General features: G+C 38.1%; 3 protein-coding genes and 1 pseudogene across 4 annotated transcripts; all 4 read right to left on the bottom strand.

Moving 5' to 3' along the window:
• Positions 1-35,906: 35,906 nt before the first annotated feature.
• Positions 35,907-37,189, bottom strand: LOC114277271 (NDR1/HIN1-like protein 3). The gene has a single exon (XM_028219155.2). It carries the CDS (start codon positions 36,998-37,000, stop codon positions 36,314-36,316), a length of 687 nt encoding a protein of 228 aa, XP_028074956.2. The 5' UTR covers positions 37,001-37,189; the 3' UTR covers positions 35,907-36,313.
• Positions 37,190-39,147: 1,958 nt separating this feature from the next.
• On the bottom strand, positions 39,148-43,989 carry LOC114277239 (monocopper oxidase-like protein SKU5; annotated as a pseudogene). Its single transcript, XR_014346714.1, has 7 exons — positions 43,853-43,989; positions 43,557-43,747; positions 43,168-43,278; positions 42,799-43,069; positions 42,563-42,701; positions 41,370-41,736; positions 39,148-39,432 (listed from the first exon to the last, which is right to left on the bottom strand). The product of XR_014346714.1 is annotated as a monocopper oxidase-like protein SKU5 (transcript).
• A 15,545-nt stretch (positions 43,990-59,534) lies between these two features.
• Positions 59,535-61,474, bottom strand: LOC145803703 (uncharacterized). Its single transcript, XM_082897020.1, has 2 exons — positions 61,307-61,474; positions 59,535-60,368 (listed from the first exon to the last, which is right to left on the bottom strand). The coding sequence occupies exons 1-2, from the start codon at positions 61,472-61,474 to the stop codon at positions 59,535-59,537; spliced, it is 1,002 nt and encodes a 333-aa protein (XP_082753146.1).
• Positions 61,475-64,525: 3,051 nt separating this feature from the next.
• Positions 64,526-65,798, bottom strand: LOC114277270 (NDR1/HIN1-like protein 3). Its single transcript, XM_028219154.2, has one exon. The coding sequence runs from the start codon at positions 65,613-65,615 to the stop codon at positions 64,929-64,931; it is 687 nt and encodes a 228-aa protein (XP_028074955.2). The 5' UTR covers positions 65,616-65,798; the 3' UTR covers positions 64,526-64,928.
• Between the last annotated feature and the right edge of the window lie 6,291 nt (positions 65,799-72,089).

The raw sequence follows: 72,089 nt of genomic DNA, 5'->3' as shown, positions 1-72,089 counted from the left end.
TTGATAAAAGTTCAAAAGTTCACAATATATATATATATATATATATAATGTATTGTCTTTGTCCTGTGGTAGAGAGTGTAGTGGCTGCCGATTAATTCTTTTCGGTGAGAGTGCTTAGTGTATAACTCAATTTGGTGGGTCTCAATTGGTGTTGATTGTTGTTGTGTATTTGACTTGGTCAAATTCAAGAATCTGTGCCTTGGTTGCTACTCTGTTTGGAAGCGTCTGGTTCAGTGTTCAGTGTTGATTTGGGTATATTATTTTGGGTCTTCTATAACTCTGTTTCGAAAATAATTTTTTCGGCTATTTGGTGAGGTCTTTCTTCTTGTTTATTTTTTATTATTTGGAATTCATTTAAGGGTAGTTTTGTGAAACCATGCGTGTTTCGTTTGTAATTGTTTAGAAACTCTTTGGTTGATAGTGGAATTGGATTTCAATCCTGTGGACGTACCTCACATTGAGGGAACCACATAAAATTCTTGTGTCGTTATTGATTTAATTTTTCCGTATTAGTTTTTATTTCCATTGCTTGATTTACTTGTGGGGAATCATATATTTTCCCTAACAGCAGTTTCCTTTCAACCTATAGTCTAGATTGAAAGGTGTTTGAATTTATGTTAATGAAATAATTTTTAATTATTTTACATTGTTAGTATCAATCTCATCCAATCGATTTTATTTATATTAGCATATCACCCGTACTATGCATGAAAATAATATATTATTTAATAAAAATATTCTAATTATATTTAATTTTTTATATTATGTAAAATAAAAATTAAATGGAAGCTAACCAATTGAGATTTTCTTAATTGTTTAAAATTAAGAAAATAAAAAAAAATTAGTATGAGATATTGATCGTCAGGCTTCTCACTAAAAATCTCATTTTACTTATATAAATGGGAGTATAAGATTTACTTTATGTAAGTAAAACAATTCACTTTTTCCTTCTTTTCTCGATGTGGAATTATAAAATAAAAGTTAAATGAAAGCTAACCAATGTGGATTTTCTTAATTGTTTAAAAGTTAACAATTGTTTGTGTGGAAAGTTTATTTCGAACAAAGCAATCTTAGCCGTTTATTCTTTAATTAGGTCAATCTTTAATTTATTTCGAATCAAACAAATTTAACCTATATATTTTGATAAAACCGTTAAAATCGCAATTAAACCTACAAAACAGTCAAACTAAAAAAGGTTCACCCTATTGGCTAGAGTAAAGGACCAACCAACTTATACAAAAATTAATTAATTAAAACTTTTAAATTTTATTTTAATTTTAAATTTAAACTGTCTTGAACTAAAACACATACAACACTACAATATTAAATGGGAGCATAAAGTTTATATAGTGAAACAACTCATTTTTTCCTTCTTTCCTGATGTGAGATTGTAAAATAAAAGTTAACAGTTGTTTGGACAGGAAATTCATTTCTAATCAAGCAATCTTAGTCGTTCAATTTTTAATAAAGGTCAATATGAGTTTATTTCAAATCAAACAAATCTAAGCAATATATTTTCATAAAACAGTTAAAATTGTGGTTAAACCAGTGATCAGTTATACTGAAAACGATTCAGCCTAATCAGCCAAGTCAAAAGACCAACCAATTTACAACAAAATTAATTAATTAAAATCTTTAAATTTTATTTTAAAATTTAAATCATCTTGAACTAAAACATGCACAATACTATAATATTAAATGAGAGTATAAGATTCACTTTATATAAGTGAAATAACTCACTTTTTATTTCTTTTCTCGATATGAGATTGTAATTGTTTTAAAGTTACATATTATGAGAGTTTCAAAATATCATACAAAATTATTTTTAAAATCAAAACTTCATTGTAGGATTGTACAATAAAATTTAAATGAACGCTAATCAATAGAGATTTTCCTAATTGTTTAAAATTAAGAAAATAAAAAAAAATGGGTATTGATTATAGGGCTTCTCACTAAAAATTTTCTTTTGCTTATATAAATTGGAGCATAAGATTCATCTTATATAAGTGAAACAATTTACTTTTTTCTTTTTTTCCCAATGTGGGATTATAAAATAAAAGTTAAATGGATATGCAAATTGAAACTATGTTTACAAAAGCACCTTCATAATGCATCTTCACATAGCACGAGTGATATGCTAGAAGTATTGTACATGTATTCTTAAACAAAACCAACAAAAAAATTGGTATTAATTATAGGGCTTTTCACTAAAAATTTTCTTTTACTTATATAAATGGGAGCATAATATTCACTTTCTATAAGTGAAACAATTCACTTTTTTTTCTTCTTTTCCCGATGTGGGATTGTAAAATAAAAGTTAATTGGAAGCTAACCAATAGGGATTTTCTTAATTGTTTAAAATTAAGAAATTTCAATAATTTATATAAATTGGAGCATAAGATTCACTTTATGTAAATGAAACAATTCACTTTTTTCTTTTTTTCTCCTGATTTGGGATTGTAAAATAAAATGTAAATGGAAACTAACTAATGAGAATTTTCTTAATTGTTTAAAATTAAAAAAAAATTCAATAATTTTAGAATGAGGGTTTGGACCTTTTAGAAGGTTTCTCCCTTAAAACTCTATTTATAAAATTCATTTTATATAAGTAAAATAACTTACTTTTCTTTTCTTTCTTTTTTTTCTCCCAATGTGGGATTGTAACACTTTATATAAGTGTAACACTTTATATGAGTGAAACAACTCACTTTTTCTTTTTTTTCTCGATGTAGAATTGTAATTATTTTAAATTTAAATATTATGAGAGTTTCAAAATCTTATACAAAACTATTTTTAAAACCAAAACTATGTGGGATTGTAAAATAAAAGTTAAATGGAAGCTAGCCAATGGAGATTTTCTTAATTGTTTAAAATTAAGAAAATTTAAAAAAAAATGAGTATGAGTGCAACAACCCCGAACTGTGATTAGCTACTAATCCACGATTAAGAATGCCTAATATGGAATTAAGAGAAAATTCTGAGTTAATTGCATATGAATTTTGTTATTTGTGTTTGTATCTGCCTGTGTTTCTGCTCTATTTTGCGAATTGAAGGCCTTATCGGCCGCAGAATGTGAAATTGACCGAGAATGCATGCCAATTAGCATTTTTCAAATTTTATGGTAGGTTGAATTGAAATTTGATTCGGAACCCAATAATTAGAATAAAATAATCATTTTGATTAGCCTAAGCTATAATTAATTAAACTCCACTAATGAGCCTATATAAGGCCAATATCACTCTAGAACTCCACCTTACATACACTACATCTTCAATATTGAGGCTAAAAACATGGAAAGAGGGAGAGAATAAGAGAACTTGAGTTTAACATTGTGAAAGAAGGAGATTGAGGAGAATTGGCTTGGAACCTAGCTAAAGACTTGAGTTTTGGGAAGAGCAACTTAAAATCATTAATAATTCAAGATCTTAGGTGATTATTTGACTCCTAATCTTTGTGTTTAAGTTCTTGAGAAGGAGAATTCAAGAGATTTAAGTGTTAAATATGAGAATTGAGCTAAAGAATGGAATTGAAAATCAATCCATGCATGCATGTGCATTTCATAGCGTTTTGAAGTTGTTTTCAAAGATTTCTCTCATGCATATGGTAATTCTAGCATGGTTTTAAAGATTCATAACATTTCTCACTATTGGACATCATTTGATCATGTTTTGAAAACTTTGAAGCCATGACAATATATGCATGTTATACGTACATACAATTCAAGTTTATTTTTGAATAATTCACTTGCTTTTGGGCCTTAATTTTGTGTAATGATCTTTAATTTATTATGTTTTGTAAGTTTATAAGTGTTTTCGCAAGTTTTGGGCCCAAAAAGGATGGGTTTTGTTGGTTTGAATTTGGGTTTTGAAGCTTGAACATCAATTTGGAAATTTCAAAATTCTGCATTATCGCTTGAGCGACAGAAGCTGTGCTCAAGCGACCACTTTTTGTTTTGCACTTTCGCTCAAGCGACTAAAAGTTGGCTCGAGCGTAAAATTCATACACCCAGAAGTTTTATAAAATTTTGCAGATCGCTCGAGCGACCAAGTTGCGCTCGAGCAAGGACCTTGTTTACTCAGTCTTGCAAGTGACCATCAAGTGGAAAAATCATGCAACCAGTACTTTCGCAGAGTTTTGCAAACCGCTCGAGCGACCAAAGTTGCGCTCGAACGACCACCTTTATTTTTGAACCTTAGCTCGAGTGAAGGAACTTGCACTTGAGCAAAGACCCTGTTTTCAAAATTTTGACTAAGTGTTGTAGCACATATTTTGGCATCCTTATTGCATCTTAGGCATTCCTAAGCCTTAATTAAGACATAATAATGAGGATAAGAGTTAGAAACACACTAAGATAGAAAAGAAACAAGTTAAGTGTTTTCAGATTGTGTGTTTCAATGTGTATCTGCTATGTGTTTGTGTAGGTCACGCGCCTTAGCCATTTGGTTTGTTTGATTCATCTGATCTGCTATTGGAGCCACTTATGACTAATGACTATGTAAAGTTATGTTTGACTTTAATTATTTTTGATGATATGAAATGATCAGTTTTCTGAAATGCTATGTTTTATATGAATGAATGATTGTCCAAGTTTATGAAATGTATTCGTGGCATTTTTAGCATCATATGATATGCGTCTCTTTATGGGTCATTAGAATGCCTTTATGGTTGTCCCTTTATGGGTCATCGGAAATGTCTCTATGCACATGGGTTATTAGAATGCCTTTATGGTTGTCCCTTTATGGGTCATCAGAATGCTTTTATGGTCGTCCATTTATGGGTCATCAAATTTGTTAACGCTAATAAATGTAGCACGTATGATCATGTGAAATGTATGAACTTTGAACGTGAATACGAATATGTATTCGTTTTTTAATATGAATCTGAATTTTGAATCTGTTATAAACATCATTCATTAAAACCTTTACTCTGTTATTATTCCCTGAGCTCCAGCTCACCGTATTATTTATGTATGTAGGTGATCAAGCGCGTGACCAGGCCTAAGCTGTTTGTTGGAGGTTAGTTTTGTCCAACCAACCATAGTGCCTCCCGCAGAGGTTCCGAAACCTACTTATGGTCAATGTTTTGTGATCCAGAATCCTGTTTAAGTTTTCTTTTGTTTTATTGCTATATTGGGCTAAGTCTTATTTTGGTTATCTGCAAGTGAAGTGGCATAAGACTGTTGCTTATATCATGTCACGTTTATGTATATGAAGTTTAAAATTGTTGTCCCATGTATGTCTGCACAGCTCTATGAACCATGTATGTTTTATATATTTGCTTCTGCAGCCTTTTATTATGTGATGATCTGTTTAAAGTCCTTTGGTAATCCCAAGATTATTGATCGATTACGACGCTAAACCTATGGGGACGGGTTTAGGTCGTGACAATGAGATATTGATCATAGGGTTTCTTACTAAAATCACATTTTACTTATATAAATGGGAGGATAAGATTCACTTTATATAAGTGAAATAATTCACTTTTTCTTTCTTTTTTCGATGTGGGATTGTAAAATAAAAGGTAAATGCAAGCTACTCAATGGGAATTAGAGAAGCACAGTTTAGGTTGGTGAATTTATCATACTCGATCATTTTGTAAACTCATATGCATATTACAAAAAAAAAAAAAAATCAAATTCATTCTAAAGTCATGTTCATGCGATTTCAATATATTTATCTTTAATAAAAATATTTGATATATATTTATAAAATTATATAAATTATTTATTTTTAAAAATTAAATATAATAAAATTACGTTGTTATAAATGATAGTCTCGCTCAAAATAAATCGAATTTTAATTTGTTTAGAATGTTGCTAATAAAAACTAAAAATAAATCAAAGTCAATCAAGTGACCTCTTCTCCTCTCCGACATGTGCCTTGTTACATTGTCATCTATGTGGTCATAATCGTGAAATTAACTTGTATCATTGCATTTTGAACAAAATATTATTTTAAAAATATAATTAATTGTAGTCATGCAAACAAGATGGACCCAATTAGGGGAGATGGGTGACAGCCTCCAAATTCGAAACCCTTTTATTATAATAATAATAATTATTATTATTATTTAAAAAAACTTTTAAATTATATAAGTTGACCTCCTATTAGAGAGGCATATTTTCACTGTACAGTTTGGTGAATCATATGATAAAATCTTCCAATGTAAACTATTGCAGCATTATTAATTTATTTTTTCTTCTTTTCTCGATGTGAGATTATCAAATAAAAGTTAGCCAATGGAGATTTTTTTAATTGTTTAAAATTAAGAAAATCGAGAAAATTAGTATAAGATATTGAAACTCTTACAAGGCTCCTCACTAAATAGGATGAGAGTATAAGATTCTCTTTATATAAGTAAAACAATTCATTTTTTTCTTTCTTTTCTCTATTTGGATTATCAAATAAAAGTAATTATTTAAAATTAAGAAAATCAAAAAAATTAGAATGAGAATTTAGAGCTCCTAGAAAGTTTCTCACTAAAAATTCTCTTTTCCTTACATAATATATAGATAGATAGTGTACAAGCACGAAATAATCTTATCGTATAATCCTGTTGATCAAGTTTGTACTCCTCCAAAACGTCGTCGCTTTGCCACCTGAAAACACAAACGTGAGCTAACCGGCGGGTGTGTGCCGGAAACCCCTCCGATGCCTAAGTCAGCAATTAGACAATAGACAATAAGCTCTGTGTATTCAAAAGTAAGAATTGGGATACCTGTACATAGATCCTGCTACGAGCTTTTATAGATTCTGCCTGGCACAATCCTAGTAGGATTCCAACTCTCTTTATAAGAGTCCTCCTAGGAATCACACACCCTACTCACTACTAACCAAGTGAGATGGTTTGCACAATCCTAGTAGGACTCTACTCTCCTTAGCAGAGTCCTCCTAGGAGTCTCATCACTACAAGCCAAGTGAGATGGTTGAACCCTTTACCTCGGTTATACATTCCTGACCAAACTACCTTTTCTCGGTCCCCTGCCATTCGGACCGTGTGATCGAAAGCCGATCTATCGATTGCCAGCCTGCCGAGCTATACACAACTCGGCCCTCGCGATTGATGTTGCCTCGGTTTGCAACAAAACTTCCTATAAACAACTAGGTCCAAGCCTCAGTGTCACAGCTGACCAACCTGGCCCAAGACCGAGCTATCAGCCCCTATTCCGGCCTATAGCCTGGCTCTTAGTGCGACCTAATATTCAGAAACAATGCTTCCTAGCTCGACCCAATTTGGCTATACAAATTACTCTCTCAGATAGATAGGTAAAAGGTAATCATTATGAATGAGATACTAAAATTGTATAAACGTTTAATAAATGTGCTACTATGGTTATTAGTTTGGAAAAAGGAGGCAGTTGGTGTTTGGATTTATAAACTTCATCACGAATTTTATTTTAATAATTTAAATTATTTATTTCGTTGAATATTTTTTGTATTTTATTAATACAAAAAAGCAAGTCGATTCAATAATTGTAGTCTATTCAATTTATCACGTTTGTTATCACAAAAAAAAAAGATTTATTTTTAAAAATTAAATTGTCGTTCATGTTTTTGTAAACATGATAAATTGACTATATTACGATTATCAATTTGATCCTTTTTTTTATATTGATGAAATACATAAATTACTTGGCAAAATAAATAGTTCAAATCATCAAAATAAAACTCTTGATAAACCATACTGAGAGGGGGATTTTATGTGCATTAGGGCCGAGCTAGGCCAAGGCGTGGTAGTGGACCGTTAGGTGGGCCGTGGTGAAAAGGCCTTAGCAAGTGGACCTTAGTGTTAGCTCGGTCCAAGAATGATTACAGTCACCACGGTCGGAGTGATGATAATTAGCTCGGTCATGGCAACCGGAGCCGAGGTATTATGGCTTCTTGTGGTGGACCTTGCTCCAGTTAGCGCGGTCAAAGCTTGCTGCAGTTAGCTCGGTCTCAACAGACAAAACCAAGGTACAAGTGAACAAGAACCGAGCTATGAGTTGCAAGTGAAGGCGCTGGATTAAGTGTGACAAAGTGCTAGTGTTAGCTCGGTCATACTATTATCCAAACCGTGATAAAATCATCTCACTTGGTTTAAGTAGTGAGGGGGGTATTGAAGGATAAGCATTATCTTTCAAGAGTGTGATTCCTAGGAAGACTCTACATGGAGGAATAAGAGTCCTACTAGGATTGTGCAAGGCAAAAGTTATAAAAGCTCACAACGGAACCTATGTAAAGGTAACACAACTTTGATTCTAGAATACACAGAGCTTATTGTCTATTGTCTAATTGTTGACTTAGGCATCGGAGGGGTTTCCGGCACACACCCGTCGGTTAGCTCACGTTTGTGTTTTCAGGTGGCGAAGCGACGACGTTTGGAGGAGTGCAAACTTGATCAACAGGATCATACGAGAAGAATTATTTCGTGCTCGTACAATTGGTTGAGAGGGTAATTTGTAAACAAATTGGGCCGAGCTAGGAAAAGTCTTCTTTGGGAGTTGGGCCGCGTAATGGGCCGAGATAAGGGCTAGTGTAGCTCGGTCTTAGGCCAAGAAGACATCTCATATTTTGGGTTTGGGCCGAACTATGGATCGAGGTAATTATTTATGTAGCACGGTCCTTGATCATCTAAACATCGGGTCAGTCAGAGATGGGCTACCAGTGACCTGACCTAGCTATCCTGGACCGAGGTATTAGTAGAGGGAGAACCAAGCTAAAGGATAGCTCTGCAGGGCGTCATCTCAGAGTCAATGGTGCTTAAAATATCACCGAGCTGTGTGAGCACGGTTGACCGCAATGTCAGCCGAGGTAAGGGTTCAGCCATCTCACTTGGCTTGCAGTGATGAAGGTGTTTTAGGGATAATCATTATCCTTGGGCTTGAGACTCCTAGGAAGACTTTGCTAAGGAGAGTAGAGTCCTACTAGGATTATGCAAAACCATCTCACTTGGTTGGTAGTGAGTAGAAGTGTGACTCCTAGGAGGACTCTGCTAAGGAGAGTAAAGTCCTACTAGGATTGTGCAAACCATCTCACTTGGTTGGTAGTGAGTAGGGTGTGTAATTCCTAGAAGGACTCTTATAAGAAGAGTTGGAAGCCTACTAGGATTGTGCCGAGTAAAGTCTATAAAAGCTCATGACCAGACCTATGTATAGGTATCACAATCCCAATTCTTACTCTAGAATACACAGAGCTTATTGTCTATTGTCTAGTTGCTGACTTAGGCATCGGAGGGGTTTCTAGCACAAGCCCGCCGGTTAGCTCATGTTTGTGTTTTTAGGTGGCAAAACAATGTTGTTTGGAGGAGTACAAACTTGATCAACAGGATCATACGAGAAGAATTATTTCATGCTCGTACAATTGGCGCCGTCTGTGGGAATTTCACAAAGAGCAAAACCTCTTTATTAAGTTTTCCTCTCTAGTTGAAAGCAATGGCGCACAATGAAGTCTTGCCGCAATCTGCTATTGATGGGCAAACACCGGAAGGAGGTGGGAGGCGCAAAGGTTTACCTTCTATCCCACCCATGGCAGAATTAGATCCCCAGCGAAGGAATCCGCGGAGAGAAGCGAGAGAAAGACAGGGCTCAAGTGCACACCGCTCTCAAAGCCCTGATAGACAGAGGCGGAAGATGGATCCTCAGGTCCTCGAAGATCGCGTAAGGGAGCAAGACGAAGTAATAAGAAGAATGGCGGCTAACATAGAGTCTATGAAGAGCCAGATAAAAGGCAAATGGGTGGCAACAAAAGAGGGGCGCAAAGGCAACACACACTCTTGCCACTTAGAAGATCGTGACAGACAAGTCACACTATCACAAACTGAAAGTAGAAGCTTCAGGTCGGGCGATACATAATCAAAGACTTCTAGGACACGCTACTCCAGGCTTGAGAGAATAAGGACTGAAAGAGCTCGAAGGAGAGAAGACACTCAGGCTCGCGATACCCGCAGAGTCTTCGCACTACAACGATTGGTTCCTAGAACACATGGGAGTGCCGAGGTAGAAATGCCAAAGTCGCGCCTTGCCTATGAACTAGCAAACAAAATGTTAGCAAGATTGCAGAGCTCGTTGTTCGTTCCAGCAATAGAGAACGCACCACTACCTTCAAGCTTCCACCAGCCCAAATTCATTACTTATAAGGGGAAGATAGACCCCTACATGCACTTAAGCCACTTTCGCCAGGTTATGGCAGTATACCGGCGAAACGAGGCCCTGATGTGTATCTTGTTTCCATCCAGCCATGGTGACCTAGTTCTAACCTAGTTCGAAAGGCTACCAGAAGGCAGCATCGCCTCATTGGCACAATTGGCAGAGGTGTTCGTGATTAGATTCAAAACGAATACTAAGACACCGACGGAGATTGATCAGCTACTCTCTATTGACATGGGCGAAAATGAGACATTAAGGTCTTACAACAGTCGATATTGGGAAACTTTCAACCAGATTGGGGATTGTCCTACAAATTTCATCATCGCACAGTACAAACGGGGTTTACCAGTCGGTAACAAATTGAGGGACTTAATGACAATGAGGCCACCCCTCACGATGGAGGCCCTAATGGAGAGAGTGCACCAACACATCCGGATAGAGGAAGATGGGGTACGCACCAAGGCAGAGTCTAGCATAACAGCGATGTCGGACAAAACACCTTCGGCAAAAGTTAACACGGTTGACAAGTAGGACCGACCGCGCAAAAATCTCTGCCTAACTGGGGGCAAAGTGGGTTGGCAAGATTGACCAACTCTTTCTAACAAGTCTTTGCCCGACTGGGGGGCAATAAAAAAGGTTGGCAGATTTGACCAACACTTTTTTGCACCCTTTAGCCGAGATCAGGATCTAGGCTAAAGGCGGTTGGCAGGTTTGACCAACAAAACTTTTTTGCACCCTTTAGACGAGATCAGGATCTAGGCTAAAGGCGGTTGGAAGGTTTGACCAACAAAACTTTTTTGCACCCTTTAGCCGAGATCAAGATCTAGGCTAAAGGCAGTTGGCAGGTTTGACCAACAAAAACTTTTTTGCACCCTTTAGCCGAGATTAGGATCTAGGCTAAAGGTGGTCGGCAGGTTTGACCAACACATTTTTTCTTCAGTCGAGATAAGGATCTAGGTTCAAGAAGGTTAGCAGGTTTGACCAACCCTTTTCATTCTTCAGCCGAGATAAGGATCACGGCTTGAGATGGTTGACAGGTTTGACCAACAAGATTTTTTGGCACTTTTTGACTGGGATGATAGTTACCTCGGCCAAAATTGGCAAGTTTGACCAACAAATTTTTGAACAATTTGACCGGGATGATAGTTAGCTCGGCCAATGAAGGTTGGCAGGATAAAGTAAAAGCTGGTGAGCCCGGCTAAACATGCAGTTAAAATAAAGCACTATAATGAAGGAAAAACAAGGGACCGAGCTCGTATTTTAGCTCGGTCAGATTGGGCATTTCTTAGCTCAGCTGAGGCCAATGTACGTATCTCGGCCAAGCTAGTGAGTTCGACTGGACATGCAGTCAGAATGATGCAAAACATTGAAAAAGAAGCACAGTAACTGTCATGACCAAAACTCGCCCCTATAGGTTTAGCATCGTAACCGGCCAGTAATCCTGGGATTACCGAAGGCCTCTGAGACAGATTAACATAATATTAGGGGCTAGCGGAAGCAAATAACAATATACAACGTCCATTGAGCTGTGCAGACTTATATAAGACAGAAAAATTTTAAACTTTTTATATACACATATACACATTATCTTTAAGTCATCATATATATATAGATTAGACAAAAGGAGACTTAGCCCTATTTACAAAATACACAAGACTTGTTCAACCAAACACGAAAACAAAACTTAAACTTTAAATCACATAGCGGTAATCACTTGACATATTCGGGACCTCTACGAGAGGCACATAGGTTGGCTGACAAAAACAGAAATGAAGGCTGTCAACTCTGGCCCTGATCACGCGCCGGCTCACCTACATACATAATATAAACTGTGAGCGAAAGCTTAGTGAACAATAACAGAGTAAAGGGGTTTCAATGAATGAGTCTGTACAGATTCAGAAATCATAATTCAGTTTCGTATCAAAATCATAATTTGTCCAGATCATATACAGACAGAAATCATAAGTCATGCGCAAGCATACGTGATACATCCATTAGCATTAACAGAACAGAACAGAACGTATACACGTGAGGTTATGAATAACCAGTTCCATAAAGGAACCTCCGGATCCGGGAACAGAACAGAAGCTGAGCCCCCATGACGGGGCCTCCGGTATGGGTAACAGAGTGCTGACAGATTAAGTTCCATAAAGGAACCTCCGATACCGGGTGACAGCTGACAGATATCACATGATGCTAAAGATGTCACGAATAGATATTAGAAATTGGACAATCATTCATTGTGCAGAACATATCATTTCAGAAAATAGATCTCATTTTATCACACAGTTGAACATAACTTTACAAAGTTATTACTCACAGATAGCCGCAGAAGCAAATCAGACGGACTGAACATATCAGATAAATCAAGCAGACAATGGCGCGTGACCTACACAAGCACATAACATATACACATTGAAATACAATATTACTCCCTTGATCAAACTTGACTTTTTCAGTCTTCTACTACGCTTATTCTTTCTCATTCAAATAAACCGGGTTTTTATTTCACATATTCTTTCATTACTAAGTCCTTCTTTTTCAAATAGATTGATCTTTTGCTTGGCTTCTTAAACAATTACCACTAGATCAATGATTCATGCTTCAACTAACTAATCTATGTTGATTGGTAGCTTATTAATCTTTATTGAGTCATAAATCATGTCTAGAATGCTTTGGGAAGAGATGAGGATAAAAATATGAACTAAATGCAACTTTCCAAAATATGCTGAAAATGGGGTCTTCGCTCGAGCGCCACTTTGGTCGCTCGAGCGGACTGTAAAATTTTGAAAAACTACTGGGAGCTCGATTTTCACGCTCGTGCAAGAATTTCCTTGCTCGAGCAGACAGTGTAAATTATGAAAATTCCAGAATTGCAAATGAAGTTCAAATTTAATATTCAAAACCTCAAAACATGTATTTTTAGTACACAAAATGGAGAACCATTGTATGATTTAGTAAACACTTTCAATTAGAAAACATTCATTCAAAATCATGCTCCCAATTGTCCCAAATTTAGTTTTAATTCATCCTCTCCATATCAAACCCAATTCCAAAATATAAATTAGACTTCCCAACCTCTTGAAATTCCATGATGTAGGTAATTCAAATAGATCTAATTTTATTATTAATAACCAAATCAACTTGACTATGAATTACACAAATCAATTTCTTAGAAATTCAACTTAACTCAATTTTTAACCAAAAACTTAATTTATAACCATGGGTGTTCTAAAATGTATCTAATTGAATAAAACTCTTGAATTACATCACATGCATGGGTTGAATAAAAATCTAATTATAAAACCAAAACTTTAGGATTAATTCCAAATTTTCATAAACTTGATTTTCTTAAAACATTTCCTTTTTCTCTTCAAAATATGAGATTGAATTAACCCAAATCCTTCAAAATCCATGATGTATGTATCATTAGAGTATTAAACTTGTAAAATTTATTCGTGCGTGTAACAAATGGAACTTAATCTCATGCAAGATTACAAAATTAAAGTCAAAATAATTAATTTCTCATTTAATTTCCATAAATTGAACATAACCCCATTTATTCATCATCTTGCTAACTTCATCTATTTATATGAAATTGAACCCAAGTTTAACAAATTTAAGAAATTATAATTCGTACTCTTGGTCCTAACTTGATTTCACATGCAAACCCAAATTTAATCTCAAAAGTCTTTTTACACATGATTTAAATCTAAAACTTGAAATTCTAACATGCATGCAAGGATGAACCTCAAATTCATGGAGAATAATGAAAATCAACTCAAACTAATTAATTTCTAAATTAATTTCCATAATCATGAATCTAATTTAATTTCTTGCTCAGAACCCAATTTCCTACAAACCCATGGAATTGGTTCCATAACTTTCTTAATTTTAGCTTTTAGCTAAATTATCTACAAAGATTAAGACAAATATTTACCTAAAATTGTTGAATTCTTAAGCCTTCTTCCTAATCTTTTTTTTTTTCCTTCACTTCCTCTTGCTTCCTCTCTTTTTCCTTAGTTTTCTTCTCCATTTCCAGCAGGTATAAAAGCTGATGAACTCCCTTATATTTCACTCCCTCTCTCTCATTCTCGGCTCTCTCTCTCCCTCTAGGACTCTCACAGCACATACCCACCAATTGCTAACCCAAACACCTTTTAACTCCTTAGTTATACACACACACATGCACCTCTCTTCTTTGCCATCAACCCAGCACACACACACTTTTTGAATTCCACCTTAAGACTTACATGCACACGCACACACATGATTTCTCTGCACACACACACACAAAATTTCTCTGCACACACACCCACATAATTCTAGTTTGTTTCCATAATTTAATTCATGTCTAGGATTAATTTAATTAAGCATCATTTAATCTTAATAAATTTTGATTAGCATAAAATTAGTTAATTAACTAACCTCACATCTCATATAATTTAAGGATAAAGCTTGAGAGCTTGAAAATTTGCCCTCCCTAATCCCCCTAATGCCCAAAACGACGTCGTTTTGGGCATTAGGTCTTTTTTTCTGCCATTTTCCACCATTTTCGAGCTCAAAACGCAGGTGGAAGAGGGAGAGGGAGAGAGAGAGAGAGGGAGAACGGAGAGGAGAAGAGCGGAGAGGAGAGAGGGAAAGAGAGGGAGAGAAGAGAGAAGAGGGAATGGAGACACACACACACAAATGGCCCCTACATTCTGGCCGAGCATCCGATCGTCGCAGCTCCGCCGATCGTCGCAGCTCCGCCGATTGTCGGTCCGCCGTCTGCCTCCGCCGCCGCCGTCTGCCTCTGCTTCTGCTTTTGCTTCTTCCCTTCTTCCCTTCTTCTTCTTCTTCCCGTCTGCTTCTTCTTTCTGATTGAACCAAAAAAAAATAAAAAATTCAAAAACGCCGAAATGGTGTCGTTTTGGTTTCGGGGGATTAGGGGGGTCTTGGTTTCGAGCTACGTAGCACGGTTGATAATTTAATTAGTCAATTGACTTCCATTAGAGCCTAATTAAATATAATTAAATTTATAAATCTGAATCAGATTATTAATCGAACTCCTAAAAGGTTCTAAATATTAAATTAAACTTATTTTCATTATCAATTTTGATTTCCCACATCATTTAGGCCTTCAATTTTTTATCAGACACCAAATCATTGTCAATAAATTACACAATCGAATCGGACCTCCCATAAATGAATTTAATTCATAATAATCACGATTCTCAATCCTAATAATTTAATTAACCTGGTCAACTCCAGTTAGGATCTAATTAATCGAATCTCAATTTTAATTAATTTAATCAAATATTTAATTAAACTCCCAATTGGGTCCGTAATTAAAATTAAATTGATTCAACTTATCAATTTTACTTCCTTAAGCCATTTGGACCCTTAATTTCTAATTTCCAAAATAAATCTTAAATAAAATCATATACGAGTCAGATCCCACAATTTTCATAAATTCTCAAATCAAATTATAATACTCGGCAATTAAATTTCAAATCCTCGTAGTTAATCAAGTACTAATCATTATACGTGATGGGGTCGTTACAGTAACCGCACCAAGAGATCGAAATTTTTCATTAATTGGAAAGGTGGGACATATAGCCCGGTTATACAGAAAGAATGTCTTCTCGTACGATTGCAACCACGAAGGGTATAAATGTTGAAGGCAAAAAAGTGGGGCCGTTCAAATTTTTGAAGGTGCATGACGGTTGTAACAGGAGAACGTGGATAATAGGGGCAATTCATGTATCCTGGGAATGAGGTCATACCAGATTAGTGAAAGGATATGTTGAGCAATTGACAAGGCTTGTTAGGGCCGAACGAGCTGTGAAACCGATCAACTTTTTTAGCTCGACAGAGTGGGGTGTTCTTAGCTCGGCTGGAGGAAAAATAATCTCAATCATGCTACGCAGATGGAATTAAGGGGCAATTGAGAGGGTAATTTGTAAACAAATTAGGCCGAGCTAGGAAGAGTCTTCTTTGGGAGTTGGGCCGCGTAATGGGCCGAGATAAGGGCTGGTGTAGCTCGGTCTTAGGCCAAGAAGACATCTCATATTTCGGGTTTGGGCCGAACTATGGGCCGAGGTAATTATTTATGTAGCACGGTCCTTGATCATCTAAATATCGGGTCGGTCAGAGATGGGCTACCAATAACCTGACCTAGCTATCCTGGACCGAGGTATTAGTAGAGGGAGAACCGAGCTACAGGATAGCTTTGCAGGGCGTCATCTCAGAGTCAAGACTGACAGTGGTGCTTAAAGTATCACCGAGCTGTGTGAGCACGGTTGACCGCAATGTTAGCCGAGGTAAGGGTTCAGCCATCTCACTTGGCTTGCAGTGATGAGGGTGTTTTAGGGATAATCATTATCCTTGGGCTTGAGACTCCTAGGAAGACTCTGTTAAGGAGAGTAGAGTCCTACTAGGATTATGCAAAACCATCTAACTTGGTTGATAATGAGTAGGATTGTAACTCCTAGAAGAACTCTGCTAAGGAGAGTAAAGTCCTACTAGGATTGTGCAAACCATCTCACTTGGTTGGTAGTGAGTAGAGTGTGTGATTTCTAGAAGGACTCTTATAAGGAGAGTTGGAATCCTACTAGGATTGTGCCGAGTAAAGTCTATAAAAGCTCATGACCAGACCTATGTACAGGTATCACAATCCTAATTCTTACTCTAGAATACACAGAGCTTATTGTCTATTGTATAGTTGCTGACTTAGGCATCGAAGGGGTTTCCGGCACACACCCACCGATTAGCTCATGTTTGTGTTTTCAAGTGGCAAAGCAACGTTGTTTGGAGAAGTACAAACTTGATCAACAGGATCATACGAGAAGAATAATTTCGTGCTCGTACACATACTAACCCAAACACCGCTCTCCAATTCAAGAATTTCTCCCCTTTCCCTTATTTTTTTTGCTTTTGATATGAATTGATTCTTTTTATTAGAGTAAATGGTTATAATAACTTTTTCCTTATTTTTTTTTGCTTTTGATATGAATTGATTCTTTTTGTTACAGTACATGGTTATAATAGAAGATTTTTATCATATCATGATACTACTGAGGGTGGGGTGGAGTGGAAAGGTGTGTTCCTTCCTTACAGGTGAGTAGGGCTTGATTTTTGGGAGACGCAATTGGCGACCAATTTTTTCAGATGGTTGAAAATGACTACGTTGTACTCCACTCGTGACTCTACCTCTTGTGTTGAGAGTTAGTGCATTACTTTCTTGTCCCGATAGTGAATTCTTTTTTTTAGATTGGGTTACATATGACCGATAATAGATTACTCAAAAATCAAAATTTATGAAAGTTACGAACTCTCACGAACCGTCTTTCTTTAGGGTTAAAATATATATATATGTGATATCATATCATGATTATCATTTGGCAAGATTATGGCAATTGGCATTTGTGGACACTTACGCTCCGGGCACGGTTTTGTTGGGTTGGGGGATGCTGCTGTGCTTAAAGCATAGTAGCAACTGCTGCGAGCTAATGCGACACCATTTTGCACTTTTTTTTTCTTCTTTGGTATGTGGTTTGTCTTGTTGTTTTCTCAAAGTCACAAATAGTTTTAATAATGTTCCACAATTTTATCACTGGATGCAATAAAATAAAAATAATTGAATAAATTAAATATAATAAGCACACATTTATGCATTATATTTGTTTGAAAAATATATATATGTTAGATAAATTGCAGTAAATCCCTTTAAATTACATTTACATTTTATTCCCTTAAATTTTAAAACTCAGTAGTTAAATCATAACCCATTTGCATTTTATCCCTTTCAACTTTAAAACTCAATAGTTAATCATTTCAAAGTACTATCTTGTTACAGTTAACTTTTTTTGTTAGGATTCTATTAGGAATTTACACAATTAGATAATGTGTAAAGTACATGACATATATATATATATAAGTAGTATTTTTCTCTTACTTAGGTGACACATTTTAAAAATTTACTTTTTTTCTAAAAAATCTACATCAGCATGCCTTTTTTATTTATATATAAAGTTTTACACAAACTCAATTTTAATTATAATAACCAATTTTATATGGAATCTATTTGAAAAATACTTATTTTTCATATATATAATTATAATTTAATTATTATGGTATTTGAAAAAAATTATCTCAATAGACAAATAAATAAGCCAAAATATACTTAATTATGTGCATCGCACGGATTAAATTAAGTTTTTTTTCTTTATATTTTTTATTTTTTGCCTATCTAATATACTTACTTATTTTTATTTTTTCTTTTTATTTTATTTTTATACTTAATATATATTTTTTATATATAAAAAAAAGTGCCACATAAAATACCTTTATATTTAATTATTTCTAAAATATAATATTTAAATTTTTTTTTACTTAATCTAAATTACCCATAAATAAAATTTAAAATAATTATATGTACTAAAAAAAACTTTATGAATTAATTTTCTTCTACTTTTTTCACTTTTATTCAAGTATTCAATTTTTATATTAAAATTAAATATATTTCTTTTTTTTTTTGGTCTATCTTATTTATATTTTATTATTAATTTATATTGAATATCCTATTTAGCATGAAGTTGTTTATTATGAAAAATTTATATTTAATTTAAAATTTATATACATACATATAATTATATATAAAATGTATAAACAATTTTCAAATACATATTAAAAAAAAATTGATACTCAACATAATTAATCTATCTATTTTTTATTAATCTAACCGTAATATACTTATATTTAATTTTTTAAAATAATTTTTTTTATAACTTCCATTTCTACTATATATATATATATATATATATATTGATTTCCAACTGAATAAAAAACAAATAAATAATTAGAATCACTTTGAATTGTATGTTACTATTTTTCTTCCCAATTTAACTATTATTATTAATGTCAAATTAAGTGTTTATTTTACTATGTTATAATTTAATATCATATAAAATTATTATATATTTATTTTAATTACACTTTTATAACACGATAGGATTAAGATTATTAAATTACACATAAATAAGTTAATAGATCACGTCATTTATATATTATTATTATATTTCATGATTAAAAAAAAATTAAGTGAAACATTATTCAAACTATTTTCCATGGGACCAAAAAAAAAAAAAAAAAACAAAACGGTGCCGTATGAGATATAAACATTATTCAAACTATTTTGTTGTTTTGTTGTTGTTGTTTTTTTTTTTTTTTGGTCTCATGGAAAATAGTTTGAATAATGTTTCACTTAATTTTTTTTTATCATGAAATATAATAATAATAATAATAATAATAATAATAATAATAATATATAAATGACGTGATCTATTAAATTATTTATGTGTAATTTAATAATTTTAATTCTATCGTGTTATAAAAGTGTAATTAAAATAAATATATAATAATTTTATATGATATTAAATTATAAACTAGTAAAATAAACACTTAATTTGGCATTAATAATAATAGTTAAATTGGGAAGAAAAATAGTAACATATAATTCAAAGTGATTCTAATTTTTTTTTTATTTATTCAGTTGCAAATCAAAAAAAGAAAAAAGAAAAAAGTAGGAATGGAAGTTATAAAAAAATTATTTTAAAAAATTAAATATAAGTATGCTACGGTTAGATTAATAAAAAATAGATAGATTAATTATGTTGAGTATTAATTTTTTCTTTAATACGTATTTGAAAATTGTTTATACATTTTATATATAATTATATATATGTATATAAATTTTAAATTAAATATAAAATTTTCATAATAAACAACATCATGTTAAATAGGAAATTAAGTATAAATTAATAATAAAATATAAACAAGATAGACTATATATATATATATATATATATATATATATAATTTTAATATAAAAATTGAATACTTGAATAAAAGTGAAAAAAAGTAGAAGAAAATTAATTCGTAAAGTATTTTTTAGTATATATAATTATTGTAAATTTTATTTATGGGTAATTTAGATTAAGTAAAAAAAAATTAAAATATTCTATTTTAGAAATAATTAAATATAAGGGCATTTTATGTGGCACTTTTATATATATATATATATATATATAAAAGAATAGAAGAGAGACATCAATAAGATAGGCAAAAAATATAAAAATATAAAAACAATTAATTTAATTTGTGCAATGCACATAATTAAGTACATTTTGTCTTATTTATTTGTATATCGAGATAATTTTTTTCAAACATCATAATAATTAAATTATATATATATATATGAAAAATAAGTATTTTTCAAATAGATTCCATAGAAAATTGGTTATTATAATTAAAACTGAGTTTGTGTAGAACTTTATATGTAAATAAAAAAGGCATGCTGATGAAGATTTTTTAGGCAAAAGTAAATTTTTAGAATATGTCACCTAAGCAAGAGAAAAACACTACTTATATATATATATATATATGTGTGTGTGTGTGTGTGTGATGTGTCATACTTTACACATTATCTAATTGTGTAAATTCGTAATAGAATCCCAACAAAAAAGGTTAACTGTAACAAGATAATACTTTGAAATGATTAACTATTGAGTGTTCAGGTTGAAGGGGATAAAATTCAAATGGGTTATAATTTAACTATTGAGTTTTAAAATTTAAGAGAATAAAATGTAAATGTAATTTAAAGGGATTTACTATAATTTATCAAACATATATATATTTTTCAAACGAATATAATGCATAAATGTGCCCTTATTATATTTAGTTTATTCAATTATTTTTATTTTATTGCATCCTGAGAGGGTAATTTTTAGGAAAAATTGGGCCGAGCTGCAAGTTGGGCTTTGAGGCCCACAACGCGAAGGACTAAGTAAGAAGGCCATAAAGGATACTCCGGCCCAGGAGAGCAGTGTTACTCCGGCCCAGGAGAAAGGTAGTTACTCCGGCTGGGAGGACTAAAAGTTACTTCGGCTCAGGAATGTAAAGCTACTCCGGCCCGGGGTGGCTTGTAGTTAAACCGATCTCAGAGATAGTCCGGTTATATGTTATTCCGGTCACATCGGTCGGAATGTTATTACTGGGTAGAGCGGTTCAAACGTACCACGGTTCGTGTATGGGAAAACCAATATATGGTATGGCAAGAAGAACCGAACTACGGTTAGTATGGCCTATTCTACGGTTCGGCATAACCAATGTTATTTCGGTCATGTGGTAGTTCGGCTATGGAGAAAACCATCCCACTTGGTTTAAGCAGTGGGGGAGGGTGTAAAAGGATAAGCATTATCCTTTGGAGTATGAATCCTAGGAGGACTCTGCATGGAGAAATACAAGTCCTACCAGGATTGTGCCACGAGAAACTTATAAAAACCTACAAACATCACCTTGGAGGAGGTAATTGAACACAACCTTTTTGAGAACATAAAACTTTGTCTATTTGTCAAGCTTACTGACTTAGGCATCGGAGAGGTTTCCGGCACACACCCGCCGGCTAGCTCACGTTTGTGTTTTCAGGTGACAAAGCGACGTCGTACGGAGGAGCGTGGACTTGGTCAACAGGATTATACGAGGAGAATTATTTCCTCCCCGTACAATTGGCGCCGTCTGTGGGAAAGAACAGACAAGAACAAAAACCTCTTGACTAAACTTCTCCTTTTCTCATTCAATGGCACACATTGAAGACTTGCCGCAGTCCGCCGTCGACGGACTAACTCCAGAAGGGGGCGCGAGGCGTGAAGGATTACCTGCTGTCCCTCCCATGGCGGACTTGGAGCCCCAGCAATATAATTCCAGGAGGAGTGGCAGGGGAAGGCGGAATGGCAGCCCTCGTCACTCTCAAAGTCCCGACAGACAAAGGAGGAGGATTGATCCTCAAGCCCTGGAAGATCGCGTAAAGGAACAGGATGAACTAATTCGAAGGATGGCGGCGCACATGGAGGCTTTAAAACGCCAGATGAAGACTAAAGATGTGGCGACAGGAGAGGGGCGCAAGCATAAGACGCCCCCTCGCCACTCAGAGAATCGTAGTAGGAATACTACGCCCTCCCAAGGAGAGAGCAGAAGCCTTAGGACAGGCGACACTCACTCCTTGTCTTCAAGAACTCGTCACTCCAGGTCTGAGAGGACGAGAACCGAAAGATCATACACTGAAGGAAGCACGTATTGGCCTTCACATTCACACCAAACCAGATCCAGACAAACAGAGCTGCCCAGGTCATCCGACTTACGAACCGTGCTAGAAGAAAAAGCACGATGCAAGGAGGATGCCAGGGCAAGAGATCCACACCGAGTTTCGGCCTTACAACGGTTGGCTCCTCGGACGCATGGAAGCGTCGAGGTTGGAATGCCAATACCGCGACCGGCCTACGAACCAACGGACAAGGCATTGGCAAGACTACAGACTTCGCCGTTTGTCCCAGCGATCGAAAACGCACCCCTACCATCAGGCTTCCTTCAGCCGAAATTCAATACATATGAAGGGAAGACGGACCCGTATTCACACTTGAGCCACTTTCGCCAAGTCATGGCTGTGTACAGGCGAAACGAGGCCTTAATGTGCATACTCTTCCCATCAAGTCTGGGCGACCTAGGCTTGACTTGGTTTGAAAAACTCCCAGAGGGCAGCATAACCTCCTGGGCCCAATTGGCAGAAGCGTTCGTAACAAGGTTTCGGACAAATACTAAAACACCGGTGGAGATAGACCAGTTACTCTCCATCGACATGGGTGAAAAAGAGACCCTCAGATCTTACAACAGCCGCTACTGGGAGACATTTAACCAGATTGGAGACTGCCCCACCAATCTAGCCATTACGCAATATAAAAGAGGCCTACCAGTAGGGAACCGACTAAGGGATTCAATTACCATGACGCCACCCCTCACCATGGAGGCCCTGATGGAGAGAGTGCATCAGCACATCAGGGTAGAAGAGGATGGCGCCCGTGCAAAGGCAAAATCTAGTGCGTCCGTAGTACTAGAAAAGAAGACCTCAGCAAAGGTCAATACAGTAGATCGGCAGAACAAAAACGGGCGTGGCAAACGAGATAACGGAGAAGACCCGGACAAAAGATGGCTGAGAATCCGCACTGCCATAACAACGGTGTTCAAAAAACCAATATATCGAATTCTGAGCGAAATCAAAGATGAGCCTTTTGTCAAGTGGCCAGCCAAGCTTGGGAAAGCCCAGAAGAATTACGACGACAGATCACGGTGCACCTTCCACAAAGAAAAGGGGCACCGAACTGAGAATTGCACGCCACTAAGACAGCACTTGGAAGAATTGGTGGCAGCAGGCCACTTGGACAAATACATTGAAGGAGGAGCGCAACCGGCCCCCCAAGATGATAATGACCATCCCAACAGAATGCCAATCGATGCACCACCTCAAGGCATTATCAATGTAATTCATGGAGTTTTTGAACCTGAGCGCGTATGCGAGCTCAAAGGTTCAATCAAGAAGGCTGAGCACTTCAGGGAAGTATTAAGTGCCCAACCTACCATCAAGAAGGGGAGGACAGAGGCAACAAACGTCATGTCCTTTTCGGATAAGGACTTGGAACGAATTTACTGCCCCCATAATGATGCTCTGATTGTCACTCTCCGAGTCAAGGATTTTGACGTCAAGCGGATTCTGATTGACCAGGGTAGTTCATGTGAGATCATGTATTACGACACATTCAAGCAACTAAAGCTGCAAGACAAAGACTTGGCACCTGCAGTTTCTCCCCTGATTGGATTCAACTCCATGCCAGAGTGGTCTGTCGGCAAAATAATCCTTCCAGTCAGAGCAGGAAGTGTAACAAAACAAGTGGAGTTCTGGGTATTGAAGGTCCCCTCCACCTACAACATCATCCTGGGCAGAACATGGCTGCATGCCATGCGTTCGGTAGCGTCATCTTACCATCAGGTAATGCGGTTCCCTAATGACGCCGGTATAATTGAAGAAGTCTATGGCGATCAGATCATGTCAAAACAGTGCTTTGCCACAGCGAATGGAAGCCGAGCTGCCAAAGGATACGTTCATTCGGTGGAAGAACCAGAAAGTAATGAACTATTCGCGGACGTCGGCAAAGAGGCTGATCAGAAAGCGGTGGAGGACTTGGTGGAGGTAAAAATAGATGAGAAGAACCCGGATAAGTTCTTCTTGCTTGGCTCATCGTTGTCCAGCACTGAGAGATTAGAGGTCTTGGAATTCTTGACCTCTAATATCGAAGTGTTTGCCTGGACACCTTACGACATGCCAGGCATTGATCCAAACTTCATCAGCCACCAACTCAATGTCCACCCATCCGCCAGACCTGTTATTTAACGCACACGCAGATCGGCGCTTCACCACGCCGAAATAGTGGCAGAAGAGGTAGGCAACCTGCTGGAGGTAGGAGCAATAAGGGAAGTGCACTACCCAAAATGGATCTCCAACACCGTCGTAGTGCCAAAAAAGAATGGTAAATGGCGTGTCTGCGTCGACTACAAAACAGTCAACAAGGCATGCCCCAAAGATAGCTTCCCTCTACCAAGGATAGATCAATTGGTGGACCTAACGGCAGGGCATAACCGACTTAGCTTTTTGGATGCATACAGAGGCTACCACCAGATCGCCATGCATGAACCAGACCAGGAGGTCACATCCTTCACAACACCAAGGGGGTTATATTGCTACAAGGTCATGCCCTTTGGCCTAAAGAACGCTGGGGCGACATTCCAAAGGATGGTCACCAAGATGTTCGAACCATTGTTAGGCAGAACAATGGAGGCTTACATCGACGACATGGTGGTCAAAAGCAAGGATGAGAATGACCATCTTAAAGACCTAGGCGAGATGTTCCAGATCCTGAAGAAACACAAGCTACGCCTCAATGCGTCCAAATGCGCATTCGGAGTTGGATCTGGCAAATTCTTGGGCTTCCTGGTGACCAACCGAGGTATAGAAGTCGACCCCTCTCAGATCAAAGCAATCCAGGAGTTGGAGAGACCAAACTCAGTCAAAGAAGTGCAGCATCTCACTGGTATGGCGGCTGCACTCAACCGGTTCATAAGCAGGTCATCAGACAGACTACGACCATTCTTCCAAGCTTTAAAAGCCAAATTTGAGTGGGATGAAGAATGCGACCGAGCTCTGGAAAGCTTGAAGGAATACATGTCTTCCCCACCACTACTTGTTACTCCAGTACCTGGTGAAGAACTCTTTTTGTACCTGGCAGTCTCTCAACACGCAGTCAGCGCAGTGTTGGTTCGTGCAGAAGGAATACAACACTTGCCCATCTTTTATGTCAGCAAGACATTGTTGGGAGCCGAAACAAGGTACTTGCCCTTGGAGAAACTAGCATTAGCGTTAATGATGGCATCCAGAAAGTTGGCGCATTACTTTCACGCCCACACCATAGTCGTCCTCACAGCCTTTCCATTAAAAGCTCTGTTTGAAAGGGCGAACTTTAGTGGGCGAATTTTGAAGTGGGCGGTCGAGTTGGGACAATTCGACATCAAGTTCCAACCCAAAACCGCAATAAAAGCCCAATCTTTGGCAAACTTCGTCGCAGAGTTTACTCCAGGAAGTCACCATATCTGCCCAGTCGACCAAACTGACACAACCGAACTAGGGACGGAAGTTGACGCCGGAATAGTGCAACCCCTAGTGGAAGGTAGTCAATCAAGCACCAAGGCAGACCATACTAAGGACAGCAAGGAAGAGACAAACAAAGACTCACCAGCAGTTCAAACGGAGGACAAAGGACAGACAGCCAACATGGACCTTGAAGAAAACACCATCCTTGACCCCATGGCATCATCCGATCCTTCCACTTGTTGGAAACTATTCGTTGGAGAGATGTGGAAGCTCTTTGTGGATGGAGCATCCAACCGACATGGTGCAGGGCTTGGCATAGTCCTCATCTCTCCAGACGGCCTGGTTATAGAGCAAGCAATCAACCTTGGCTTCCCAGCATCCAACAATGAAGCAGAGTATGAGGCGCTTCTCGCAGGACTCAAGTCGGCACACTTCATGAAAGCAACCGAACTGATGGTGTACAGTGACTCTCTGCTGGTGGTAAACCAAATCTCTGGCGAATATGAAGCAAAGGACGACAGAATGGCCAAGTACCAAGAGTTAGTCAGAACAGAGATCAAGAAGTTTGATGTGGTAAGGATAGAACAAATTGGCAGGGAGGAAAACAGCCGAGCGGATGAGCTAGCAGGCCTGGCCTCCATGGCAGATACATCAATCCCTCATCCATTACTCATCGACTTCTTACCAAGACCAAGCATAGAAGACCCCGAAGCAGAAGAAGTATGTTGCGCAGAATTAGGCCCTTCTTGGATGGATCCCATCATCCTGTTCCTGAAAGACGGCATCCTACCAGAAGAGAAAAAAGAAGCCAACAAAATAAGGGCAAAATCGCAGCGATTTTGGCTATCTCCATCTTTGGCATTATACAAGAAGTCGTTCTCTGGGCCTTACCTCAAGTGCGTTCATCCCAACAAAGTAGAAGCATTCCTGTTTGAAATACACGAAGGGGTATGTGGAAGTCATCAAGGGGGAAGGTCACTCGCTTACAGGGCTATTTCGCAAGGATATTGGTGGCCATATATGCAAGCAGACTCAGAGAAATATGTGAAAAAGTGTGAAAAATACCAGAAATTCGCACACCAAATACATCAACCAGCAAGAGAACTCCTACCCTTAACTAGCCCATGGCCTTTCGCAATGTGGGGCTTGGACATAGTAGGACCACTTCCAACAGCACCCGGGGGCAGAAAATTCTTTCTCGCAGCAACAGACTACTTCACAAAGTGGGTGGAAGCAGAAGCATTGGCGTCAATCAAAGAAAAAGACGTGAAGAAGTTTGTTTGGCAAAATATTATCACTCGGTTTGGCATACCAAAAGCACTCATCTCAGACAATGGTACTCAGTTCGACGGCAGAATCTTCAGAAGCTTTTGTGAGGAGTACAAGATAGAGTTCTACAATTCCACGCCGGCATATCCTCAAGCGAATGGACAAGCTGAAGCATCAAATAAAGTCGTCTTGGATGGACTAAAGAAAAGGCTAGAGAAAGCAAAAGGCAAGTGGGCGGATGAACTTCCTCACGTCTTATGGGCTTACCGCACCACTCCTCGGCGATCAACTGGAGAAACACCTTTCTCCTTAGCCTATGGAATGGAGGCAGTGATCCCACTAGAAGTTGGCCTCCCCACAATACGAAGCGAAAATTTTGATCCAGACTTAAATGGAGAAGCCATAGCCCTAGAACTCAACCTTGCAGAAGAAAGAAGAGAAAGAGCGTTGGTCCACATCGCCTCATACCAACGAGAGTTAATCAGAAAATACAGCAAAAAGGTGCATCCAAGACAATTCAAGATTGGGGATTGGGTACTATGCAAAGTGATGGGAAACACCCTGATCCCAGGAGACGGCAAGTTAGGCCCAAATTGGGAAGGTCCTTATAAGGTGGTTGGGTTAGCAGGCAAAGGGGCATACCACCTAGAAGACAAGGATGGCAAGGCAATCCCTAGGCCATGGAATACGGCCAATCTCAAGTTATTTTACTTTTAGCTTTTTCTTTTCAAACATATGTAATTCTCTCTTCCTTCAATAAAATGAGAAATTCTTTTTTAGCACAAATTACTCTTTGTAAAAGTTAGCTTTCAAAACTTAAGTATATTGCAAACATTCTATTCTAAGTTAGCTGGAAAAACTAACTTAGAGGTTGGCTGGATTAAACCAACACCCTTCCTAAGCCCAGGATAAGGATCCAGGCTGCAGGACATTTGGTCGGAATAACCAAATACTATAAGTTAGCTGGAAAAACTAACTTCAACGGTTGGCTGGAATAAACCAACACTTTGCACTCCTTAGCCGAAGTAAGTGCATGACTAAGGAGTGGTTGGCTGGAATAAACCAACTCTTGTTACTCTTCAGCCGAAGTAAGGGTATGGCTGAAGAGTGGTTGGCTGGAATAAACCAACACTTTGCACTCCTTAGCCGAAGTAAGTGTATGACTAAGGAGTGGTTGGCTGGAATAAACCAACTCTTGTTACTCTTCAGCCGAAGTAAGGGTATGGCTGAAGAGTGGTTGGCTGGAATAAACCAACTCTTGTTACTCTTCAGCCGAAGTAAGTGTATGGCTGAAGAGTGGTTGGCTGGAATAAACCAACACCCTTCCTAAGCCCAGGATAAGGATCCAGGCTGCAGGACATTTGGTCGGAATAACCAAATACTTTAAGTTAGCTGGAAAAACTAACTTCGATGGTTGGCTGGATTAAACCAACACTTGTTACTCTTCAGCCGAAGTAAGCGTATGGCTGAAGAGTGGTTGGCTGGAATAAACCAACACTTGTTTCTCTTCAGCCGAAGTAAGTGTATGGCTGAAGAGTGGTTGGCTGGAATAAACCAACACTTGTTTCTCTTCAGCCGAAGTAAGTGTATGGCTGAAGAATGGTTGGCTGGAATAAACCAACACTTGTTACTCTTCAGCCGAAGTAAGTGTATGGCTGAAGAGTGGTTGGCTGGAATAAAACCAACACTTGTTACTCTTCAGCCGAAGTAAGTGTATGGCTGAAGAGTGGTTGGCTGGAATAAACCAACACTTGTTTCTCTTCAGCCGAAGTAAGTGTATGGCTGAAGAGTGGTTGGCTGGAATAAACCAACACTTGTTTCTCTTCAGCCGAAGTAAGTGTATGGCTAAAGAGTGGTTGGCTGGAATAAACCAACACTTGTTTCTCTTCAGCCGAAGTAAGTGTATGGCTGAAGAGTGGTTGGCTGAAATGAACCAACACTGTGTACTCCTCAGCCGAAGTAATTATTTCGGCTAAGGAGTGGTTGGCTGGCAAGTATAGTTTAAACCACCTAAAACCGAAACAACAGTTCAAGTAAGTGAAGGCATTACAAAGTACAAGCATACATATCACAACCGGAATAAGAGTTGAAGTAAAATTTTCATTCAAAGAGAAGTCATTACAAGGGGGCTTAGTTCGGTTACAAAGAAAAGAGTACAAAATTAAGAGAAAAGTTCATCTATTTCGGCGTCGAAGGCAGCATCGGCGTCAACCCGAAGACCGGTTTCGGGCGCAACAACATTTTCAGAAGGAAGAATGGGTTCGGCTGGAGCCACGGTTTCACTTGGTTGATCAAGAGTTAGATCTTCCACCATGGGCTCCGACCGAACTACCTGATCTGCATTCACAACCGAAGTATCCTCAGGGGCAGAGTCTTCATCAGAGTCTTTATCATCTGAGCCCTCAAGGAACTGCTGTTGCATGGCCGTGGCATATTCCATCAGGGAGTTCGGTATAAAGTAGGCTGGAGGGTTGAAAACCTCGGTCTGAGGATCTTGACCGAGCCTCTCAACGGCTCCCCTCCAGCCGCACTTAAAAAAGAGCTCCTTGGCAGCATTACATTGTTGGGCATAAGCATCCTCTGCCCTCTTGAAGCCTTGTTTGTCAGCCTCCTTCACCTTCTCCTTTATTTCGGCATCTTTCTTCCTTTCGAGCTTCACCAGCTCACGCAAGTACTTGTCCTTCAGAGCAATGGCAGTCTTTTGTTTTTCAGCTTCGGCCGAACTAACCATTCCGGTCAGTCGGCCGACCTCGCCTCGGAGTTCGGCCATTTCCTTTCTGGCCTCTTCCAGTTCGGCCGACTTCGCCTCTACTTCTGCCGCTGCTTGCCTGGTCACTTTCCTCAGCTCTAGCACTCTCCTGTGGGTGATTTGGTTCTTCTGAATGGCCTGACAAAGCAACTTCCTGTTAGCCGAAGAAAAAGTTGAAAATAAAAAAAGGAAAAAATAGAAATTCGACCGAAGTTACTAACCAGAATCATTGATTTAGTCGTAGACCGAATGGACTTCAGCTCGGTGGTTAATTGTTTTTGGTGATGCTCCATGTCTCTGGGCAGACACACGCTCTTGGCCAGATTGATGGCCAACAGGTGGTCTTTCTCAGCAACAACCGAGTCTGTGTCTAGAATGTCTCGGTCGTTGAAGGTTAGTTTCGGTGCCCAGCAGCCGATGGTTCGGTCAGAGGACTCCGGTTGGGGGCTCGGTGGTAAGCTCGGCTGAATAGCAGGTTCTTCATCAACCAAAACTTGTTCGGTTTCGGCAGTTCGGGCACGTTTGGTTCGGCGGGAAGAGGATGGCTGTTGAGAAGGGAGGGCCACAACAGCAGGCTGCGATTGACTGGGAGGCGTTACTTCGGGCCTAGTTGTTTCGGTGAGAAGGGCCCTAACTCTGCTTCTCTTCGCCATCTCTTCTTCAGCAGTTAGTTGGACAAGTCTTATCTCGGGCAAAGTTGGGTCCGGCTCCGGTGCTTCCTCAAGAAGAAAATCGGTTACCTTGGCTTTTCGGCGACCGCTATACCGGTAGGTCGGCTCAAAATTCAGAAGCTTAGCCCAACTCCTCTCTTGGCACCGTAGTGCGGCTCGCAAAATTGCAAGGTTGGGATAACTATATAGAGAACGGAGGTGGGCAAAATCTGCAAGGAAGAAGACCGAAGTTAAATTACCAGGCTCTCCCATTTTCCAATTTATAGGTCGGCCAGGAATTTGGGCTTGAAAGTCCTCAAAATTCCCAGAGACCCAGAAGAAGTCATCATCATTAAGGTCTTTGTCCGGTGTATGCTTAATTATCTTCTCTCGGCGGCGGCGGATCCTAAGGTAATAGACCCACCCAGCATTCTTCGAGCCGATGGAATACTGATGGAATATTTCGGCTAGGCCAAGATTTAGTCCGGTTTGGTGGTTTAATGCGGCTATTCCCATTATAATACGATATGTATTGGTGGACAGTTGGGTGGGGCATAACCTAGTCTGTCTAAGAAATTCGCAGATTAGCAGTTGGACAGGAAACCGTAGTCCGGTTTCTATTATGGATTGAAGGGTAAAAGGGACGAAGCCTTCATTGTTCCAGGGAGTAGCATCTTTTTCGGCCAACGTCAGTTGGACGTCGTCAGGAATTTGGTAATCCTCCCTAAATTTGGCCATGCCACCAGGGGTCTCGACTAGATATCTATACTTACCCATCTGGTGAATAAATTATGAATAAATTATTTCGGTACAAAAATTTGGCTCAGTAGCTCGGTTGAGCACACGCAGGAGTGCCTGGGCAACCTAAGTCTGCAAGGTAGAAAACAAAGGGGTTAAGCACAGATCGTTGGACCGCGCTACAAATTATAAGCAAGATATACAAATCCTACTTCGGCTTAGTGGGCTGGTTCTACCTCGGCCCATCAGAAGGTTTGTTAGCTCGGTTTTGAGCAGTTTAGACCGGTTTAACGTCTAGGGGCAGCTTTCTGAGTTCGGTCTACAAAACTAAGAAATCTGGTTTAGTCCCAAGGCCTAAATCGGTTGCACTATGAGGAAAGTTACTTCGGTTGAGCCCTTAGGGGCGGCTTTCAGAGTTCGGTTTAAGAACTAAGAAAGCCGGCCTGGCCCCGAAAGGCTTAGCTCGGTTATAGACCGAAGTACCTAGTTCGGTATGTGCACGTTTGTTCGGTGGTCTTATCTTGGCTAGAGTGGTTCAGAAGAAACTTCTGATATTCCTACAAGTTCTAGTTCGGTTATTTGCTGAATCTATCTACATACATGACATAAACAGTATCCTAGTCCGGTTGCTAGGTGATTTTGGATCTAAGACTGTTTTCCTACAAAATAGTTCATACATGCATGGAGTTCTACTGGTTTCTTCATAAAAAGTACGAAAGCAAAGCAGATAAATGGAGAAAAATATTTGCAAAAAACATACAAGGCATGGAAAGTAAAATACGAAAACATAGAGAGCAAGATGATTAGATTTTCTTACCGGAAAAGAGAGAAAGGAGACTGGAGTCGGAAACGGTGGCAGCAAGAACACAAGCTTGAGTATGGAAGGGCACAGAAAGAAGATGAAGACAGAGAGAGAAGGTAGATGCAGATAAATGATTCAGAGGTGGGAAAGTTATTTTGTGAAAAGGGACTGTCCTGTGTAAAAGCAGAAAGGGCGGGAACTGTTTCAAATTCACGAAGCACGAAGACGGCGTGACAGCCGTCCTTAGCCAACCAAAACATGCCACGTGTATACGGAATGGGAAGCGTTACAGTCGCGATTGAGGAGACGTTTTGACCGGACAAAATAGAGCCCGGAGTAGGTTTAGCTCGGCTGGATAGGCTTAAACGATGTTCTAGTTCGGCTAGAAAAACTTGAGAACATCTAGCTCGGCTGGACACTTAGTAATCCCAATCATGCTATGCAGATGGAATTAAGGGGCAATTGAGAGGGTAATTTTTAGGAAAAATTGGGCCGAGTTGCAAGTTGGGCTTTGAGGCCCACAACGCGAAGGACTAAGTAAGAAGGCCATAAAGGATACTCCGGCCCAGGAGAGCAGTGTTACTCCGGCCCAGGAGAAAGGTAGTTACTCCGGCTGGGAGGACTAAAAGTTACTTCGGCTCAGGAATGTAAAGCTACTCCGGCCCGGGGTGGCTTGTAGTTAAACCGATCTCAGAGATAGTCCGGTTATATGTTATTCCGGTCACATCGGTCGGAATGTTATTACTGGGTAGAGCGGTTCAAACGTACCACGGTTCGTGTATGGGAGAACCAATATATGGTATGGCAAGAAGAACCGAACTACGGTTAGTATGGCCTATTCTACGGTTCGGCATAACCAATGTTATTTCGGTCATGTGGTAGTTCGGCTATGGAGAAAACCATCCCACTTGGTTTAAGCAGTGGGGGAGGGTGTAAAAGGATAAGCATTATCCTTTGGAGTATGAATCCTAGGAGGACTCTGCATGGAGAAATACAAGTCCTACCAGGATTGTGCCACGGGAAACTTATAAAAACCTACAAACATCACCTTAGAGGAGGTAATTGAACACAACCTTTTTGAGAACATAAAACTTTGTCTATTTGTCAAGCTTACTGACTTAGGCATCGGAGAGGTTTCCGGCACACACCCGCCGGCTAGCTCACGTTTGTGTTTTCAGGTGACAAAGCGACGTCGTACGGAGGAGCGTGGACTTGGTCAACAGGATTATACGAGGAGAATTATTTCCTCCCCGTACACATCCAGTGATAAAATTAAGTGGAACATTGTTCAAACTATTTGTGACTTTAAGAAAACAAGAAGACAAACCACATACCAAGGAAAAAAAAATTAAAAAAAAAAGGAAAGAAAAACGGTGCCGCTTTAGCTTGCAGCAATTGCTGTTGTGCTTTAAGCACAGCAGCATCCCCAACCCCGGTTATGCTATCGTCGAAGGAGCTGCGGTCACGCCTGGTTGATGTGTTGGTGTCAATTCACAATTCGCTTCGTGTTCTGTGGGCCACGAAGAAGAAATGGAGTGACAACTTCAATTTAACGGATGACAACAGGATAATAGAAGAATGGAGAATTTTGGACTAGATGGCATTATTTGAGTTTGTGGAGTTTCTTACTGAGTCTGTTTTGATTATTTGAATTGTTTATTTTGTTAATTAAGTATTTTGTATATTTTATTTAAATAAAAAATTAAATCAATTCGATAGGTATAATTTGTTCAATTTATCACATTTTTAATTAAAAAGTTTGTATAGATGAAACACATAAATTATTCGATAAAATAAATTATTTAAATTATCGAAACAAGGCGTGTGATGAATTATACGAGTCTAAATAATACTTTCCGATCTAAAACCTGAAAGAGTCCTCCTCTTAGCAGGATAATGTTTACTCTCACGAAGTTAAGATCTCAGGAATTATTTCTCTGGCCACCCGTTTTCAACTCTAACTCAACCGTCATTTCTTTTCTACACTTGTCTTTCTGGAACAAGATTAATTGAAAGAAAAAAACTAGGAAAAAAGCTTGGGAGAAGATAAGAGAAAGGGGAAGTTACAATAATTACATATTCATTAAAAAATTTAAAATTTAAATAAAATATTTATAAAATAAACTATTAATTGAATTTTTTTTTTTATGCCTATTCTGAATTGTAATTTTTTCATAAATATTGTATACCTAGGGTGAGTTTATCATATAGTCACAAGAAATCACAATTTTTTGGAACTTTTATCTTTAATAATTTTATTTTAGAAATTATGTCAATTTTTTTCACATCCATGTTTACAAATCTAAAAACTAAAATAAAAAATTCAATAATTATTTTTTTTTTTTTCCTGATTTTTTTATTAATTTTTTTATCTTTTCTAATTCAGTAGAACTCAAAAATGTTTAATTTTTTTAAATTATTAAAAAAAAACAGATAAACTACTTTAAAAAAAAGATAAACTATCAATATGTCCTAATAATTGGATTTAATTCTCTAATAAAATTGTCAGTAAAAATAATTTTTTTGTGACGAGTTTTTACATATGTCGCTAAAAATTGACAATAAGTGATTTTTTTTTTTGTTACAATTTTTATAAATTGTCAATAAAATTTACAATCAGTGGCATTTTTTGTGATGAATTTTTTAAATTGTCGCCAAAAATTTAAAATTATTAACTTTTTTTATGATGATTTTTTTAAACTGTTGCTAAAAGTTATAATTAGTGTCATTTTTTGTGAGAAAATTTTCAAATAGTCGTTAAAAATTAACAATTAGTGATTTTTTTTTAATAATGTTTGATGAAAAATATCATTAATTATTATAGAACTTATTAGACAATAAATTTATCTACTAAAACCAAAATGTAAAAATTAAAAAATTAAAAAAAATAAATAAAATCCAAACACCCACTTAATTGATGGTTTTGGTCAGCTCCATTATTATCATCGTGAACGTGGCCAGTCGATCGTTGAACCAGTGGGTGTTGTGTTTGGCAAAGGTGGATGGTACGTATCATTAAAAGTGGTGTTCTAAAGCATCACGGTTAAGTTGGCACATATTTAAAGAAAAAAAAAAGCACAGCAATATTGTGGCAGTGAGTGGAGTTCACTGCCACATCATTAGTGTTACCACTAATTAGTGGTCTCAACCATTTTTTGTTTGGCAAATTGGGGAACCAATTCTTGCAAAGCTCTGGCGATAAACAGAAGGAAAAAAAAATAAAAATATTGAACAATAATATTTGTTTGGGAAGTGTGAAAATAAATGTGAGTTGAAATTGAAGTGATATGGTAGAGAAGATTATAACCCATATAAAATAATATGTTTTATTTTAACATATACCAATTAAGCTCTTAAAAAAAATAATAAATAAATAAAGTTAGAGAGAGAAACAATTCTTGGTGAAGAGAGCGAGACATAATTCTTGGGCACTGATGATAGGAAAATGCAGGGGACCCCAGTAAGGGGCGACCCCAGCGACCCCAGCCCACGTGGCTGTGGGTGATTGGCCGGAAACGAAAAAAAAAAGAAAACCGGCAAATGGCGTTGCGCCATGTCACTGGGGTCTACCCCCAGTGGGGGTCTGTAGCAGTATTGCTGATGATAACACCAATGGTGCAATTAGTTTGAGATTTGAGAAAAAATTTAAAAATATAAAAAATATATATTTATATTTTATATAAATTCATAAATCTTTTTTAAATTCCACAACCAAACACCACTTTACTTCTCTTCCGTTATCATCCGTTAAAGTGAAATCATTAGTTATTCCTTCTGTGTGGGCCAACACATCAACCGGACGGGACTGCGCCCCTAAGGTTCCATATACTTTTCGCTGTCCATCCCTTTCATTACTCCTCTCTTTCAATTAAATAAAACTTGGCTGCGGCATGTTTGTTTTATAATATATCATCATTTTTTTTTCTTTCTTGTTGCTGTCTTAAAATCAACAACTTCAAACTTTATTCCAAATTTTAATTGCCTCTTTCAAAACCAATGACATCAAACACCTTACATTTCCACAAAAACTATTCATAATAAAATGGAGAAAAATATAAAGTAAATGCCATTATTTATTCACATCAGTACATATATCAAAAAAATACAATGATCTAATCATCACATCACCCTGTGAAACTATAGCATAACCACCTAAATCCCATATCAATAAACAAAACAAATGTATAAAATATAAAAAAAAGTTCTAAATTCATAAAACTAAATACAATCCTCTTATATAGATTGAGTTCTACTAAATGTGTAGATCGCACTCAATCTGAGAAAATTGTATCCGTTTCTATGACCTAGAACAGTGAAAATATACGTATCACCTATAGAATCAACATGTACTCAATGGCATAAAATAAAAATAAAAATAAAAAAATAATAGAAGAATAAGCTCTGCAGATCAGAATAAGAACAATCGTGCCCATCGATGAGAAATCGATCTTCCAAACCCACACTACCAATCGATTCCACACCTAACAGTCTCAAAGCTGCCAGAGACACTCCCATTAGACGCCAATGGAACCTTCAAGTCACACTCAATCTTCGGCTTAAACTTAGGAGTCTTAACACTCCTCAACTTAAACCTAACCGTAAGATAAAGCTTCATATCAATACTATAAGATCCCGAACTCTTCTCTGAATCATACTTTGCAATCTCTGAATTCAAACTCACTATGTTGTGGCTCTTAAACACAAACCCAAGTTCAGTAGTATTCTTATGTCCCTGATAAAACGGAGTCAGAGATTCGGCGGCGAAGCGCTGGTCCTCGTAATAAACACGGGCGTCGAGGCGGTCGTAGTAGATGCCGATGTGTTTGTTAGGGTTGCGGATGGTGAGATTGAGAGAGAGGTCGTAGTAGAGGGTGTTGGTGGTGGTATTTAGGTCGAATTGTGTTAGGGTTGCGTCGGTGACGTGGAATTTGACTTTGTTGGGTCGGAAGACGAGCCAGAAGACGAGGACGACGATGCCGGCGATGAAAATGAGAGTGATGAGAATTTTGAAGATGAGGGCGAAGAGGCAGCCGCAGCAGCCGCAGCCGCCGTGGCTGCGGCCGGGGCGGTGGGAGGTTTTGGAGGGGGGTGGGATTGAGGGGCCGTAGTAGGCTCCGTTTAGTTGTGGTTGTTTGGTGTTATCAGCCATGGTTTTGGAGAAAAAAAAATGAGAGAAAATGAGAGAGATGGGTTTTGGGGATGGTGTAGGAGGTAGAATGGAAGTGATATATGTTAATATTGATATGTGGTGGATATATATAGAGTAATAATGTGTGTTGTGTCTGAATAATGGGGATATGATAGGACGCGTTTTGTTTATTCGTTGATGGAAATAGGATTACCGCACGGCGTGTGCGCGTGAATGAGATATTCATTTGTGGAATAACGCGGTTGCTTATGTGTGAAGAAGGAGGTTGGCTGGTATCTTCTGAAAGCCCCCACAAATTCTATAAAAAATTTGGCACAATATTAGGGTGAGACCCACGAAGAAAGAATCCCTTTCTTGACTCTCCTATTTAATTTCTTACTTAATGAGTTATTAGGCCAATTTTTGATTCAAATTTTAATAATTCGAACCGTTTATATTTTAAAATTTGTCATGTATATCATACTTGTAAAAAATCAAGTCGATTGGATATCAAAAACTATGTGAACTAAAAGTTTTATTAAATAATAAAATTGTTTATTACAATTTTTTAATAGATAGTTTTTAGTTTTTCTGATATTCGATCAATTTGATTTTTTACAGGTATGATGTACATGACAAATTCTAAAATATGAATGGTTCAGATGATCGAAATTTGATCCAAAAGTAAATCCAATGACCCATCAAGTAGGGAGTCAAGTAAGGAAGTTAATGAGAGGATCCTTGCTCGAGACCCGCATCGGACCCACACGTGAGTTTTGAATAGAATATTTGAAGTTTTTTTTATAAAAAATTTTAGAAATCTATTAACTTCTTAAGGTCACGTAGGTTTGGGAAGATGGTTTGTGGCTATTTTAGTCACAAAAGACAAAATAAGTTATTTTAGTCACAATAAACAAAACATTACATCTAACCCATAATCATTACACTCTTCTCTCACCAAAAAAAAAAACTAAAAAACCAAAAAATCCTTCCCAAACCAAGCTTTTTAGCCCAAGCTAAAAAAGCCAAAAAATCAACCCACTTACAAATTAAATTTTTTAAAAATTTTGTTATAAAAAACATTTAAGAACAAATTTCTATTGTCATGAGGATAGTCATTAAAAGATCGTACCAAAAAGTCAAAAATAATTTTAGTAACAAAATTTTGAAAATATCACTAGTAAATAGACTATAATTTGGTTTCAAAATGATTTATTTTTTGAGATAAAAAATTTGATCCAAAAAGAATAATATATAATAATATGACACTTTTGCTAACAAAAATATTTGGTTTTTAAAAAATAATTTTATCTCTAAATTTTGATATTTAAAATTTTAATTTTTTATAGTGGCCCGTGGGTATATCCAATCTACATGGAAAGGGCGCTTTGCATAGATGTTAAAATTAGTCAAATGATACATAAACTCACCTGAATATCCGATGAAAAAAAAATATCCATGAAATGGACCCACAAAAACAAAACTAAATTCAAACTATTCATTTTGAAAATCTGGAAAAACTTTTGGGTAAATTCCTGGTTCTTAGTACTTAATTATTCGGAAAATTATTGATTAGCCCCGTAATACCATAATCTATCAACAATATATTAGCAACTTACAAAAAGTACTCAAAAAAATTATCTAGAAAAGCATCTCTATAGACCATAAAAATTATCTACAAAAGCATATCTATGAAAAGATATGTAATACACTACAAAAAATTTAATTTTTTGGGACGGTAAAATGTCATCGCAAATACTCAAAATGTCATCTTAAAAGTTTTTTTGCGACGGTAGATGACTTTTAGTGACGGCAAGTGGAGGGTCACAACAGAGGGGGTTGCAAAAAGGTTTTAGCGACAGCACGTTACTGTCGCCTTTTTTTTGCAACGACAAAGTTGTTTTTTTGCGACGGCATTTTTCCGTCGCCATTAATATGAAAAAATCTGAATTTTTTTGATACGGCACTATGTTGTCGTCGCTAAAGGTGTTATTTGCGACGGCAAAGAGTACGGTCGCAAAAACTTTTGTCTCAACTCTGCCAATATCATTTGCGACGGCAATGTGATGCCGTCTCAAAAAAAAAATAAAAAATTTATGCAATAAAATTATTAAAAATATGAAAATTACCTGTATTAAATGAAAAATAATTGAAAAAGAAACCAATAATTACATAATAATATAAAAATTCCAATATAAAAATAACAATTCATTCATAATACAAATATTCTTACATTCATTCATTACAACACATAAGCAAAATTATCACACTATATAAAAATGCATAATACATACACAATGTTTAAATACATAATGTTGTTCACAATTCAAAATAACGTAAATCAAAAACAAAAGTTTCCCTCATGATTCTTCCGTGGATGACAAAAACAAAAGTAAATCGCAATCTTCATACGCCTATATTCCACAAGAAGCAAACTGCTACTCGAAAAATATCTGGAAACAAAAAATAAAAATAATTAATGACAATATAATTATGTGTTAATATTTTAATTATAAAAATACATAAAAAATTAACTACTATATAATTACAAAGATAATTAAGTAAATAATTTTGGCTAGACAGAAATCCGGCTTTAACTTCCAAACCAGGAACCCGATTGGAGTCCCGTCTTCTCCCACAAGTATCTCGTGCCTAGGCGGTTGTGTGTGCCAAGTTTCGTGCTAAACCAACGCCGTTTGGAGATTTTGGAGCGTCAACGCCTCCAATTCAAATTTCTTAAGGAACTAGTTTGACTAGATGGAAATCCGGCTCTAACTCCCAAATCGAGAACCCCATGGGAGTCCTGTCTTCTCTCACAAGTCTCACGTGCCTAGGCGGTCGTGTGTGCCAAGTTTCGTGCTAAACCGACGCCGTTTGGAAATTTTGGGGCGTCAACACCTCAAATTCAAATTTCTTAAGGAACTAGTTTGCCTAGACCGAAATCCGACTCTAACTCCCAAACCGAGAACCTGATTGGAGTCTCGTCTTCTCCCACAAGTCTCTCGTGCCTAGGCAGTTGTGTGTGCCAAGTTTCGTGCTAAACCGAAACCGTTTGGTGATTTTGGGACGTCAACACCTCGAATTCAAGTTTCTTAAGAAACTAGTTTACCTAAAGTGAAATCTGGCTCTAACTCCCAAACCGGGAACCCGATTGGAGTCCCGTCTTCTCCCACAAGTCCCTCGTGCCTAGACGATCGTGTGTGCCAAGTTTCGTGCTAAATCGACGCCGTTTGGTAATTTTGAGGCGTCAACACCTCCATTTCAAATTTCTTAAGGAACTAGTTTGCCTAGAGTGAAATTTTGCTCTAACTCCCAAACCGGGAACCCGATTGAAGTCTCATTTTCTCCCACAAGTCTTTCGTGCCTAGACGATCGTGTGTGCCAAGTTTCGTGCTAAACCAACGCCGTTTGGTGATTTTGGGGCATCAACACCTCGAATTCAAGTTTCTTAAGGAATTAGTTTGCCTAGAGTGAAATCCGACTCTAACTCCCAAACCGGGAATCCGATTGGAGTCCCGTCTTCTCCCACAAGTCTTTTGTGCCTAGGCGGTCGTGTGTGCCAAGTTTCGTGCTAAACCGACGTCGTTTGGTGATTTTGGGGCGTCAATACCTCGAATTCAAGTTTCTTAAGAAACTAGTTTGCCTAGAGTGAAATCCAGCTCTAACTCCCAAACCGAGAACCCGATTGGAGTCCCGTCTTCTCCCACAAGTCTCTCGTGCCTAGGCGGTCGTGTGTGCCAAGTTTCGTGCTAAACTGACGCCGTTTGGTGATTTTGGGACATCACCACCTCCATTTCAAATTTCTTAAGGAACTAGTTTGCCTAGAGTGAAATTCGGCTCTAACTCCCAAACCGGGAACCCGATTGGAGTCCCGTCTTCTCCCACAAGTCTCTCGTGCCTAGGCGGTCGTATGTGCCAAGTTTCATGTCAAAGATGGATATAACTGTTGATCTCTCCAAGATACTAAAACTAAATTTGCTAAAAAAAAGCAAATTTTAATATTCGGCTAAATATGCAGCTAACAGAGCGATTGTGAGCAGCTCACCAAAATTGAACGGGCCTTAAAATAATGTTTTTGAGTTTTTTTTTTATTTAGTTATTCTAAGTTTTTAAATATATTAAATAATTTTTTTTAAAATTTTAAATTCAAATAATTTACATATATTTAGAAGGAAAATATTTTTTAAAACATTTCATAGGTTCAAAGGTTCTGCTTTTTTTTTACAACCGGTGGAACATCTAGATCAAGCCTCTCTATAAGCTCACCAGCCTAAAGGACAAGTGGTTCTTAATCACTACTAAGAACAGAAAACATAAAACCTCCTATGCATGATATAATTTATATTCACATAAATAATGTGCCAATGAATCCAAAAAATTGCAAACAAACCTGATGGATCTAGCCTGGTTCATTGAGAAGGTTTTGTCGTATTGATCATTTGGTGGGTCCAGAAGGGGACCAGATGCCTTCCCTTTCGAATTTGAATAGTGCAAGATACCAGCACCAGTAACTCTTTGCCAGAGTGATTCATTCACAAACCTAGCGCTTGCTACAATGTAGTAATCAGAACTTGCGTTCTGATCCATGGTTACCAAGAAAGAATAAGACTGTCCAACATGAATATCTAAGCTAGTGTAATTTTGTTGCACTGTATATGATCCCTCTGTTTCTGCTAAAAGCAGGTTATGGTTCTGAATTCTGAAATTCAAACTTGTTGACACACCAACATTGTGTACACAGATGCAATATGTTTTGCCTGGCCAACATTATAATATAAACAATTAGAAGCTAAAAAAATATAAGGAAACAATGTAAGAAAGAAAAACAACTTTCACAAGCATTGACATGTACAATATACCTACCAAAAAGAAATGTTATGTCTCAATGCCTGACCAAAAAGTTCTCCTGGGATGTATAGTTCCTAACTATCATGCAGTGGCATGTTGCATGTGAGTGTATAGGTAAATTATTCAACTATAAGGGTGAATTATAACCCCTAAAATATGCATGTCCTCAATTTTTCACAAAAATAATATATGAATAATATATATATAAGGAAGAAGTGCAATGCTGATGCACATCCTAACACCTAACTTGTTACTTTTGTTAATGTGATTTATATCACATCAAAGAAGTACACTCCATTGCTGAAGCCAAGTCCCAAGTCCTAAGACCCAATGAAAGAACATGTTTTCTTAAATAATGCCCTATTGCAATCACAATCTGATGATGGTATTAGTGCTACCATGAGTTTAGTGTGTATTTAACACTAATACCATCAAATACGGTAATTCACCGAAAATAACAAATAAATAGTTAAAATAATTAGAAGAGAGAAGCAGGCACATCCTAGCCAAAACTGGAAGGTCAAAAAGCCATATGGTATAAGTTGCTTCAAAAGTAGGTTCAATGCATAAAAGGAACAAGGGCACAGCTCATTCAGAGAATCCAACAAGAACAAATCTGTTCCAACTTCTAAATCAACAAAGTTCCTGAACGCATATGACTTATAGACTAATTGATTTGATGATAAACGTATAAGTTATAGCAGATTCTTCAAAAACAGTCTCTGAAATACTCACCAGGGTGAACATCAATTGTTTCATAGTCAATGCCATCAGGAACAAGTGTAGTGTTATATCTATAGGGGCCTTTCCCATTGATAAGAACACCATCTGGCATCCCAAGATTTTTCCCTCCATTAAGTTCTCTCCTCAAAGCCTATATATACCAAAACAAGATCAACCACAAGACACATTGGATGCTAAGCTTCAATACACACCTAAAATGTCGATTAGACAATTTATCAAACACTAACCGTGTGGTTTCGAGTGTACCAATCACCAATCAAAATCGTGATATCCCCATCTGGGGTTGCAAAAGGAATTGGAATTATGTCCCTATTGTTAATAATAAAACCACCATAACCTCCAGATGCCCATTGAAAATTGAGCGATGGTAAGTAAAAGAAACTCCCGATCTGATCCTTCACTTGGAATTGGTAAGTCCAATTCCACTTTGGAGGAATCGGACAGTTCGTGCCGAGTACCCCATCTTGCCAAGAACTTCTCCTCTGTTGAATACCAGCCCTGTTCACAACCATTGATTTTTTAAATCATAAATTACCATCATAGATCCAAAACCCAAATCAAATTAATAAAAAAAAAAAAACTACTGTAAATCATACCAAGTCATGAGAAGGTCCTCAATCTAATTTGTTCCTCACATTGACAACGACATTCTTGTTAGTAGTCACATTAATGATAGGCCCTGGAAAATGACCATTAATAGCAATAACCTGCAATTCAAAACAATGCAGTTCATGAAAATCACTAAAACCCTAGTAGCTCTTGAATTTCATCACAACGCAGCTTAGGAAAATCCCTAAGCTCACTATACTATATCACTGAAACTTCAAAAACTAAGCATATTTTGTAGATCTGAGACTAAAGACTCAAAATTTTGAAAACAAAAACTAACCCACCAACTGTTTGTGAAATTTCAGAAAACCCAGATGGAAAGAGGAACAGAGTACATTCGAGAGAAAATAGAGTGAGAAAGAGATCTCAAACAAACCTGTTGGGAAACACCCAAAGGAGAAGCTGTGATGTACGAGAGCACAAATTCGTAGCTAACAAATGGATCGTCAGCTAAACAGAGGCTCGAGAACAAAGAAATGTAGATGAAGAACAGTGAAACAACGCTATGGGAAGCCATGTTTTGAAGATAAAGAGCTAATTTTTTTTAGCTTTTCTGTGTTATACATTCTTAGAAAGCAAAGGAAAGAAAGAAACATCAGAGGAGAGACAAGAAGCAGTCTGTGTGAGGAGTGTTTGGAGAGAGAGAGAGAGAGAGAGAGAGAGAGAGCATACAAGCGTCACTCGCTGAGTGAGTGAGAGAGGAGCGCTTGAGGTTGACTGAGCTCGCGCGAGAGAAAGATAGAGACGCCGCACCACCACTAGCCGTGCCGAGAGCGATTGACATTGCTCGCCGTCGTCGCTCGTCGAGAGAGAAATCGCCGGTGAACACGCAAGCTTGTTTGGGGATTTTGGGGGAAAAGATCTTGTTTCAAAGTTTTAGGGATTTTGGATCAAAATGACCGAGCGCCAAACAATGGGAGAAGCGGGACAAAAAAATTTCATTACTTTTTGCGACGGTATATTTAAACCGTCACAAATGATAAATAAAAATAGGTAAAAACGACGTCGTTTTAATAAGGGTTTTTTTGCGACGGACATTTGCCGTCGCAAATTGTCCACTATTTGCGACAGCAAATTTTTCCCGTCTCAAAAAAAAATTTTGCGACGATGCATAAGGCGTTGCAAATACTTTCGTATTTATCACACATTTTCGTGTATGTTTATTAGTGACGGGGTAACTACCGTCGCAAAAGCTATTTATTTGCGACGATTTAAACTGCCATTGCAAAAGATCATTTTTTGCGACGGGAAATGCACCGTCGAAAAAAGTTCCTTGTTTTATAAGGACTTTTCTTGTAGTGATAAAATATTGTAGTAAAATCAAAATAACCATTCTATTGGGGGTGTTTGTTTCAGCTTTTCAGAGCTAACTTATGGCTTTTAGTTTTGAAAAAGTTATTTTGGACTGTTTGGTTAAAGTTATTTCAAACACCTTCTGATTCTAACAGCTTATTTTAACTCCAAAAAGCTAATTCTGAGAAGCTGCTCACCCATTATTAGTTTCTGCTGTGGACATGTTAATTTATGGTTATACTCTTAAATTTTTTTATTTTTATTTTTTTAAAAATAGAAAAAGATTCAAATGGACTATAGATTATTATTATTATTTTTTATGAGAAATGTAGACAAACAAAAATAAAAATTAATTGAAAAAGCTATTTCACAGCTTATTTAACAAACACTACTCAGCAACTTAAATCTATAATCCAACAGCTACACCAAACAAATTAACAATTTATGATTAAAATCATAATCTATAATCTGTTAAGCTATAATCTATAAGCTGTTTTAACAACTACACCAAACGGGACCATTCTTGTTGGCTTTTTTATTTTTAATTTTTTAACTTTTGGTTAGTTGAATTCAAAGGGCAAAATTATTAATAATTTTGCCCTCTAGGCTTCCCCGCAAGTTTTTCTTAAATAGTATGGACTTTTTAAAATCAAGCCATGAGCCTAGGCTGGCCTAACTATTTTAAAAATGAAAAAAAAATTACCAAAATAAAAAAATTTACCAAAATAACTTGAGAATGACATTGGATCTCGAGTGGGCTAAGCAGGCCTTGGAGTGGGCTTCGGGTTGACCAATCGGGTCGAGTTGAGCCCCAAAACACACGACTAGGACCAGGTTCAGGGGCCGAGTTCAATCCTGAATGAGTCGGGCCGGACCGCTTGAGGTCGTGGGTTGATAGCTGATTTTACACCCCTAAACCTATGTGGGATCCACTCCAACTAGGACCACATAAGGAGCCATCCTCCAGATTTTGAAAAAATTTATTATTATTATTATTAGTTTTTATATTTCATGAGTAATCTTAATGCATAATTGGATGGCCCCTTAATTTTTTGAAAATTATTTTATTACCTCTCTATTTCATTAGCATTTCATGATGTTAATGAATTGCTGTTTAATTCTTTTACATGTTAATCACTAGTATCAATTTCATCAAATCGATTTTACTTATATAAGAGGTAATCATTCATAATGGTATAAACATTTAAATGTGCTGCTATGGTTACTAGTTTAGAAAAAGGAGGCAGTTTCCTATAATCTAGATTGAAATGTGTTTGGATTCATAAAGTTCATTATGGATTTTATTTTAATAATTTAAATCATTTATTTTGTTGGATATTTTTTGTATTTTATCAACACAAAAAATTAAATCGATTCAATAATTGTAATTTATTTAATTTATCATGTTTGTCACAACAAAAAAAAATGATTTATTTTTAAAAATAAAATTGTCGTTTATTTTTTTAGTGACAAACATGATAAATTGACTATGTTATCAAATTGATCCCCTTTTTTTTTATGTTGATGAAATACATAAATTACTTGGCAAAACAAATAGTTCAAATCATTAAAATAAAACCCTTGATAAGCCATACTGAGCCAAACACCGCTCTCCAATTCAAGAAATTCTCTTTTCCTTTATTTTTTCTGCTTTTGGTGTATGAATTGATTCTTTTTATTACACTATATGGTTATAATAGAAGATTTTTATCATACCATTGGGGATGGTAGTGGAGTGGAAATGTGTGTTCCTTCTTTACAGGTGAGCAAGGCTCGATTTTTGAGTCTTAATTAATGACTCGTATTTTCAAATGATTAAAATTAGCTGCATTGTACTTTACTTGTGATTCTTCCTCTTATGTTAGGGTTGGTGCATTCCTCTCTTGTTTCGGTAATAAATCATTTTTTCTGGATTGAATTAAATCTAACCAACAATCAATTATTTTAGAATTAGAACTTGCGAATGTTATGATACTCTCACAAAACGTATGGTAAAAAATAAAAAATAAAAATCATATCATGATCATCATTTGGCAAGATTATGGCAAGTGACATTTGTATTTGTTTTTGTTTTTGTTTGTTTTTTTTTTTTTTTTTTTGGTTTTTTGTTTTTGTCCTTTTATGGCAAGTGGCATTTGTGGATTCTTAAGTTCCGGGCACGGTTTTCCTACTGTCGAAGGAGCTGCGGTTACGCCTGATTGATGTGTTGGCGCCATTCAAAATTTGCCGCGTGTTCTGTAGGCTACGAAAAGAAATGAAGTAACAACTTTGGTTTAACGGATGGCAACGGGAGAATAGAAGAATGGAGGAGAATTTTGGATTGGAAGGCGTCATTTGACTTGTCAGGTTTATTATGTGGTCTGTTTTAAAAATTTAAATTGTTTATTTTGTTAAATATTTTATATATTTTATTTAAATAAAAAATTAGGTCAATTTGATAAGTATTACTTATTTAATTTATTATATTTTTAATTAAAAAAATCCGTATAGATGAAATACATAAATTATTTAATAAAATAAATAATTCGAATTACCGAAACAAACTTATAATGAATTTCACGTGTCCAAATAGCACCACTGATCTAAAAACTGGGCCGGAGAAAATCCTCCTCTCAGCAGAATAGTGTTTACTCTCACAAAGCTATGATGTCAGGAATTATTTCTCTCTACCGCTTTTCAACTCTAACTCAAATCGCCATTTCTTTTCTACACTTGTCTTTCTGGAACAAGATTAATTGAAAGAAAAAAAACCAAGGAAAAAAGATTGGGAGTTGATAAGAGAAAGGGGAAGTTACAATAATAACATATTCATTAAAAAAAATTAAAATTTTAATTAAAATATTTATAAAATTAATTATTAATTACTTATACGGAATCATAATTTTTTTCATAAATATTGTATACCTAATGAGTTTATCATATAGTCAAAAAAATCACAATTTTTTTGAATTTTTATCTTTAATAATTTTATTTTAGAAATTATGTCAATTTTTTTTTCAAGTCCGTGCAGACAAATCTAAAAAATAAAATAAGAAATTCAATAATTATTTTTGTTCTTTTCCTGAATTTTTTATAATTTTTTTTTAATCTTTTCTAATTGAGTAGAACTCAAAAATGTTTAATATTTTAAATTATTAAAAAAAAACTACAGAAAAACTACTTAATAAAAAACCAAACTACTAATAGGTCTTAATAGTTTGACTTAATTCTCGTAAAATCCTGTTAAAAATAAGTCTTACTAAAATCGTCAATAAAAATAATTTTTAGTGACGAGTTTTCACACATGCCGCTAAAAATTAACAATTAGTGATTTTTTTTGTCACAGTTTTTCTAAATGGTCAATAAAATTTACAATCAATGACATTTTTTTATAACAAATTTTTTAAACTGTCGCTAAAAAAAATTATTGACTTTTATTGTGATGATTTTTTTGTACTATTGCTGAAAGTTATAATTAGTGACAATTTTTGTGATAAAAATTTTAAACTGTCTATCAAAATTAACAATTAGAGATTTTTTTAATATTATTTGATAAAAAAAAATCATTAATTATCATAGGACCTATTGAATAATAAATCTATCTATTAAGATTTATACGTAAATCTTAAAAAAAATAAAAAAATCCAAACACCCACTTAGCATCCGTTTGGGAAGTAGGTTGACTTTTTGACATTTTGGTTTTTTTGACTATATAAGCCTGGGCTCAAAAGCTTGGTTTGGGAAGGGCTTTTGACTTTTTGACTTTTTTGATTTTTTGTGAGAGAATAGTGTAATGATTATGAGATTGGATGGAATGTTTTGTCTGTTGTGGCTCACGAACCTATTCTATCTTTTATGGCTCATTGAGCCAAAAAAGCCCAATGAGCCCTTGCCAAACCAACCAATTGATTGTTTTTGTCGGCTCCATTATTATCATCATGAACGTGGGAAGTCGATCGTTGAACCAGGAGGTGTTATTGGGGAACAAATTCTTGCGGAGCTCCGGCGATAAACAGAAGGATAAAAAATAAAAATAGAAAGGGGGTAAAAGAAAAAATACTCAGCAATAATATTTGTTAGGTAAGTGTAATAAATATGAGTTGAAATTGAAGTGATATGCTAGAGAAAATTATAGAGTTGTTTTTTTAAATATTCTAAAAAAATATTTAATTTAGAGGCTTGATCCATTTTTCAAACTATTTGAGAAATTGATCTACTTTTTTGTAAAATAAATTGATGTATTATTATTGATTTGTGTATATTACAAGATTGATGTATTGTTATTTGTATCTGTATATTACAAGTCCTATATATAGAGAGGTTTTGGGAGTAGTAGGTGTAGAGTGGGTGGTGGTAGTAGGTAAAGTGGAGGTGGTAGGTGGAGTGGGTGAGGAGTAGTGGAGGTGTGTAGTGGTAGTGGTAGGTTTTAGTGGTGTAGGAGGTGTACATTAACAGCCCCCCTCAAACTCAAGGAGGATAGGAACTAACCAACTTGAGTTTGAAGAGAGTAACAAAACAGGAAAGTAAACTGATAAATAAAACAGGATATGAGACACGGTATGGTCGTGTCAGACCGTTGTAGCAGACAGTTTACGGGGTCATGTCGGACCGTTGTAGCAGACACTGTGTGGTCGTGTCAGACCGATGTAGAAGACAGTTTATGGGGTCATGTCGGACCGTTGTAGCAGGACAGTTTACGGGGTCATGTCGGACCGTTGTAGCAGACACTGTGTGGTCGTGTCAGACCGTTGTAGAAGACACAGTTTACGGGGTCATGTCGGACCGTTGTAGCAGGACAGTTTACGGGGTCATGTCGGACCGTTGTAGAAGACAGTTTACGGGGTCATGTCGGACCGATGTAGCAGGACAGTTTACGGGGTCATGTCGGACCGATGTAGCAGACAGTTTACGGGGTCATGTCGGACCGTTGAAGCAGACAGTTTACGGGGTCATGTCGGACCGTTGTAGAAGACAGTTTACGGGGTCATGTCGGACCGATGTAGCAGAATGTGGTGGTGCACCAAGGGGGCGACTTAGGGAGTGCGCCATGAGTAACTTATACATGATACTGTGTATAACCCCCCCTCAAACTCAAATAGGTGTGAAGAGAAAAACCTATTTGAGGTTGAAAAGGGATTGAGAAAGCTGACCGGTGTAGAAGACACTGTATGAGTGTGTATATTGGCTGCCCAAAAGATATATATGGATGTAGATATCGAGCCCACAAAAGTCGTGCCCTCAAAAGATGTGCCCGCACCCTCAAAAGGCGTGCCATCAAAAGGCGTGCCCGATTCATCAAAAGGCGTGCCAAAATGATGGCGAGGCACGTGAGTGCCTTGGCTGGCGTGCCCGTTTGTCTGGCGTCAAGAGGCGCGCGATGCGCGTGGCTGCCTCGGCTATTTAACCAAGACAGAGCCGGAGGCCGAGGCAGAAGCAAAAAACCTGCGAAAGCCTCTGTAAAACTCTGCGTTGTGCTGAGAGAGAGAGGCTGTAACACTGTTGTGCTGAGAGAGAGAGTCTGTAACACTCTGTTGCGAGAGAAAATGGCTTCGTCGTCCCGTGGTCTGTTGACTCTCTTTCCCGACCTCAACGAGTCAACAAGAGAGATAACGGGTGCGGTGTCCCGTGAACCTCAACCAAACACCACTGGGTTTGCTCCGTTGAACTTTCCGATGCAGTCGGTGGAGCAAAAAATGGCAGTGCAAATGGATGTGGAGGCTAATCAGTATACTTTGAAGGCATGTGTGGAGTCCATGACGGCGGTCACAAACTTGTCGCACCGGCTGCAGAGTAGGACAAATGAGGTGCAGCAATTAAACGCCCAACTGGCTCTGCTCCAACGCATGTATAAGGATGCGCGAGCAGAGATAAGCGTGCTAAGGGTAGAAAACAAGGAGCTGAAGCGGAAGGCCACCGTGATGTTCCGATTTGGAGGGCCGCCATATGCTGCAGTGGAGGAGCAGGGTGGAGTGATCATGGAGGCAGCATCGGCAAGGGCCACCCAGGACAGTGGCAAGAAGAAGAGACCGGCTGCAGAGTAGAGAAGAAAAATCCCGCCTGTGGATGAGGTTGTTGGATATGGGTGGTGTTTGTTTTGTTTTTGTGTTTTTTTTTTTTTTTTTTTTTTTGTGTAAAATGGATCGGGGTGAGTCCCGACAGGAATAAAATGAATTTGGTGTGCAGTTCATCCAGTTCGTCTTCTTCGTCTGTTTTTTTTTTTTTTTTTTTTTTTAAGTAAAATGGAAAATAAAATAAAATAAAAAAAAAGTAAAATGGTGTGGTGGGAACGTGGTGTGGTTTGTTGAATTCTACGAAAAAGCAAAAAGCAAAGAAAGTGGTGTACTCTCTGGCCCACGAAAAAGCAAAGAAAGAAAAATAATTAGAGAGTGGTATAGTGGGAACTTCTTTTTAGGGTTTCACATGTTGATGAGACTTGCCCCCCCCCTCGATGGATGACAGTGGGATGTGGCAAAGTCATTGTTGTGCTGTGAGTCGGTTGTCCATGAAAAACCTGAGGAGTTGAGTAGCGAACGGAGTGAGGCTGCAAATGTTCAAACACAGGAAACAGACTCCCCATATTCACAGACTCTCTCTCACTCTTCCCTGAAAAAGCTCCACCACCATTAACGCTGTCTCGGCCGTTGTCTAAGCTCAAACCCAACGGAATAAACGGCTGATGGAAGCCGTCGCCGCCGCCGGCGGAGCTGAGCGGGGAGGGTGTGGCTTGAGATGAGCGGACATCGGGTCCAGCCAAGCCGGCGGCGTAAGAAGGGATGGCGAGGATTTGCTCGAGGAAGTCGTCGGTGTAGCTCTCCGATGGGTTGGTTGACATGCCGGAGATGTGAGGAGAGAGAGAGAGAGAGAGAGTGGTGTCGGAGATAGGGGAAACAGATTGATAGGGTCTGTTTGGGGGTGGGGGAAGATTTTTAAAGTAAAATTCCCTTGCGGTTTTTGCGTCGACCCATGATGGCGATCGATGCTCCATGCTTGCCCAACTGTGTGGATATCTCTCTCTCTCAATTTTACAAACAGAGACGACACAATTATTTCTTGGTTGGAGGATGAACATGAAGACAACTTTGATTTTGAACGACTGCCTTCAAAATGAGATCTGGAAACTGAGAGAGTGACAGCTTCCTTCTGAAGAGAAAGAGAGCCAGAGCCCTCAGCTCATGTGTGTGTTGTGGTGTTTGTGTGTATGGCAGTGTGTGGATCAATATGTGACGCTTCTGCTAACTCCGAATCAAAACAGCGGGAGAGAAGGTATGTGTAGAGGTCCGCGCGGGCGGCCAAGGCGAGACTGCCGCCCGCCGGTGAAGCAGAATGACTAGGTTGTTAACCTAGCTCTGATACCATGTAAAATAAATTGATGTATTATTATTGATTTGTGTATATTACAAGATTGATGTATTGTTATTTGTATCTGTATATTACAAGTCCTATATATAGAGAGGTTTTGGGAGTAGTAGGTGTAGAGTGGGTGGTGGTAGTAGGTAAAGTGGAGGTGGTAGGTGGAGTGGGTGAGGAGTAGTGGAGGTGTGTAGTGGTAGTGGTAGGTTTTAGTGGTGTAGGAGGTGTACATTAACATTTTTAAAACTGCATTTTGAAAATACAATTTTAAATTGAAATTACATTTTCAACCTATAATTTTATCTTAAAATCGCATGTTGAAAATGCAATAGACATGGATTTCGCTAAGATATATTGCATTTTTAATATGCGATTTCAATATGAAATTACATGTTGAAAATGTAATTTCAATTTCAAAATTATATTTTCAAAATGTGATTTCAAAAAGTATATTAATTTTTTAAATAGTTTGAAAAGTGAATTAATTCTCTAAATTATTATTATTTTTAGAATATTAAAAAAAAACTTAAGGATTATAACCCATATAAAATAATATATTAAAATAATATGTTTTATTTTAGCATATACTAATTAAGCTCTTACATTAAATAAGTAAATAAAGTTAGAGAGAGAAACAATTCTTGGTGAAGAGAGCGAGACATAATTCTTGGGCACTGATGATGACACTAGTGGTACATTAGATTAAAAATTTGAGAAGTGATTTGAAAATAAAAGAAAATATATAAAATATAATTAAATTTTACATAATTTTACATATTTTTTTTAAATTATTCAATCACACACCAGTTACTTCTCTTCCCTTTTGTTATCATTCGTTAAAGTGAAATCGATAGTTATTCCTTCTTTGTGGCCCACAGAACACGCGACAAATTGTGGATTGTGCCAACACATCAACCGGACGTGACCGCAGCTCGTTCCACAGCAGCAAAATCGCGCCCCAAAGGTTCCAATCCTTTTCGCTGTCCATCTTTTTTATTACTACTCTCATTCAATTATAAATAAAACTTGGCTGCGACATGTTTGTTTTATAATATGTAATCATTTTTGTGGGTATTGATTTTTGATCATACTATCAAATAGATATTCAACTGAAAAACATCGACAGAATAGATCTCCATCGAACAACCTGTCACAGAAAGATAAGATTTCGACGGTCGTTCATCCACCCGAAGACACTCCGACGATCAAATCAATACTCAGTTATCTCTCAAAGATAGCAATTAGTGCCCAACTCACCTGTCAGAATACAAAAAGCGTACCTTAGACCCACGAGGGTGCCTTACTTTTATAGCCAGCACTGACCTGATCCCTGCAGAAGCCTACCTTCAATGAATTCTAGTTCAATGCTTATCCTGGACTCTCAAATAGATAAATATAAACTCCCCAGAAGCCTTATCCTTATTCAGACTGAAGTCCTCCTCCATTCTAGGACTCTTAACCCTTATCCGTTCATCTCGAATTTCAGTATCTCCGCAGATAACCTCGACCTAGCTGAGATCAAATCAGCGCCATGACCAGGACACGTAGCACCTCGACTGACACTTCGGTGCCACCTTGGCTACGTGTTGTCATTTACAAAAATATGCCCCCACAACTGCCCCCTAGGTTCTATTACCTCGGTATTTGAGGTGATGGAACCTATACCGTTTATCCACATAGCATGTCGACTAAAAACTTACTTTTAAACCTTCATTACCGATGTCATCACACATCGGCTACATCTGTCCAAGACTGAAGTCTGTTTTACTAATGTAAAAAAACCAAAAACTAGGTTTTTTAAGTTCTTTAATCGAGATCGTCTTCCTAGCTGAGGTCTTTGCTTCATGAACTCAAGAACTCCAAAAGTTCTATCTGCGAATCAACTGTTACGTACGGTTTCACAACCATTTTCTCCACGCGTCTTCTCCTCATTGATCTGTATTTGACACGCGCCATCAGGTCGAGTCACTTCTACTCGCGCCGCCTGACAAGCACGTTGTCCAAGGCACATTCATTATGGTCTTGCCGTCTTTTCGTGTTTTAACAAAATCTCTTCCCTCTTTCCGTCTTTTCACTTTATGTTCTTTAATTTCTCTCAAGCTTTCTCTCTATAAAGTTTCTTGCTTCTAAACAGCCATTGCCCAATTTCTCAAGCTCTGTAACTTGCTCCATTTATCCCTTCCGGCAAAGCATTCACCGTTCTGTTCCATTCAATGTCACCATCTGACTCCAACGTACCTCATACCAGCGTCATTCTCTTTGGTAAGTCATTGTTTTTCCTCCTTTTCAGTCTTCAATTTACTTCAAAATTTTATTTACACTTGTATGCTACCATTGTGAATCTACTTATGTTCTTAAATCTTCATCTGTGTTTTAAATTTCATTTTGCTTGTGATTTTGCCTTTGTCCAATCTGTTTCTGGGTATATTTATACGCATTTTGCTCACACACTTGCTATCTTGCCATTGTTCTTGGCTTTGCACATCTGCACACACTTCGTACAAGTTCTTGAATTTCTGTTTTTCCTGCCTTCAATTCTTGTTTTCATAGACCTAGGCTTGGGATTCGTTCTAGAACCTTGTTCCTTAGGACAATCAAACCAAAAACCCCTTAGATTTTCAGAAAAATTCACCTCAGTGCTTTCTAGGGTTTAGCCGAGATATTTTGCCACTTTCCAAACCTCTTACTGAAAAACCTGAGATTGGACCCACTTTGGTCGAGATAATGGGTATGTTTAGGTGGAGGGTGGACACCCTAACCAAACTAGAGTACTTTAGGCAAGAGTTCTCTATCTTGGCCGACGTTCAAATCTGGTTAGCTGGAGAGAAGAACTCCATTATGCCCGGGAAGGATTATATGCCCTTTCCCGTAGTCTCCATTATAGAAGGAGGAGTTAGATTCTCCCTTAACACCATTTTCAGGGAGGTCCTTCACTATTACAAACTGAACCCCATGCAATTAGCCGTAAACTCTTTTAGGATCATAAATGGAATCGCCGAATTGAAACGTCGGCAAAATGCCAGGATCTCCTTGTCCGATATCCAATACTGCTATACGATGTGTGGCCTTAAAACCAAAGCTGGTTACACATACTACCTCAAGCCGAGATACACCCAATACAAGTTGATAGCCGACATTCCAAACTCAAATAAGGGCGCGACTGACGACTACCTGATTGTCTCGGGCAATTAGGAGTTCGCGCCAGATGATGAACTCCATCTCTTCCCATTGCACCGCGAGGTTTTTAGGGATAACAGGGGTAAGGACTTAGTTTTCCTCCCTAGAGTCCCTCCTATTTTCTTTAATTTTCTTTTTGTCATTTTGTTTCTTATGTATGATCTCTTTTTGCAGCTCTCCCTCAGCCAGAAAAGGATTTTCGCTGATACTATGCGCCGAGCAAAGACTTGGTCCGCCTTCTCGGCCTGCCACTCGAGTTTCACAAGGCTCCAATCCTCCTCAACTATATCCCAACATATCGGAGTCCTCTCCTCGACATCCCTCGGAAGAGTAAATCTCCACCTTTTGCAACAACTCCTCCTGCTACTTCATCGCCAAAGCCTGATCAAGCCTCAACCTCTGACCCAGTAGAGCAGCCATCGACATCTGCTCCTCACCTAATTCCTCCAGCCCAGCATCAACGCCGAAATCGAGCTCTACTGCATACACCCGCAGGCAAAACTCGTAGCCGAAAACGCCGAAGTATTGAGGCGTCGACTTACGATCTAGCCAACCCACCAACTGCACTTCCAGTGATCCATTTCGGTACTAGAGTCACTGTCACCGTCGTCACCGATGAGATGGGACGCAACAAGGCCGTCCAAAGACCTTCTAGCCGACATCCCCGATGTTGTCATAGTTCAATCTTCACCATCACAATCCCAACTAAAGGCCAAGCCAAAAGGGTGAAGAAAGCCAAAGCCAAGGCAACAGTGACTCAGATCGACTCTGAGGACACTTTCCCTATATCCAAGCTAGCCGAGGTTTAGAAATGCCCCTCTGCCGCCAAGAAGAGGCCTGTTGAGGCTGACCCCTCCAAAACCACTGAGTCAAAGAAGCCGAGGTCGGACTTTACAGCCACCTCAGGTTCTCTTAAACCTGATGACCCCTAGGCCCCCTCTATCATGATTGAGGACAAGCCAGTCAGAGCCAGTGATAGCGCTACTGATATTGAGGTCGGCGTTGCCCTCTCCACTGCGTTGCTCCTTCCCAATGACCTCAACCGTATGGCTGAGGTTAACAAATATGAAAATTTCGCTCTTATGGTGTAGCACTCTGTACTGGTAAATTCCTAACACTTGGTACTCTCCATTCTTTGTTTTCATACTAAAAAAGTTTACTACATTTGTTCATTCCACTTTTTCTAAGTGATCTAGCACGTCCACTCCTTTGCGATGCAGGCTAACGACATGAAGAAGGAGTTGGTCCACAAGACCAAGGAAGATACTGGCTTGCTTAAGTCTTTAAATAATGCCAAGGCCAAAATGAAATCCTTGCTAGATCAGGCCAAAGCAGCTAAACAAGCCCAAGATCAAGCCGAGGAAAGGGCAGGTACTGCAGAGGCTGTTGTTGAGATTCTCAAAGCCGAAATAAAAGAGGCTGAAGCAAAAATTGCCGAAGCCCAAGCAGAGCTTCGAAGTGCCCTGGCCACAAAAGAAGCCGAAATCAAAGCGGCAGACGAGAAAGCTTATGCCAAAAGAGCAGCCGTTGTCCGCAAGTAGTACAAGAAACAAGTCAGACAGGCATGCAACAAGGGTTACACCCTTGGTTGGATGGCTACTCTGAAGGAATTGGCTGTCCTCGAGGACTCTCCCCTTAGAGATGAAGGCTAACTTGTGGTGCCATTCCCGCCTGCTTTAAGCCAATCTGAGGCTAAGACTGGGGGAAAAGAAGGAGAAGAAACAGATGAAGCAGAAGAAGGAGACGAAGAGGCCGAAGTGGAAGTCGACGCTGAAGGTTCTACTGTGGCCAAGTCCCTAACTCTGAATGAGCAAGTCCTGGACTTGACTCAGGATGAGGAGGACGAGGTCCAAAAGACCACTTCTGAAGCCAAGGTCGAGATTTCCAGTAAGAGCCTAGATGACACACTGCGTGACATTGATGCCGAAGTAGAGGCCGATAAGAGTGTAACACCACCAGCCGATGAAGCCAATCTTAGTACTTAGAATATTTCTGTTTTTCCTTGTATTCTTTGTTTCTATTTTTCCTTCTTACCTTTGGACAGCTGCAATACTTTGTTTGAACAATGTTAGCTCTACATTTGGCCGATGTGCCCTTTTTTTTTATCTAAACAAGTAATCCTTCTACAGACTGAAGTGCCTTTTTTTTTCTTTTTTTTTTTCTTTTGAATGCAATTATAATTTCTTCTTTCAAGTGTTTGTATGTTTGTATGCTTTACTGCTTTCATACTTAGAATATTTTGTATGTCTTCAGTTTATTTATTAAGCTGTATAGTCTCCTCGGAGTAAAGTACCTCAGACATAACTTTCAATTTGTTCATCTCGACCTTGGCTTAACACTTGAAAACATTGTAAAAATATTTTCACAAGTGTTGTTTAAAACTTTCCACTTTACTTATTGTCTTTTGTCAAGACTTCAGTCTTCTATACATTTTAAGTTTGGCAACCTGGTAATCTCGGCAAATACGTGTGTACTTCCTTCAAATTGATCTCGGCTTAACTTTAACTTGTAAATTTTTCTATAAAATTTCAACAAGTCCCAAGTACTTTAAACTATTACTTATTACTTTTTAGCTCCTTGCCCCCTAATGTGAACTTAAGTTTCACTTACGTTCACATTAAGCATGTTCCTATGATCTTATTGCCGAAGTTAGATTCAAACAAAGGCTAGCCAATGTTCTAAAGCTTGTTCCTCTGTTAATTTTATTGAAAGGCACTTAGTTCCAATCTAAGTTTGATTCTGCCGGCATGGCAAATCTAGGTTAACCCAATTTCGTTCAACTACATTATATGCAAGTATAATTTCAACTCTGCCATATAATGAGTTTAAGTTATTCGTTATGTTTCAATCAGAAACATCGCTAACTTAGTTCAACTCTATTATATGCAAGTATAATTTAACTCTGCCATATAAAAAGTCTAAGTTATTCATCATGTTTCAATCAGAAACATCGCCATAGGTCTTTTTCAGCCCAATCACACAATTTCAATTCCACCAAATTAAAACTTTATTTAATACCTCGACTAATAAAATTATAACATAAACAAAAAAATCTAATGATAGAAAAACTGCAAATTGTAAGTGTTCTAGGGTCTTGGCAACTCTTTGCCATCACTGTCCTCAAGCCGATATGCACCATTGCCGGCGATAAGATGATTATATAAGGTCCCTTCTAATTTGGGCCAAGCTTGCCTTCTCTGGGATTCTTCTTGTTGCCGACAGCCTTCCTTAGCACAAGGTCCCCAACTTTGAATTCTCTTGGGTTAACCTTCTTGTTGTAAGCCCTAGAAAGTTGTTGCTGGTATGCCCCCAGCCGAATTGCTGTTCTCTCCATTTTTTCTTCCAACAGGTCCAGATCTCGGGCCAAGAATGCCTCATTAATCCCATTCTCTACTCCTTGGGTTCTGATCCCTGGGATGCCGACTTCTAGTAGGATAACTACTTCAGTGCCATAGGCCATGGCAAATGGAGATTCCCAAGTCAATCTTCTCGGCGTAGTCCGATATGCCCAGAGCACATTGGGCAACTTATCCACCCACTTTCCCTTTGCTGTTTCCAGCCTCTTCTTGATCCCATCCAGGATTGTTTTATTGGATGCTTCTGCATGACCATTACTCTGAGAGAAGTTTAGAGTAGAGTAATAGTTCTTAATTTTATACTTTGCACAGAAGCTCTTGATTAGCTTATTGTCAAACTGTGTGTCATTGTCTGCTATGATTGCCCTCAGAATCCCAAATCTGGTGATAATGTTCCTCCATACGAAGTTCTTTACATCAATATCTCGAATTTTCGCAAGGGGTTCAGCTTTCTACCCATTTTTCTATGATTGCCCTCAGAATCCCAAATCTGGTGATAATGTTCCTCCATATGAAATTCTTTACATCAATATCTCGAATTTTCGCAAGGGGTTCAGCTTTCTACCCATTTTGTAAAATAATCTATTGCTACTAGCAGAAACCTCCTTTGTCCAGTTGCTTGAGGTAATTGTCCAACAAAATCCATGCCCCACTAGGCAAATGGCCAAGGGCTGGACACTGGGTTTAAATCTGCTGCTGGTTGATGTATCAAAGATATAAACCTCTGACACTTCTCACACTTTCTAACATAACCTTCAGCATTTTTCTGCATATAGGGCCACCAATACTCCTGAGTAATGGCCCTATGAACGAGTGACTTACCCCCTACGTGGCTTCCGCATACCCCTTCGTGTATTTCATGCAGGAAGTCTTCAACTTGTGAAGGATGCACACATCTTAAAAGGGGACCAGAAAAAGACCTCCTGTAGAAATGTCCTTCTACTGTCAGACTAAACCTCGCTGACTTCAGTCTAATCTTGTGTGCTTCTTTGTGATCATCTGGCAAATTCTCACCTCTAAGGAACACTACTATCGCATTCATCCAACTCGGTCCCTATCTCCACACACATTGCTTCATACTCTGTGTTCAGTGGTTCTACACTTGGGCCTAACAAATAGTCAACCATTATTGTCCTTGCCTCTCCTAATTTTATTGCACTAACCAGGTTAGCCAAGGCATCAACATGGTTGTTGTCATCTCAGCTAACTTGCTGTAGTCGGTAATCCTGGAATAAGGCTATCAGTCTGACAACCTCTTTTACATAGGCCATCATTCTTTCATCCCGGGCAGCGTATTCACTTGTTGCCTGGTTGACGATAAGCTTGGAGTCACAGAAGACCACCACATCGTCGACTTTCATTGTTTTTGCTTCGTTGTTTGAGCCTTTAAACCCCAAACAAATAAATTGTTCCAGCATCCGCCTATCAGGCGATACTAGCACTACTCTTGCCCCTGCTCTCTGCCGATTTGAACTCCCATCAACAAACAAGTGGAAGGAGTTGCCGACGTAAATATCGCAGGGCCTAAGTTTCTCTTCTTTCTTCTGTTCTGCTATCCACTGCTGGGTTTCTTCCTGCTTACATGGACATCCTAGACCGCGACTCAACGAAACCCGATATGGGATGGCGCCAGGTGTGAACTTGGCCACTAAGTCGGCCAAAACTTGGCCTTTGATTGCTGTTCTGGGTTTGAATTTCAGGTGGTATTGGCCCAACACCACTGCCCATCTGGCTATCCTGTCTGTCAGATCTCCTTGCTGTAACAGGGATTTCAAAGGATGCTCAGTTAATACCACAATCTTGTGGGCCTGAAAGTAATGATTTAGTTTCTTGGAAGCCATTACTAAGGCCAGTGTCAGTTTTTCCAAGGGTAAGTATCTAGTCTCTGCATCCGCTAAGGTTTTTTTCACGTAGTATACGGCTCTTTGTTCTCCATTCTCTTTTCTGATTACCACTGCACTCACTGTATGCTCTGAAATAGCCAAGTATAGGAACCGCTCCTCTCCAGGTACTGGATTTTGAGAGAACTGGAGCTGTGGTCAGGTATTTCTTTAAGTCGTCTAAGGCGACTTCACACTCTTCTGTCCACAAGAAATCTGTGGCCTTCTTCACTAAACTAAAAAAAGGTTTACATTTGTCAGAACTTTTACTTATGAACCTATTCAGGGTTGCGACCCTTCCAGTTAACATCTGCACTTGTTTTGCCGATGTTAGGCTCTTCAAGTCTAAGATTGCCTTAATCTGATCTGGGCTTGCCTCAAAGCCCCTTCTAGTAACCAAGTATCCTAGGAACTTTCCAGACCCAACTTCAAATGCGCACTTCGATGCATTGAGTTGGAGCCGAAATGTCCTCAAGATATCAAAAACTACTCTCAGGTCGGCCAAATAATCCTGAGGCTCTTTGGTCTTCACGACCATGTTATCAATGTATACCTCCACAGTTTTGCCAATTAGATGTCTGAACATCTTAGTCACCAACCTCTAGTAGGTTGCTCCTGCATTTTTCAACCTGAAAGGCATCACTCTGTAGCAATACAACCTTTTTGGGGTGATAAATGCAGTATTCTCCTCATCAGGGGTACATAACTATCTGATGGTACCCCCTGTAAGCGTCCAGGAAGCTCATATTTCTATGCCCTAAAGTGGCATTTACCAATTGGTCAATCTTGGGGAGTAGGAAACTGTCCTTAGGACAAGCCTTATTCAAACTGGTGAAGTCCACGCAGACCCTCCACTTTCCATTCTTCTTCTTCACAACAACTGTGTTTGATTACCATGTTGGCTAATTTACCTCTCGAATGGCTTTGGCCTCTAGCAATTTATCCTCCTCCTCTTCTACTGCCTCAACATGCATCAAGGTCGGCCTTCTAGCTCGTTGAATGACAGGTTTAGCCGACCTGTCTACATTCAGTCGATGGCAAGTGACCTCGGGGTCGATGCCAGGCATCTCGTACGATGTCCAGGCAAACACCTCAATGTTTGCTCGCAAAAACACCTCTAACTCATTTTCTTCCTCCTCGGTCAAGCCTGAGTCGAGAAGAAAAAAGCACTCTTCATCCCCTTGCTGGACCAGGATCTTTGTTAGGGCTTCTTCGCTTTTGTCGGCCAGTTCCTTGCCGACGTCATCCAAGACCTCCATGTCCTCGTCCTCAATTTCTGCTGATTTTGCTTCTCACACGTTGCAGGTGGATTTCATTGCTGCCATGGAGCAATTCTTTACCTACACCTGATCCCTTCTGACCTCCTCAATTCCATGTTCTGTTGAGAACCACAATAGCTAGTATAGTGTTGAGGGAATGGCCCCCATTGAATACAGCCACAGCCTTCCCAAGATAACATTGTAAGCGGAGGGGGTGTCAATTATTGTGAACTCTATATTTACCTTCTTAGTGCCAGCCTACACCTCCAAACTTATTGCTCCCGGGGGCCACGTCGATGTTCCGTTGAACCCAACCATTGGACCACTAGATTGCTCCAGATCATCTTGGTGAAGGCCAAACTCCTTGTAACATCTGACATACATGATGTCACAAGAGCTGTCCTGGTCAATTAGAATGCGCTTTACCTAGAATTCTCCAACCTTGAGAGATATTACTAGAGCATCATTATGTGGATGCTACACCATCTCTAGGTCGTCTTCAGTAAAGGACACCATTGGTCCCTGGCACTCGTTTGCCCCTGGTCTTTTCTGTCGAACCTGATACATATGTTGTAAGTGTTTCACCTTCTGAGTCTCCCCACATATCTCATTCTCATTGACCTTAGAGTGAATCACATTGATCACTCGAGGACCGCCTGCTTGCAGTTGTAGTGCTGGTGGAGGTGGTGCTGCTGGTGCTTGAGGCAATCTTGCTTGTTCTTCTCTTGTCATGGCCTTATCTACTAGATCCCTTAAATGACCTTGTCTTACCAAATCTTCCAGATGTGCCTTTAGGGCTCTTTACCCCTGAGTCAGATGTCCATCCTCATTGTGGAGGCACAACGTTTCCCCAGATTTCTTCTCATAAATTCGCCAGGAATCTTCCCTGGTGCTTTATAATAGGGCTGATTCCGAATTCTTTCCAGGACTTTGTAAACTGGAATTCGGAATACGGTAGTGACTGCATGTGCAGCTCTTAGTCCTGTCTCTTGCTTGTTGTATCTAGTATTACCTCAGCCTCGTTTCGGCGAGCCATTTCTCTTCTCTTGTTTAGATGCCTTTGTCCCTAGCGTATCTTCCTCAGCTCTCGCATACTTCTCTATTCTGGCGATAAGTTCCTCCATACTTTTTGGCAATGTCTTTGCTAGTGATTTTTGAAACAGACAGTCATCGTTTAGGCCGTTCTTAAAAGACACGACCATCACCCCTTGGTTGCACCCTAGTATTCGATTGAACACCTCATAATACCTTTTGGCATAAGCCCTGAGACTTTCATCATGGCCAATTCTCAAAGCCATCAGGGAGTCCACCGTCAACGGCTATAGTTTGGTTGTCACAAACCTGGCCACGAACATCTCGGCCAGGCCTTCCCAACTTTTCATAGTTCCTTTCGGCAACTTGTGAAACCAGTCTGATGCGATTTTCCAAAAGGATGAGGGGAACACCTTGCAGAGCAACGGCTCATTCCCAGTGTACAGTGCCATTGAGTTCAGATACAAGCTGACGTTAGGGTCTGACTTACCGTCATATATGTAGAATCTCGGCATGTGAAACCTTTTTGGGGCTTCAAATTTGTCTAATTCTACTGAAAATGACATTCTCGGCTTAACCGGAGAGGTTACCTCGGCATCTTGTCGCTTCCTCTAGAGGTAATCCCTTAAATCCTCCTTGGTCCGTCCAGGAGCTTGGCTATCAACAGATTTCAGTCTTTTTGGTGCGCTACTCCTGGTGTCGTTATAAGTCTTTTTGGACCTCCCTCCATTAGTCGTGTCGAAACAAAAAGCTCATTTCCTTGAACATGCCGATGTTCTTTGGTGTAAGCTTCTTTGGTACGACGTGTCCTCTGAGACTCTCCTTTTATCGACTCTCCCCGCCCGACCTCCCATGAAGACCGGTGAGAATGTTCCTTTGTCACGCTGAGGGACTGCAGGACCTGTTTTCTGCCCCCTTTTCTGGGCATCGTTCTTGGCCGTTGGAATCAGCGTGTCTTGTAACGGAAACGGTGGCTACATGACGTTATTCTGCATCATGAAACTGATGACCGATTGCAGGTCTTCTAATTTGTTCGCCACTCCCTTCATCTCGTCGTCCCTTCGTAGGCACCTATATTTCCATACTTGGAGGTCATTCTCGTTATAATATTCGCCTCGGTCTGCCTTATTTGGTACGTCTCCCTTCTGGCCGACGTCTTTCTCTCCGAGATTCTTATCCTGAGTTTCTTCATTGCAGTTATCATCCTCTACGTTAGGGTCAATATATTTACCACTCCCAGTAGGGATGTCGTCTCCAATCTTCTCTTTTCTATCTATTGTTGGCAATCTATTCTCCTTTTTTTCCCACAGATGGTGCAAAATTGTGGGTGTTAATTTCTGATCACACTGCCAAACAAGTACCCAGCTGGAGACTGCCAAACAAGTACCCAGTTGGAGAACATCGGCAGAATAGATCTCCTCCAAAAAACCGGCCACAGAAAGATAAGACTCCGGCGGTGGTTCGTCCACCCGGAGGCACTCCGACGATCAAGTCAATACTCAGTTATCTCTCAAAGATAGCAATTAGTACTCAACTCACCAGTCAGAATACAAAAAGCGTACTTTATATCCACGAGAATGCCTTACTTTTATAGCTAGTACTGACTTGATCCCCGTAGAAGCCTAGTTTCAATGGATTCTGGCTCAATGCTTATCCTAGACTCTCAAATATATAAAGATAAACTTTCTAGGAGCCTTATCCTTATCCAGACTGAGGTCCTCCCCTACTCTAGGACTCTTAACCCTTATTCGTTCATCTCAGATTCTGATATCTCCGCAAATAACCTCGGCCTTACTGAGATCAAATCAGCACCATGACCAGGACATTTCAGTATCACATTGGCCACGTATTGTCATTCACAAGAATATATCCCCACAATTTTTTTTTTCTTTCTTGTTGCTGTCTTAAAATCAACAACTTTGAACGTTATCCCAAATTTTAATTGCATCTTTCAAAACCAATGACATCAAACACCTCACATTTCCACAAAAACTATTCATAATAAAATGGAGAAAAATATAAAGTAAATGCCATTATTTATTTACGTCAGTATATATATCAAAAAAAATACAATGATCTAATCATCACCTCACCCCTGTGAAACTATAGCATAACCACCTAAATCCCATATCAATAAACAAAACAAATGTATAAAATATAAAAAAAAATTCTAAATTCATAAAACTAAATACAATCCTCTCATATAGATTGAGTTCTACTAAATGTGTAGATCTCACTCAACCTGAGAAAATTGTATCCGTTTCTATGACCTAGAACAATGAAAAGATACATATCACCTATAGAATCAACAGATACTCAATGGCATAAAATAAAAATAAAAAAATAATAGAAGAATAAGCTCTGCAGATCAGAATAAGAACAATCGTGCCCATCGATGAGAAATCGATCTTCCAAACCCACACTACCAATCGATTCCACACCTAACAGTCTCAAAGCTGCCAGAGACACTCCCATTAGACGCCAATGGAACCTTCAAGTCACACTCAATCTTCGGCTTAAACTTAGGAGTCTTAACACTCCTCAACTTAAACCTAACCGTAAGATAAAGCTTCATATCAATACTATAAGATCCCGAACTCTTCTCTGAATCATACTTTGCAATCTCTGAATTCAAACTCACTATGTTGTGGCTCTTAAACACAAACCCAAGTTCAGTAGTATTCTTATGTCCCTGATAAAACGGAGTCAGAGATTCGGCGGCGAAGCGCTGGTCCTCGTAATAAACACGGGCGTCGAGGCGGTCGTAGTAGATGCCGATGTGTTTGTTAGGGTTGCGGATGGTGAGATTGAGAGAGAGGTCGTAGTAGAGGGTGTTGGTGGTGGTGTTTAGGTCGAATTGTGTTAGGGTTGCGTCGGTGACGTGGAATTTGACTTTGTTGGGTCGGAAGACGAGCCAGGAGACGAGGACGACGATGCCGGCGACGAAAATGAGAGTGATGAGGATTTTGAAGATGAGGGCGAAGAGGCAGCCGCAGCAGCCGCAGCCGCCGTGGCTGCGGCCGGGGCGGTGGGAGGTTTTGGAGGGGGGTGGGATTGAGGGGCCGTAGTAGGCTCCGTTTAGTTGTGGTTGTTTGGTGTTATCAGCCATGGTTTTGGAGAAAAAAAAATGAGAGAAAATGAGAGAAAATGAGAGAGATGGGTTTTGGGGATGGTGTAGGAGGTAGAATGGAAGTGATATATGTTAATATTGATATGTGGTGGATATATATAGAGTAATAATGTGTGTTGTGTCTGAATAATGGGGATATGATAGGAGGCGTTTGGTTTATTCGTTGATGGAAATAGGATTACGGCACTTCGTGTGCGCGTGAATAAGATATTCATTTGTGGAATAACGCGGTTGCTTATGTGTGAAGAAGGAGGTTGGCTGGTATCTTCTGAAAGCCCACAAATTCTATAAGAAAATTTGGCACAATATTAGGGTGAGCTCCACATCGATGTTACATGTAGGACCCCCAAGTGAGTTTTGAATAGAATATTGAAGGTTTTTTTAAATTTTTTAATTTTTTATTATCGATCAATTTCTTAGGGTCACAACATATAGGAGTTTTAAAAATTATTATTTTTATCACTAAAAGTGAAAATTTGTGATAAAAGATATTTAAGAGTCAATTTCTATCGATGTGAGGATACTATCGTGCTAAAAAGTCAAAAACAATTTTCACTACTAAAGAAAGGGCCTTTTGAGTCGGTTTTTTGAGTCGGCAAATTTTACCGTCGCAAAAGGTAGCCTTTTTGAGACGGCACAGAGTTACCGACTCAAATACCAAACCTTTAACGTCGGCACCGTTGGCCGACACAAAAAATTAATATTTGATAGGATTATTTGAGTCGGTTGAATTTACCGACGCAAAAGATAGACCTTTTGAGTCAGCATAGACCTTTTGAGTCAGCATAGACCTTTTGCGTCGGCAAATTTGTGCCGACGCAAAAAATTAGACCTTTTTGTGTCGGCAACTGATGCCGTAGCAAAAAAAAAAATTTATAGCCAAGATATATATATTTACTTGATTATATTTAATAAATATATTTATTTATACATATATTTTTATATTAATATTGAGTGTATATACTATAAATAATATATATCTCGTTTAATATTTGAAAGAGGTATGGTGGTGAAGTGGATTTAGTGCGGGGACCTCAGGTCAAATTGTCCAAATGGTGTGTGTTCAAAACTTGGGAGCCGAGAAAATTATGAGTTAAATTTTTTAAAATATTTAACCACTTTTTGAGTCGGCAATCTACCGTCTCAAAAAATTAAAACCTTTTGCGTCGGCAGATTGTCGACTCAAAAACTTTTTGCGACCCCACCATTTTCGTCCCTTGAGTTGCCGTCGAAACGCCGTCGCAAAAAGTTTTTGCGTCGGCAAATACGCTATTTGCGACGGCACGCTGCCGACTCAAAAGCCCTGTTTTCTAGTAGTGTTTAGTGAAAAAATTTTGAAAATATCACTAGTAAATAAACTTTTAGAGAAAAAATAATTTGATTTCAAAATGATTTATTTTTTGAGACAAAAAATTTGGTCATAAAAAAATAATAATTCATCACTAATATTCAATTTTCGTTGCTAAAAATATAATAATAACACTTTTCGCAACAAAAATATTTAGGTAGCGTTTGGTAGAGTTTTGTAAATGTGATTTGAGAATATGAGTTATATTTTGAGTTTGTGTGTTGTGGAATTATGATTTGAGTGTAGAAAATTTGTTTGGTAAAGAGTTTTGAAAATAGTTTTGGAAAAGAGGTTTGATTTGAGTGGGGAATTATTGATGTGACATTTGATATGTGATACAAAAATTTACAACTCATAACTAAATATACAATTCAAAATTATTTTAAAGCACATAAAAAATTTAAAAATTTTCAGAAAATATTTGTCCCGATTATGTAAATCAATTGCAAAAAAAAAAAAAAAAAAAAAAAAAAAAAAAAAAAAAAAAAATCTGGAAATCAGCCGGACATCCGGGTGGACATCCGGGTGGTCTACCGGGTGGTCATCCGGGTGGTCTACCGGGTGGTCATCCGGTGGACAGAAAACACGCCTGTGTGCGTAGAGTTCTCTGCAGAGAGTGTAGAAAATTGATTTGAAAACGTAACCAAACATGATGCTCCAAAACACACGTAGAAAATTGATTTGGGAATACAAACAAACAGAGCCTTAGTCTTTAAAAAATAATTTTGTCTCAAAATTTTGATCTTTAAAATTTTAATTTTTTGTAGTGGCCCGTGTGTATGTCCGATCTATATGGAAGGGGGCGTTTCGCATAGATGTTAATCAAGTTATACGTAAGCTTACCCGAATATCCGGTGATAAAAAAAAAAATTCATGAAATGACCCACAACAACAAAACTATTCACACTAGTCATTTTGAAAATCTGAAACATCTGAAAATCTGGAACAACTTTTGGGTAAAAGTCCTTATTATTCGGAAAATTATTGATTAGCCCTATAATACCATAATTTATCAACAATATGCATCACCCACCTCGCTTTTAGGGTAAAATTCAAGACACAATTTCAAGGTCCATAACATTTTCTATTGTTTATATGGCATTTCTCTATTTAATGAGAAATTGCAAAAAGAGTTACTCATTGTTTCTAACTAACTAACATGGTGGATCAATATTAGAATTCACTATTACAGCTACACTGTTAATTGAGAGTATCACATGGATAATCTGAAACCACTCAATAATTATTTGATATCCTTCAAAAAAAAATAAAAAACATAAAAAAATAAAAATAATTATTTGATACTTCCATATTACCATATTGCATTGTTTGTATGAAAAGAGTGTCAATATATCTCAGTTATAAAGTTTTTTAGCACATAATTAATTTAAAACATTACGTAAATAATAGTATAACAATGCTAGAGGGTCACAATTTTTGTGGCCACAATGGCTCAAAACTGTCAAAACGACGTCGCTGTGGCCACAAAAATTGTGGTAAAACGACGTCGTTTTGACAGTTTTGAGCCATTGTAACCACAAAAATTGTGACCCTCAAATATTTTCCATAATCGTAATAAAACTTCCTATGTTTTCCGTCTATTGACTTCGGACACGGTACCAGATCTTTCACATTCAGAAGGTGATGTTTAGTTATTACCTGGATGGTTTTCTGTTCCTTCTCTATGAGCAATTCCATTTACACGTTTTGTATTTATTGGTTTAATTAATTTATTATTTTTATATTGGTACTTTGAAAGACAGATAACGAACAATAATTAATATGGAGCAATCTTCCAAGTACATTCAATATTTTTTATTTTATTTTTTTTAGAGTTTGAGATCCATGTTTACGACTTTGACTCCTTTGATTACAAGGTAGATTAACAAAAATTATTTTATACTTTTTTATTATCATTATTATTATTTTTGATTCAAATGTTCAATGTTGGGGTCGTCATTGATGCGAAATATTTTATTTAATAATAAAATATTAAATGAGATGGGTAAATTTATGCATATAACTATCAGATGTATATTGGCAACAATAACAAATGTTAATAATGATTTAATATTACTGTTATATTGAAGCTTTTATCCTTGGTGTGATGGCAAAAGAAAAGAGAAACAATAAGATGTCGTTTGGTAATACTTACGTTTTCAATTTTCTGTTTATATTTATAAAAATTTAAAAAATTCAAATAAAAACTTATTTGGTAAAATTTTTGATTTACAAAAAATGTGTTTCCATTTTGAGTTTTTAGTTTTTTTTTTTTTACCACCCAACACTAGCCACCACCCGCCACCATTTTCCACCACCGTCTTCCGCCACCACCACCCACCACCAGCTACCACCCACCTGCCACCCACTCGCCACCACCACCCACCCCTCGCCACCACCACCACCACCACCCACCTGCCATCCACCCGCCACCACCCACCACCCGTCACTACCATCCACCGCCCGCCACCACCACCCGCCACCTACTTGCCACCACCACTTACCACCCACCTGCCACCACCCACCACCACCACCACCACCACCACCATCACCTACCACCCACCCGCCACCCACCTGCCACCACCACCCACCACTACCACCACCCACTCGCTACCACCGACCGCCCGCCACCGTCACCCACCCATCCAGCAGCACCACCACCCGCCACCCACTTGCCGCCACCACCCGCCACGCGCCACCACCGCCACCACCACCACCACCCACTCGCTACCACCCGCCACCCGCCACCGTCACCCACCCACCCATCACCCATCCGCCACCACCCACCGCCACCACGCACCAACCGCCACCACCACCCATTCGCTACCACCCACCACCCGCCACCGTCACCCACCCACCACCATCCGTCATCCACCTGCCACCACCACCCACTCGTTATCACCCACCACTAGCCACCGTCACCCACCCACCCATCACTACCACCTGCCACCACCACTCGCCATCCGCCACCCACCTGCCACCACCACCCACCACCCGCCACCACTGCCACCACCACCACCCACTCGCTACCACCTGCCACCATCACCCACCCACCCACCACCACCACCCGTCCGCCACCAGCTACCCACCACCCACCGTCACCACTTTCCACCACCGTCTTCTGCCGCCACTTGCCACCACTTGCCATTTCTTATTCTTTTTTATATTTTTAAATTTTTTTAAATATTTTGTCAATTACCAAACACGTTTGTAGTTTATGTTTTTCTAAAAATAAACAAAAAATAAACAAAAATCAGTTTATAAAATTTTTGTAATATAAACTGAAAACGTAAACGTTACCAAACACACCCTAAGAATTGTTTTGAATATGATTTATAAATTGACACTTTTATTTATAATGAAAATACGTGAAAAAATATGTCAATAATATGACTAAAATAAATTAATACGATGCTTATTTATATGTCCAAAAAGGCTTAAGTTGTTTGGGGTGTTTTAAATAAGTGTATTTTTTTTTTTACTAAAAAGTTGAGAAAAAAAATATGGATGTTTGAGTTAATTTTTTAACTTTTTATGAAAAAATGTGTATTAAAATATTGTATAAATAAGTGTATAGGAGAAGATAATTAATGAATCCGTACAGTTGGACAGTGCCTCAGCTGAAAAGGATATGGGAAAAGATTGCCTATTTTTTGGCCTTTGATTGGACGGTGTTGTTCGGCTCGTGGGGGCCCACCACGGGTCTCGTTTTTCTAATCGGAACCGTACAATGTGTAGAACTCCTCGAGTACTATATTCTTATTAAAAATCACGTTCATTGAATATCGATAGCTATCTGATCGTGTTTTTTTTTTTCACATGTTAATTATAACACCATCTATTTTTTATACAAAACTGATTTGATCATGTAGTTAGTGATATCCGATAGACATGATTTTTTACAGGCATATAGTACTCGACGAGTTCTACATATTGACGGTTCCGATTAGAAAAAAGGGACCCGTGGTGGGCCTCCATGGGCCCAACTTTACCATCCAATTTAATGAAAATACACATGTAATATTTTATTTTTTTCCTTTCACTCCTATAATTTCAGGTCTGTACATAGGCTGCCGTGAAGTTGATTGGTATTTAATATTATGTATATTGATTTTTTTATATTTTTTTGGTGAATAGTAATAATTTTTTAACTTTTTTGATGACTTTTTGATTTTTTAACTTTTTTTTTAGTTGCCAAACCAGCCCTAAGGCCTCATTTGGGAGCATGTTTTTTTAGTAACTTTTTGATTTTTTAACTAAAATGTGATATAAAAAAAACTAGTATGTTTGGGATGATTTTTTGACTTTTTACGAAAAGATGTTCAAAAAGTAAAGAGAAAAGACTTTGACTTTTTTATATAAGTCGTTGACTTTTTAATTTTTTTAATAATTTTTTAACTTTTTAATTAAAAAAAAGTCACTTGTCAAATTAGAAATATTCAAAAAAAAAAAAAAAAAAAATTGTGTCAGAAATTTGGTGGAGATTTGTTCAATATTGCTTGCAGAATAAATTTAAATCTCTAATTGATAATGATGAATAAAAAATCTTGATTTATAGTCTTATTACGGAGAAATTTTGAAGACATTCTAGAACTTGTGTAATTAGAACAGGTCTCTAACGAGTGAAGTGGTTAGGTATTTAGGGCTAGCCACCTACAGAGATTGGCTTTTCAAAGTTTTTTAAAATTAAAAAAAATTTAAAATCATGTAATTACCATGTGGTTAGGTATGTAGGGCTAGCCACCTACAGAGATTGGCTTTTCAGAGTTTTTTAAAATTAAAAAATTTAAAATCATGTAATTACCAAAACTTGAGATCCAGTCTGGTCATTCTTATACTCTCTTCGGTTCATGAATTTGACTAAAATATTTTATTTATATTTTACATATGAGGACATTTCTATCGGACTGGTGGGCCAGGAAAGACTCGACTCTGGCGACCTTACAAACAGACATTACAACTGGACTTTGTTGGGTTTGACTCTAACGACCTTACAAACAAACTTTACTAAACTTGACTCTGGTTGCAAATGGATTATACTAAACTTGACTCTAGCGACATTGCAAATGGACCTTACTAGGCTTGATTCTAACGATCTTACAAAT

The sequence above is a fragment of the Camellia sinensis genome, chromosome 12 (genome assembly GCF_055761805.1).
Source record: "Camellia sinensis isolate YWXY chromosome 12, ASM5576180v1, whole genome shotgun sequence".
Lineage (NCBI taxonomy): Eukaryota > Viridiplantae > Streptophyta > Magnoliopsida > Ericales > Theaceae > Camellia > Camellia sinensis.
The sequence above is the reverse complement of the archived record's forward strand: the minus strand, read 5'-3'. Positions and strand labels throughout refer to the sequence as shown.

Coding starts and splice junctions, on each gene's coding strand:
- LOC114277271 (XM_028219155.2), bottom strand. CDS start 37,000: ATGGCTGATAACACCAAACAACCACAACTAAACGGAGCCTACTACGGC.
- LOC145803703 (XM_082897020.1), bottom strand. CDS start 61,474: ATGGAGGTCTTGGATGACGTCGGCAAGGAACTGGCCGACAAAAGCGAA. Junction 60,369..61,306: donor TTTTGCGAGCAAACATTGAG/GTGTTTGCCTGG, acceptor ACCTGACCACAG/CTCCAGTTCTCTCAAAATCC.
- LOC114277270 (XM_028219154.2), bottom strand. CDS start 65,615: ATGGCTGATAACACCAAACAACCACAACTAAACGGAGCCTACTACGGC.